A 72089-nucleotide genomic window follows, 5' to 3' on the forward strand; every position below is an offset into this window, starting at 1 on the left:
AGGCAGCCCTCAGTTTCTGAGCCTTGTGAAGTGGGTTAGGCCACATCAGCAGGCCTGGGGGTGATGCTCTTAAATATCTGAGAACTGTGTGGGAGCTGAGTTGTCTGGTGGGACTGGGCAGGTGTGGCATGGTGCTCCTGGCCCAGGGCAGGATGCTTATAGGTGTCCATGGGCTGCACTGGTGCCTTCGGGGCCTTGGCCGGCCAAGCTGCTCAAGATAGGATGTCCAGCCGCTTCCTGAGGTGGAGGATGGGTGGGCCCTGGCTGTTTTCCTAGCTTATGGTGGGCAAGAGTGCTTAGGGAAGACTTGTTGGTGCTTTCCAGGCAGAGGGTGAGTGGGCAGGGTTGCACATGGGCTCTGTGGTTCTGTAGGTGGGCGGGATCTTGAGGTGGTACTCTTCATCAGAAGCCTGGCATTGAGGGACAATGTGATCTGGCTCTTTCTGTGTGGTAACAGCACAGTGGTGGGGATGCTCTGGCAGTTCCTTAAGCTGGGCTTTGCCTGTGAGAGCTGCTAGCTTCTCTAGCAGGATGTAGCAGGTGCCCTTAGCACTTGTGAGCACTGCTGGGGCTTCCTGCTTGCCCATCTCCTCCTGGCTGAAGCCCCTTTGATTCGTGGTTGATCTCGTCTCTGCAGACTGAATGGTGAATGCTCTGTGCTTCATTCCCTGACCATCTTAGGTCTCTACCATGTACCTACTGCATCCTGGCACTTTCCTTTTAAACACTCCAGTGAAATAATAGCTATATTTTTTGTTTTAATTTTGGTTCTCTGTGTGTGTGTGTGTGTGTGTGTGTGTGTGTCTGTGTGTGTCTGTGTGTGTGGAGAGAGACACATACTAGGTGCCTTTAGTCAGCCACTTTCTCTGAAATCCAAAAGTTGTTGAGTACTGCTATGATTCTCAAAAAGTGTCAGACTTTGGAGCTTTCAGATTTCAGATTTTCAGATTAAGGATGCTCAACAGGTAAGATCTATACAAATATTCCCAAACCCAAAAATATTCCCAAATCTGATTTTCTGGTCCTAGGCATTTCAGATATTCAACTCAAATGTGTTAAATGATCATAGAATTCTTGAAAACTTAACTATCTTAATTTAAGAGTTACAAAGTATATTAGCCCATTAGATTTTTTGGGAAGTTCTACATTTAAAACCAAACCAAACCTGTTTTTAGCATTAATACTGTTTCCCAAACATGTTTGAAGGTATAAATTAATTTTACCCTTAACGATAATTACTACTTCATAAAATAGTTTTGGAAATGATTGTCCAAAGAAATTAGGGTTAACATATACACTTTCTTTCTTTTTTTTTTAAAGAGAGAGAGAGAGAGTTTTTTTAATATTTATTTTTTTTTTTAGTTTTCGGCGGACACAACATGTTTGTTTGTATGTGGTGCTGAGGATCAAACCCGGGCCACACGCGTGCCAGGCAAGCGCGCTACCGCTTGAGCCACATCCCCAGCCCAACATATACACCTTCATATGTTCTTTCCTTGAAGTTTAGTAGCACTCAAACTACATGATATATGTACTTTGCTGGTCCTCCTATTCATTGTGAATTATTTTTGCTAGGCATAAGTTAAAGTTGAAAACTCTTAAAAATCTGCAGTATAAGAAATGGACAGAGTGTGTGGGCTTAGGCATACCAGAAGCAGAGCTCTGTTAACACTCATGTGGCCAATCAGAGAACTGTTGTTTTCAGTTCTTATTTTCACAGAGCACCTTGCCCTGAAATCACCTATATGGAAGCAATGTCTTTTTATTTTATTTTTCCTGAAAATAGTGACCTTTTAGTCATATCATGTCCCATGTCTTCTGCTTTATAGTCTTCAAAGGCACAAGTTCCTTGAAAAATATTTATCAACTATTATTTAAAATAGAGACAGTGAGGAGAAAAAAATAAACCCTCCCTTATTTAAAAAATGAGAATATATCACTTCTAAAAACAAGAAAGTAGCTGTCATTGTGCCCATAAAGGTTGTTACAGTCCGTGGTGGGATAGGTATGGGCCGTGTCCCATGTCATAGCCGAGCAGAGAGATGCTCAGAGCTTGAATAACTTGTGCTTCTCCAGGGTGTCACTAGAGCTAGTGGAAGAGTCAAGAATGATGCTTAAGTCAAAGTATATGGTAGCTGGTCACCACACATGCCTCTAGGGCCAGCTACTCAGGAGGCTGAGGCAGGAGGATCGCTTGAGCCCAGGAGTTGGGGGCCAACCTGTGGAGAGATCCTGTCTCCAAGAAGAAGCACATGCTTCTAATCACTATTCTAGACAGCTTGAGAAATAAAGCACAGTAGAAAGTACAGGGAGAAATCTCCCATAGTCTAGAAAGTCAAAGAAAATCATTTTACATTTTGCTTTCTTCTGTGCTTTTTGATATAAATTACACTTAAGTGGACTTAAACTGTTAAAAACTATCTGCTATTATTTTCCATCTTCTTGTCATTGAATTTTCTTGAGAAACATTTAAGCTGTAGTCATTTATTAAAATTACCTGTTGTTTCTTTGGTTTTCATCTTTTTAAAATTTATTTAACAAAATCATGATCCTTTTGATTCTCACTGTTTTTCACGTTGACGTCTGTTTCCTCACTGATTTTCATTCTGTGTTATTCATGATTTTCCAGGTATCTCTTCAGTCTGTGCTCATTGTCTTAGCAAGACTATTTCATTAAAAGTTTTTATTTTTGCTAAGACTTACAGCATGTTGTAAATTCATGAAAAGACTCTTTTATTAATTCACTCTTTTTTAGCTGTTATAAATTAAATAGCTGAAAATTACCAGATCTCCTGGCTATTTAGGTCTGAAAAACCCCAGATAATTGATTGAGATTATGAAATCTCTTTGCTAGAGCCATTTAATTAAATGTAAACTTTATTTAACATGGTATAGCTGAACTAAAGGACAAATTAGATTTAGATATCTAAGATTATCAGGAATATCCTAGAAATCTGCTATCGCTGTGGCCTTTATGGCTCTTGTTCTTTTAGTTTATAAAGAATATGTATATTTTCCTACCTTATCTGAATTTGGGGTTTCCTGTTAGTTTTAGTCAAATATCTTATTCTTAATTTTAACAGTTTCAATATGAAAATATTCAAATAAATTGATTGGCTTTGTATAGTTAATTATAATCACTCTAATATTTTAATGATGTGTGTGCTGTGTGCTACAATAATAGAAAAGCATTTCCGCTTATTTCCTAAAGGTTGTAAATTTGCTTTACGTGGGCGCTCTCTAGCATTGTAAAACGTTTCTGTGTAAATGCATTGGGAGTGATGCCGTGTGTTTTAAAGAGCAATCCATCATTTTTATTCATCAGCAGTATGGTTCTCTCTCCCCTCATTTAGATATGAAGTAAATTTTCAAGATGGTATTGATTGTGGAGGTGCATACATTAAACTCCTAGCAGACACTGATGATTTGATTCTGGTATGATATTTTAATATTTAAGAAAATCTTCTTAAAGTTAGTAAGTATTTTTAAGGAGTAATTGATACAACTGAAAGTTTCATTTCCAACAAAATCAAAAAGAACTCTGAATGTCTTTTCCCAACATAAGTTGATGTAGCTTTTACAGTTTGCCTTCAAGTTCCACATAAAGCTGGGTTACCTGGAGGCATCCATTTTGTAATGTTTAGCAATAAAAAATTTCACCATGTATGTAAATAGCAGATGACGTGGTGCTTATCAATGCTGTTGAAATATCTGCTTTGAGTTCTTCACAAAATAAGACTCATTCAGTTTGTTCAGAGAAATGAGATGACACACCAAAGCCGGGAAGCAGAGTGGGTGGAGAGCCACGTGGAAAGGGGTGAGTCCAGATGTTGGCAGCCACAGAAAGTGACCGACTGAAGAACATGGCTTAGCGCCTTCTCTGGCAGCAGGCTGTGTAAGTGTTTTGTCACATGACAAGACAAGAAAGGCTGTGAGCTGTTGGTCAGAACTAATGGCCAGCATCGGCTATGCAATGTGTAGGTTAAAGGTTGCTATTAGGATCAGGCAGAAAAGGCCACCTGTAGCGTATGTTGAAGTTCTTGCTGTAGGTGTTCTAAGGTGATGACCAGCAAAGGTAGTTGGCAAACCATCTAATGCCAAGTTGTGGTTTTTTAAAAAATATATGTATATTTTGAGGTAAAAGTTATCATTTTTCTATATCCTTTATTGTATTAAATAGTTCTTTGTTAAATTAACATTTAATACATTCTATAAACTCTACTCATGGGATAGGATAGAGAAATTCATTAAATGGCTCTATAATTCTGGACTAATCCCAGCACTCATCTCTCTTTGAAGGAAAACTTTTACGATAAAACATCTTATACCATTATGTTTGGACCAGATAAATGCGGAGAAGATTATAAACTTCATTTTATCTTCAGACATAAACATCCTAAAACTGGAGTTCTTGAAGAAAAACATGCTAAACCTCCAGATGTAGACCTTAAAAAGTTCTTTACAGACAGAAAGACTCATCTTTATACCCTGGGTATATCCTTTTAATTCATTCATTAATTCAAAAATATTTGCTGACTACAAATATATTCATAACAAGTGCTTTAGGAGAAAAATAAACACTCATCTACCTTCTAGAAGTTTATCTCTTGGGGAAAATAAGATATATATATATATATATACATATGTAGTTATAGTACAGATAGAAAATAAAGTGCCCGATGAGAGAGACAGATGAGGTACAGTCAAAAGTTCAAAGGCAGAGACTTGGAGAAAACTCACTATTATATTTGAACTTGTCTTCAAGTATAGGTAGAATGTGGAAGACAGGAGGAGAAAAGACATTTGTGGCACTGTGACAGTGGTGCTGTAAGAACAGGAAGCTAGAAAGAAAAGTGACAGAAGGGGAGGTCCCAGTGCTCAGGGGAGGAGTGGAGGCTTCATTCTGTAGGCAGCTGTGGTTGCTGTTAGGCACTGCTGTGGTTGAGGTGCGGCACATACCCAACTTTGCTAGGAAAAGCATTAGCAACCACATGTTGACATAGGTAGCTTCCTTTAAGTAAATGGGTTTGAATAGATGTGTTTGAATAGTAGGAGTTGCTTCTCCAGTTCCTAAGGATGCTAAAGAGCTTTGTTCTGCCCAGGATTACTTAAAAATCCTAACATTGCAGAATTAACAGGACATTTTGAAATGGCTCTATCAGCTTCTTCTCGCAAGTGTCAGCTCCATCCAAGACTAAGGTATTTCAGTGTTCTTTGCAAAGGCTGCAGTTACAGAAACAATCATCTTGTCTGCAAAGACAATGCCCAGGTTTCTCCTTAAGAATTTTTGCTATGATATAAAAAATCTTTTTCTGAAATAATTGGAAAGAAATAGTGGACATTTTGGGGAACATGAATGAAAAATTTTAACTAGAACAGGACATTTTAACTTTGTGCAAACCTGACCAAGAACAAATTAATAGAATACAGTAGAGGCTGTAGGAGAGTCATGTTTTTTGAAAGCAAAATTTCACATTCAGCAGTTTATCCAAAGAGAATCATCTAGAAGAAAGGTGACTTCTGTGTAAAGATATACTGCAAATTTGAAGCAAGCTAAGTGTTATCATTAGGGGACTTTGTATGTAATACAAAGGTGGTAACTACAAACATGTTTAACAGTAGGAATATTACTTATACAGACTGTATAACCCTTATCTAACAATCCAAAATCCAAAATGCTCTGAAATGAAAATTTTTGAGGGCTGACAGTTTGGAATTTGGAGCATTTTAGATTTCCAGATAAGGGATGCTCTCAACAAATGAAGTGTATGCAAATACTCCAAAACCTGAAAAAGCAGTGGTCTCAAGAAATTTGCATAGGAGATTTTCAACCTGTAATATTATTAAAATGGAGAAGGAAAGTGAAATTCATATTGTAGGGATATCATGGTGGCCAACAGACAGATGATGTAAACAGATAAGAAAAGATGTGATATGTACCTCGCCTTGTTCTCAGCCCTTCCTCTAGAACCACATGTGAGCTGAACAGTGGTCTCTATTCACCTAACTTAGTTAAGTTGCTGCCCTAGAGAATAAGAGTAACTAATAGGGCTGTAACTGAAACTCAAGTCCATGCATATGCATAAAAACATTGATTCTTGTGCTAGGATCACTAAATGACTTTTTTCTTTTTTAAAAACTGTGGTAGTACTATATTTTTATAACATTACTCTTTTTATAATGCCGAGCTCTGATTATAAAGTCATTTAAAAACATTTTTTGTAAATAGAAATGTTTGACCAAAAATTTTGAACCGAGTTGTTTTTCACACATAACTATTTGCCATATGCTTTTACTTTATTTTTATTTTATTTTTATGTGGTGCTGAGGATCAAACCCAGTTCCTCATGTGTGTGAGGCATGTGCTCAGCTATAACCCCAGCCCCTTCTATAATTAAAAAAAAAAAATCCATTTCAGTCACAAAATTTATGAAGAAAGTTCTTTTTAAGATTTTTTTAAATGCCTTTTTTTGAAAGTAGGAGGGACCCTGTACTTTTTTTGCATTTAAGCTCTTTCTCTTAGATCTGCTTCTGTCTCAACTTTTCCTTTATTTTAGTAATGTAGTTTCATAATCTCAGCTGTAATAGAAGAGGAAACAGTGGAAAACAGGGAGAAAATACTGAATGTGGGTGCTGTTATTTGGGATTTACATGTAGCATTACTTGGATTTGACATGAATAATCTGTCATTGTCATGACTGAAAGCCCTAGAGATGGCTATGACTGCAGAGCTGTGTCTTCAGAAGCCAGTGGCCACTTCACTAGTGATCAAGATGATCCTGACACTTGTCCACAGCTCCTACTTCTTTCATTTACTGTTAAGCAGCTCTTTTAATCGACATTCTCTCCAAAGATCTAAATTCTACCCAGAGGGAAGAGAGATCTTTTATTTTGTCATTACAAATGATAAGGGAATCTAGAGTTTACCTGGAACACACCTAGTGGTAAGAGTAAGCTTAGATATTGAAAACACCCGGAAGATGTTTTACACTAGAACATGTGAACCATGGAATTTGAAATGCTAGTGAGCCTCATCTTTAAATCTTTCTGAAATGATATTAATACAGCAATGTTTATTTCCTAATTTTGGTGGCCATATTGGGCTTTTGTAGGAGAAGTGTTTGTGAGACTATACCTTCAAACATTCAAGGGTGATGTGTAAGTTGTCAGTAACTTACTCTCAAGCAGCTCGGGAAAAAAGTTATTTGTAATTTACTTGCCACTTTTTGAGATTGTTTTAAAATGTTTTAAATGCTGAGGAAAATTGGGTTGTATCTGTAGCTTAAAAAGGTGAAGCTGGGGGCTGGAGTTGGAGCTCAGTGGCAGAGTGCTTACCTAGCACATGTGAGGCACTGAGTTCCATCCTTAGCACCACATAAAAAAATTAAGGCATGACGTCCTTCTCAAAAAAAAAAAAAAAAAAAAAAAAAAGGTGAAGCTGAGTGGCATGAGTCTCAGACAGCTGGCTATTGTGTATTTCTTACTTGAAAAGAATTGTAAACAGCAGTTTAAACAAAATTTTATCTTTATTTTAGAAAGAGTGAATCTAATGATTTCAGCATATTTTGAATACATTGATTATTCCTCTGTTTCTGGTAGGGAGAAAATTTTATCCATGAAGTTTAGATAGTTTTATTATTTAAAACATTGTCTTTAAAATTTCACGATAAGTATGAAATGTTTAAATTGTTCTTCAGTAATGAATCCAGATGACACATTTGAAGTATTGGTTGATCAAATAGTTGTAAACAAAGGAAGCCTCCTAGAGGATGTGGCTCCTCCTATCAATCCTCCCAGAGAAATCGACGATCCCATGGACGTGAAACCCGAGGAATGGGATGAGAGGGTGAAAATCCCCGATCCTTCTGCCGTCAAGCCGGAAAACTGGTGAGCACAGAGCTCAGTCATGAGCCTTATTCCACATAGTGAAGTCATGCCATGTAATATAGATGGACGTTTACAACCAACAAAACTTAGTATTTTATCATCAGAACCACTTATTTTGACCATTTGGTGTGAAATATTTTAAAATTGGCTTTCCAAATATTTTTGCACTTTCCTGCCTTTTAATTTAAAAAATTTCATTTAAATTAATACTTGCATATTATTGTAATTTTGATGCGTTTATTTTTGTGTTCAGTTCTATGGGAGGAAATTCATGAGCCAATACCAACTTTTTAATTTTATTCCTTGTTTGTTCTTTATCATATACATGTGAATGTTTTATCTAGTTTAGTTTGTTCAGTTGATAATTATTTACCCTTAAAATAGCCATAGTCTAATATCTATTAGACTATGCAGGACTCGCTCATACCAGTATGCTTTCAACCATAAATTTTTCACTAGCCCTGTGCGTGTTGTTTCCATTCTACAGAATTATGAATATTTTCCTTAAAAGACATATATTCAGCTTCTTAGTTCCCATAGCTTGAGTTCAGATGGCAAGAGATACCTGTATATCTCCTCATTTACTAGGATTTTTTTTTTTTTTTTTGTAATTTCTCCGTAAAGGTCATGTTAATTTTATTCCTGAGAAGCTTATTTCTTTTTCTGCTGAATGGGTAACCCTTAATTAGGTTTTGCTAGGTAAATTATCTGTCTCTTTGTATTTAACATACCTTATTTTCTATGGCTGTGTAACAAAGTCTCCCAAAAACATAGCAGCTGGAGGTGGCAAATTCTTACCATTTCGTGGGTCTTCTGCCTCAGGGACCCAGAGGGCTTAGCTGGGAGGTGCTGCCTGGGACTGTTCTAAGGCAGCGGTCAAGCTGCTGGCCAGAGCTGGTGCAGGGCCCACTTCTAGCAGCTCAAGCGGCTGATGCCAGGAAGTTTCCATTCTTCCCACCTGGGCTGTCTTTAGGTCTGTGGCAGATGGCTTCCCCCAAAGGGAGGGATCTGAGGAAAGGAGAGATCAACTACGGAAACTGTGGGGTCCTGTCTAACCTAATCTTAGAAGGAATGTGTTGTCGCTGGAGCTCATTCTGCTGGTCACACAGACCAATGCTGGTACATTTGGGAGGGAACCACATGACGATGTGAATATAAATATTAAGAGTAAAAACAATTCTGTGCTTAATTTACTAAGAGATTTTCCCCCATGATTTGGTATTAAATTTTGGGAAATCCTTTATGTGCATCTATTGAGATGACTATGTGTTTTCTATTTTTTTAATTTTTTGAATTATAGTAATTGATATTCTGTTATCGAACTAACCTTACAATCCACTCGGTATTATTCTTTTTTAAAAAAATGTTTTGTTGTGGGTGGACAGAATACTTTTATTTATTTTTATGCAATGCTGAGGATTGAACCCAGAGCCTCACCCTTTCTAGCCTAGCACTCTGCCATTGAGCTACAGCCCCAGCCTAGTTTTATCCTTTTAATAGTTGCTGGGTTTGAGTTATATAGTTTTCTTGTCAAATTCACTGTAGTGTGATTTCCATACACTGAAATTCATTTTAGGTTTACAGCTCTGTGAGTTTTGATGAATAGAAACAATGGTATAATCACACCACAATCATCATCTCCAATATTTTGGTCATCCCAGAGAGGTCCCTCCTGTCCTTTAGTCATCAGTTCTCTTCTCCTGCCCTCAGCCCCTGCAATCACAGATAGGATTTCTGTTTCTACATTTTACCTTTTCCAGAATGTATCTGAGAACAATGCTCTGAGATTCATTGGTGTTGCTACATGTGTCAGTAATTAACTTGTTTTATTGGTGAGAGTAGCATTACTTAGTGGAGGTAGAGCATGAATTGATTGTCCATTTGCCTATTGTTGAAAATTTTGGTGAATTCCAGGTTTGTGATAAGCATTTGTAGAGAGGGCTGTATGTGGATATAAATTTTCCATTTTCAAGGATAGATTCCTAGGAATAGGATTGCTGGATTGTACAGTAAATATGTGTGTAAGTTGATGAGAAACTGCCAAACTTTACCAAAGGACTGTCCCATTTCATGTTCCTATCAGCACTGTGAAGAGTTCCAGTTGTTTTATCAAGTAGAGAATCTGAGATTATCTGTTTTCCTCCCCTTTCCTATTCCTCCTCCCTACTCCACTGGTCTTCCCTATGTCTTTATGATATCCCCACCCCTCTCTTGTTCCCTTATTTTGCTCTAGCTTCTGTATATGTCAGACAATATTCAACCCTTGACTTTCTAAGTCTGGCTTATTTCACTTAGCATGATGTTCTCTAGTTCCATCCATTGACCAGCAAATGATATAATTTCATTCTTCTTTTTGGCTGAGTGAAACTACCTGTGCATATTTACTACATTTTCTTAATCCTGTCATCCATTTGATGTCTGTAACAATATTGGCTGGTGCCTTTGTTTTCATTTATGGGTATGTGTAGGTAGGGCACATCTTTCCTACCTCCATACCCCCTCTCCTCCCCTCTCTCACCCTCCCCTTTGCCCAATCACAGTTCCTCCATTTTTCCCATCCCCCTCCCCCATTATGGATCAGCATCCACTTATCAGAGAGAACATTCAGCCTTTGGATTTGGGGGATTGGCTTGCTGCGCTTAGCTTGATATTCTCCAACTCCATTTACCTGCAAATGTCATAATTTTGTTCTCTTTTAATGCTGAGTAATATTTCATTGTGTATATATACCACATTATCTTTATCCATTCATCTATTGAAGGGTATCTAGGTTGGTTCCACAGCTTAGTCATTGTGAATTGAGTTGCTGCAAACATTGATGTGGCTGCGTTACTATGGTATGCCGATTTTAAGTCCCGTGGTGTTGTGCCTTTATTTTTAAGGTGGATTTCTTACAGGATTCTGTGTCTGGGTCTTTCCTTTAAAAGGGTGTTTAATTCTAGGCTTATCTAATGTAACCTACCTCTAATTTCATTACGTGTTTTCTACTGTCCCATATATTCTGTGGCGCTTTCTTGACTTGATAGTTGTTTTCCTTTATTGCAGTTTTCCACTCTTCCTTTCCTGTTGGTTTCTTAGCCTTTCCTCTGTGGTTTATGGTTTAGTGGTTGCTCTAGGCTTCACAATATGCATCTTTAACAGATCTCGGTCTACTTCAAACAAAAACTCAGCCTTCACGTGGAATTGAGCCCCATTTGAGTCTCCTGTCATTCCGCGCCCTGTGTGTTGTGTCCACGCACTTCCTTCTGTGCGCACGGGGAAGGCCATGTGCCTGCCCTCCCTTCAGCGTCTTTGGATCATAGGAGGGGAAAGCCTTTTGGTTACCCCCATGGTCACCTTCTCTGGGACTCTTGTTCCTTCTGTGCCAGTGCAGATTTCCAACTGTGATCATCTCCCCGCTGCCTGAGAAGCTTCCCTGAGGTGTGGCCCAGCCCGTCATCAACATTGGATTCTCCTGGCCTTCCTGGGATGGTTCCTTTGCCTTCATTTTTTTTTTTTTTTTTGAATAATTTTTTAGTTATAGATGGACACGGTATCTTTATTTATTTATTTTTATGTGGTGCTGAGTTTCAAACCCAGGGCCTGATGCATGCAAGGCAAGTGGTCCACCACTGAGCTCCGCATTTTCCTGTCCACTCCAGGTTGGCAGCTGTTTCCCAGCAGGCATCTCTGATCCGGGGCTCCCGCTGTTTCTGCAGAGAAGTCGGCCATTGTGTTCATCTTTGCTCTACTTTACCTGATATGTCCTTTGTTCTCAGTTTGATTTTAAAATGTTTCGATATTACCAATTTTCAGCAGTTGATTTTTGCGTTACCCAGTGTGGCTCTCTGTACACTTCTCTGCTTTGGATTCTTTAACCTTTCTGGAATGTGGGCTCATAGTTTGTACCAAATTTGGATAATGTTTTCAGCCATTATTTATTTCAACACTCCCATGTTCCTCTCTTTCTCCATTCCTGTGTCCTCTCTGTGTTAAATGTATGTCACGCGACTTTAGATTGTCTCACTGAGGATCACTGAGGAGGGAGGTGTCCATTGTTTTTAAAATAGTTTTCCTCTTTTTGCTTCATACTAGAAAATGTCCCTATTTCCTTACATTCTTGTTTTTTGGGTAGACACCAGGATTGCTACCTGTTTGGAAAGTAGTGTGGTGTTCCTGGAAAATCAAAAGTGCTAAACTTGTTAACTCTTTTTTGATTAACAGAGCCACTGATAGCCAGAGATTGTTATAGGAAGTACGTCATACACGTAGGCAGAGCCTCCTGGTCTAAAAGACATCAGTAGGAAGCCCCTGCCAGTGACTGTCCCTGCCTCCTGCTGTCGGGAGAGAAGGCTCCTCCTTCCCCATGGACTCACAGGGCTTCTTGAGTTTTCACCCAGAAAGGATGAGTCTGTCATTAAATGTGAGAAATCGCAGATAACGGTCATATTCTGACTAGCAAAATGTGCTGGATTTGCTTTAAAGAATTAGAAGAAAATCTTCCTCAAATTTTAAGTTCTGGTTATCCTGAGCACTCAGAGACTCAAGGTAACATTGATGTCAGGCAAGTTCAAGTCTGTACATTCATAGTCACTTATTTTAGTTAATTTTTTACTCAAGTTTTATTTGGAAAGTCATGAAGGAACATCTTATTTTAAAATTTCTGTAAAGATGAAATCATATTGGTAGTTCTAGTCAGTACTTGATATAATTATGTTTATTTTAGAATTCACTCCCTAAGTTAGTGTTAGTTTTAAAAATAGAAATATTAGAATTAAGGTAAATGTGGAGAGTTTTTTAAAGAAAAATAACAGTGGAGGAGGTAAGACCTTTTCAAATATTACATAAAATCCAAAACCATAAAGGGAATTATTAATAAATTCAACTATTTGAAAGCAGATGATTTGTGTGTGATAAAGAAAAAAGAACAAACTTTATAAAAACCACATAAGAAACTGGAAAATGTCTTTTGAATTCATATAGCTGACAACTGGCTAATTTCTTCATACAAAGGTAATGAGCTATTTAATGTAAACAGAAATGGTTTTTATGTATCACTTCATGCTGTTAAATGTACACTAAAATACAGTGCAATGCCATTTTCAACTATCAAGTAGGCAAAAAATCAAAGTTTGGTAGTACTATTGGCAAGGTCACAAGAAAATCGGTACTCCTGTACACTACTGATAGGACTGAAAATGAAGCATAAGAAAGTAATTTGGAAGACATCAAAATTTAGTATGCTCATACTTTTGCAGGTGAGAAATGGCTTACAATCTATTATAACATTGTTTGTAATAGTAAAATTTTGGAAACACTGTCTCTAAAAAGGAAATACCTAGATAAATTATGAAATAAAGTAGAAAATTATGCAACTGCTAAGAATAAAAGAGATATATGTGTAAAAATAACAGAATAATCTCGACACAGAGTAGGCTTACAATATATATTGTTGAGTGAGTTTCTAAGGGACAAAACCAAGATCTAACATATTGTGTAGGGCATGCTATCATTTGTGTAAATAAACACAGGTGCATGTGTGAATGTTGGGAATATATTATAAAGAATTAGCAAGTTAGCAGAAGACTTTGGCGAGAGCCATGTGGTGGGGTGGTAAGAACATCAAGAAAGAAGGGTGGGAAACCCTGTGATGGTGTCTTCTGAAGTTGGCAACATGCAATTTAGAACTGTTTGAATAATTATTAATTAACATAAAATAGTGTATTTATAGGGATGAAAGTGAACCTGCCCAAATAGAAGATGTAAATGTCGTTAAGCCTGACGGCTGGCTGGATAATGAGCCAAAATTCATCCCAGACCCTCAAGCCGTGAAACCTGAAGACTGGTGAGCGCTCTTCACCTTCAAACACCAGCGTCTGTTCTGCCACTGGCTTTTGCAGCTGGTGGGAGAGAATTGAGGTCACTGTTTGTTCTGTTCTGATGTCTTAAGGAATGAAGACATGGATGGAGAATGGGAGGCACCTCATATAGCTAACCCCGCATGCCGGATTGGGTGTGGTGAGTGGAAACCTCCCATGATAGACAACCCAAAATACAAAGGGATTTGGAGACCACCCATGATTGATAACCCTGACTACCAGGTAAGGACTTGTTTTTCCAGTTCTTGGGTAAAGTTTAAAATGTTTTGTTGCTTTTTGTATCTTCTTATCAGTAACATCATGTTAATTTTTAGAAGCTTGATTTATAATTTATGAAAAAAAAGACGTCAACTAATTTATAGTTCAAAAGGAAAGCATTCTTTAAATAATTTTTTAAGGTAATAAAATTAAGAACTTAAGATAAATCACTTCATACTTCCCTAGTAATCAATTGATGCTCCCTTATAAAGTTTTAGAAATAAATATGAAAAATAAATTCTGATCAAGAGGACTCACATTTTAATAAATAGTGCCTGTGCTTAATTAATGTGCTCCTTAATTTTTTATATTATTAAAATTCAGAATTTTTAATGATCTTTTGAGTGTTCCTAACTTTTTATATTAGAAGTCCCTGTTATTCATTTAACCTTCCAATTTTATCTTTGTAATTATAAACTGACATTTTCTAACATTTTATATATCTGTCTATATAGATATAAATATATATGTGTGTATATAGTATGTATGTGTATATATATATATATATATATATATATATATATATATATATATGCAGTTCCGCACTCTAATTATTCACTATAGTTTTTCTTCATAGCATTTCCTTGGATAATTTTTTTTTTAATGTCTGTATCCTCATTAGACTTCAGATGCTGTAAGACAGGAACCATATATCTGTCTTGATCACCATTGTATAGCTAGCATTTGGCACAGTGACAGTACCTGGCACAGAGTAGATATGTATGATGGTGGAATGAGTCAGTGAGTTATCACATTGCTGAGTTTATTTGACTTCATTGACAGTTTAGTCCTTCAAGACCATTTGAGATGAGGCTTTTATATTGAATAATCATCTGAGGTTCAGCAGTAATCAGTTATTGGTGCCTGTCTTGGGTATACATCAAGAGAAGTGGCTCTATTTTTGCTATACAATGATCTTCCAAATTTGAACAAATTTAATGACATCTTGCCTCGAGTAACTTGATTAAATACAGAAAATTTGTATAGAATAACATCACTTGTGAAATTTAATTAAGTTTTGGGGCGTGTTGGATTTTTGCTTTTTTTCAGAGTTAAAAGTCAGTATTTCTCATAAGAAATATGGTGAATAGAATAAGAAACTAGATTTTATTTCCAATAAATTACTAATGAATTTATGTCGTTTTCAATTTTTTTTTCTCCACTTGCTGATAATTTTATTCAACAGCAGCTGCTTCTTGAGCAGCATTTGTAATGAAATTATCTTATTTGAAAATGTCTCCAATTATTTTTTTTTCAGGGCATCTGGAGTCCTCGAAAAATTCCCAATCCAGATTATTTTGAAGATGTACATCCATTTCTTCTTACTTCTTTCCGTGCTATTGGTTTAGAGCTTTGGTCTATGACTTCTGATATCTACTTTGATAATTTTATTATCTGTTCGGAAAAGGAAATAGCAGATCGTTGGGCTGCAGATGGCTGGGGATTGAAAATAATGGTAGAGAATGCTAATGAGGTATGGTATTGACCGTAATGGTAATGACACAACTAGAACTCAGTCCTGATTTTAAGTTGTACACATGGTCCTTTTAGTGGTACATAAATTTTCAGTAATCACTATATGCCAATGAAATATACCTAAATTTAAGTTTATGTGGACAAAATATTTATCGCCATATATAACTTCATTATAAACTATATAAACTACCATGTATGCACATGTTCTCATTTTATTTAAGTTGATAGTTTTAATGGGATTTAATCCCTATTTATTATTTATAGAAATAAGATTTCTTACTGTCTTTATTACCTTGCTAATTCAACTAATATATATTCATTTTAACTATTTTTCACTTAGAGAAAAACAAAAGAATTTTAAATTTAACATTATAAAGTTGTGTTTCGGGTTTTTTTTTTTTTTTTCCTGCAAATCTTACAACTGTTTAGAAAAGGTTAAGCTAAATGTCTCAACACATTTTGGAGAATTTTAAAATCAGTTGGCTGTAAAGAAAAATTCATTCCTTTCATTTTGTTTCTTTGGATACTTGCAACAACCCTCTAAAGAGTAGGTAAACCTTGACTCTCATTTTGAAACTTTTAACGAAAACATTTGGTGATTTCAGATTCAATTTTAATAAGAGAAACAATTTCCTTATTGAGGTCATTGTGAAATTTGTTTATATGAAAAAGAAAACAAAAATTCTAAGATATAATTTAATTGATAGGTTCTTTAAAAGTGTAGAATGAATTATCAGGGAGTTGTATACTTCTGAATGAACCAGATAACACGGTCATAAAAAGTAATTCTATCCTGAGTAGTTCTACTAAAAGAAAGAAAATTGTCATTATTCTTGCTGGCAGGTTAGAAGTTTCCATATACGTAGTAACATACCTCAAAGTCTCACTCATGCTAATGATTAAATTCAACTTTACATAGAGGACATTCTAAAGATGGCAAAATAAAATTTTTCTTTTTCTTACAAGTTCATCACTCCCTAATACAAAATACCTAGGTAAATATCTTTTAAAGACTGTTTCCCAGTGGAGGTTTGTAAAATTTGAGTCACATTTTTATGCTTATATTTCGTATAGCCTACCGTATTTAAACAGCTAATGACAGCTGCCGAAGAGCGTCCCTGGCTTTGGATCATTTATCTGGCAACAGTGGGGCTGCCAGCAGCATTAATTGCTTCATTTTGTTGGCCAAGAAAAGTAAAGGTAAAGCAAAAGAATTTCCTTTGTGATTCTTAAAAGTAATAAACTAAACATCCTATGTTTACTGATTGCTTACTGCGTATGTAAATAGCGCTTTGCTTTTGGTAAAAATAGCTTGTGTTAAACTATTGCAGAAAAAATATGTAGATGCAGAGTATAAAAAAACCGACATATGTAAACCACAAACAAAGGGGGCGCTGGAGCAAGAAGTGAAGGAAGAAAAGGAAAAAGTAGCTCTGGAGAAACCAGCGGATGTGGAAGAGGAAAAAAAGCATAGCGACAGTGAAGTTCTTGAAAAGGGTAGGATGGCATCGCATCGTGGCTTGGGAGAGGGGCCCTGGACCAGGCTAAGAAAAGAGCTTAGTCCCTGGAAGGCACAAGGTGATGCGCTGCCTATTATTACTTGCACACCTGACCCCCCGGGGTTGTAGACTGACAGCAAGAGGTACATAGGGGAGACACAGGGGTTGACCTGTCAACTTCTCTTCCCCAAGCCCTCACTATTGGTGGGGTAGGAGTTTTCACTTTATATAGCTCCTAGTGTATACTTCATATATATATATATATTTTGTAATGATGGATGGAGGTTTGGTTAAATGTAATACATAGGAGAGTCGGTCACAGAACAAACACAGGACCATGTGCACTAAGCACAAGTGTGAGTAAGCAGCATGCTGAAGGGTAAAAAGAGGTCACCACACACCACGGGAAGAATTAATAAGGAGTGGACTTGGCATGTCCACTCCTTAAGTTCTCAGAGCATGTTTCATGTTATGTACAGAATTCTATTAATGTGTCCCTTGCCTCAATGAGTCTGATTTATTTATATTGTGATAGAACTATGAATACTTGCATTATTTTTTTAATTTTTGAAAGGAAGAAATTGCTTTTTTATTTTGGAATTTAAATAAGCCCCTCTTGTTGTATTTAATACTTTTCAGCAATACAATTCAAATTTATCAAGTCTTTGCTTTTAATAAAATCTTTATTCTAGAAGATGAAGGTGAACCTGAGGAAAAGAGTGAAGAAGAAATTGAAATTATAGAAGGGCAAGAAGAGGGTAATAAATCAAATAAGTCTGGATCAGAGGATGAGGTAAGCATCTCTTTAACAGAAAATGAGCTAGTTTTCAAGGGTGATTGTGATCCACTAAAAAATATTTCAATAAAAGCAGCCATCTAGTTTGTGAAGGAATTTTTGCCATATTTTCCTGGGCTTTCGTAAGAGTCTCATATTGCTTTTAAAACATATTGATAAAGGCGAGAAAATACTATAACATATTTTGACAATAAAACAAAATATGTAGAATTAAAGTTACAATAAACCCATGATTTGAATATTTGAATCGTAATCCTGATTATTGCAAGACAATTTTCTTCATAGCTGCTGCAAAAACATTCTTATTGTCCCAGTACTGTCACATTTTGAGATATTTCATTCATTGGGTAGTTGAGTACTATCTGTCTGATTCCATGTTTTTCTCAAATTTTCAGTGAAGTAGCTTTTTCTTCTGTTTTATATGTTTCTGATATAAAATGGAACTTCCCACAATGCTTCTTCTTTAGTCATTTTTTATAGAATCAGAAGTGATCCAGGGTATGATTGAGGACCACAGCTTTCTTTTTTTATCCAGCATAAACCAAAAGCTATTCAGAGCTGCTCTGAGCCTCCAGCCGACCTCCTTCCACGCTGGTGGAGGGCTGGTAGGGAGCAGCTGTGCCTGGCCTGCTGCAGGCTCTGGAATAGACTCTCTGTTGGGTCTATTTGAAGAAACTCCCAGATTTACTAGTGTTTGTTTGTTGTTAAACTTTGTCTCCCCTAACATGGGGGAATAGTCATGTTTAGGGGAACTGGGTAAAAATAATTTCTTCCAGAGCAGAGTTCTAAACAGTCGCTGATTCAGCTGCGATGTTCTTAATAATGACACTTGTAGCCATTTACTCAGATGTTTTCTAGTTATATTTGTCACAAAACATTTTTATGACTTTAAGAATATCTTAATTCTGTCTTCCAGTCTTTTAGTCTTCATACACATATTGATCAGTAAGCTAAAATAAGTCAATTTTGTGTGATATGACCTTACTAAATAATTATGACTTTATGTAATACCATGTAATATTTTGTTCCAAAAATTTGATTTATGTACAAACACACATTCTGGAAGGATAAGAAAGGAATGAAAAACCTTGAACCATTATATTCAATGATTTCTTTTTCTCTTTTCTAATTTTTTCTGGAGGTACTATGTGCCAGAAGTTCTGAAAACCAACTTAGCAATTCATTACTTACAGAAATATTGTGATGAATAGTTAGTGCTGTTGTCCCACAAAAATATCATATAACTATTAATTAACTATGACACCGAGACCAAGTTCTGAGTCATAAATAAAATGTTGAATACAGTGTTAGTGGTTGTCACATGTTTATTTGATGAGCAGTGTTATTCTAAAAATGTAACTATGCCAAAAGATGAACAAATGAAAATACATCAATTTCTGTGCACAGTTTGCACAAAGTCAAAAAACATGTATAAGATGGCTTTTGATAGTTAGAACATGTATTTTGGAGAATATAAAGTATGTCATTTATTGTTTATGTACAAGTTACATGAATAAAATAAATATTTCCATAATTCTCTTTTCTAGATGAAAGAAGCAGATGAGGGCACAGGATCTGGAGATGGGCCCACAAAGTCAGTACGCAAAAGAAGAGTGCGGAAGGACTGAAATACATTCAAGTATTCTTAATGCCTGAGAGAGAGTTGGCATGCTAAAATTAGTGTGCCAGGACTGACCTTGAATCAATCTGCCTGTCCTGTTTCTAAAAATCTAGCAAAGTTATTCTTTCAGGTATTTATTTTAGTCTTTTCAGGGGGAAAAGGGCATCTTTGAAGTTACCTGGTCTTTGAATTTTACATAAAAGTGGCACATTACATATCAGATTTAAGAGATTAATAACATTAGATGTTACAGTTTTAATAGTTTGAAGAAGTTTTGGTTCATACAGAGCAAAATTATATGTAGCAACTTCACTGCTATGGGAAAAATCAGTTATTGGAATTTCCACTCAAATGGCTATACAAGAAGAGAACTGGTAGTTTTATAATACAAATAAGAGTGTGTTCTGTTGTACAGAGCTAAAGGCAATAAAGTTTCTGTATGGTTGTTTGATTCCATCAGCAATTGAAAGTGTTGTGTGTGACCCACATTTACCTAGTTTAAGCTTTCTGGTCAGTTGTTCACTTAAATTAGATTCCTTTAAAGAGGTGCTTTGTTGACAAACTTGTCAACAAAACAAAAGTCTGTGTGTCACTTAGAGAATCACTGGATAATACTGTAGCATATTTTACATTTAAATACAAAGATAATAGGTTTATCAAAACAAAATGGTGTACAGATTTTTTCAAACTCTTATAGTAATTATATGCCAGAGTGTCTTAACCCATTCACAAAATTGCTTGTGTCTATATTGCTCTTGAAAATAAAATCTAAATATTTTTCTTCTTTAAATTATACATACTCTTTCACATATAATTATTGGGGAGGCTTTGAATTATTTTTTATGAGATCCTGATAGCTAACATAAATTTATCATGCTTTACGTTTTTATCCTGCTTCTCCCTGACAGATTCAAATCTATTTTAGGCCTCTCCTCTAGCAGCAGAGCTGCCCTTGTGGTGCCTTTCCTCTTGTTAGAATAGTTACCAAATGTCCCGGAAGTACCTTATAGTGGAACTGTGTCGTTTCATTTAAAATATCACATTAAACAACTTTTTATGTTTAAGTAACAGGTGTGGACCCATTAGAAGGTGATTTACATGTGAGACGGAAAACTCTTGACTACTAAGTATCTAGCAAACTTCATATTAGTTGGGTGGGATTTTAGATTCCTTCTCAGACTCCGTATTTTTATAAACCCCACCCAAGTTCCCATACAACTCCGCCCCACAGGCACATTTAGAACTTATGTATAGGGAAAATAAGTCCCTAGCTCCCTCCATTTACTAAAGGAAGCTGAGCACAGCTGGTGAAACTATTCACTCCTTATTTCAGTGAATGAATTGAAAATGAAAGTTAAGTGCTCTCCTTCTCTGCTATATCCTGACTTTCACAAACTGGTGGTGAAACAATTAGGCATAATTTATATTTATTTCCTACTAGCTAAACTCAATACATCTTCCAAGGACTTTCTCGTTTGCTTTGAACTAGACATACGAATAATTCTAGAGAAGAGTTTCTCAAATAGCTATTTCAGGCAATAAATTCTTTCTGAAAACTTTGCCTTACCAACATGTAGTAAATTTTTTTTTTCTAAAGACTGGCTAAAACTGCTTCGACTCTCTTTTTGGTTGCAGATTCATTTTAATTTGAATGTTTGGTTAAACCCTATGAATTTGCAGTGGTAAGATTTGAGCAACCAACTTGCCAAGTCAGTGCTCATTACTGTGCATGCTCCCCTCTGTAGATGTACCAGGGCTGATAGGTTTAACCCAAACTAAAACTTAGAAATAACGTATGAGATCTATGCAGTAGACAAGGCAGAGTCTAATAATCCAGTGCCTTTTTCCTTTTATTACTCTCATCTGACTTTGAATAACGTAAATGTTATTTTCTCTAATAAAGGAGAATAAATACATTTCACTTAAAAGGTTTTTTTTTTTTTTTTGAGGCTTTTTAACTTTACCAAGTTAAAGTAACTTTGCTTCTCCTGAAAATGTTTTTCTTCTAGCCTTGCATCCAGTAATCACTTCTGTAGGGAGGCATAAATAATGTCAGTTGAATAATATGGGTCTTTTTGAAGTGTTAGTCACCATTTGGAGGAGACACAGGTTAGAACAGTTTATATGTTAAAGTGAATTAGTAGTAATTGATTTACCATAAACATGTGGAATTCTAGTCCTAAGTGTTTATTCAATGCAGGCTATTCAGAATGGCTGAATCATAAGTATATTAAAGGCATCTCTTAAAGGGTTTTTTTTTTTTTTTTTGGTTCTCTTTTCAGTTTTGTTTATGTTTTAACTTCAGTAGGATTTACAGATGAAATATCAGCTGGCTAAAATAACCGCTTAAATCCTTTACAGAAATGACCAAAACATAGGGGTATTACTTCACAAATTTTAGTAATTTCTTCTCAGAATATATAGCTCCCATGCATTTCCATAATATGACTGCTGTTTTGGAAATAGAAGTACCCCTACTCTGACAAGCCAAATGGGGCCAGTTGGTGGAAAAGAAGATGCATTTGGAAACATATTTGGAGTTGCTCTTTGGAGATCCAAATGCACAGAAGAGTGAAAGCTAAGGGCAGTTTTGGAGAAGATGGGCAATGGCACAATAGGACGATTATCTTTTAACATCTTATTTGTATAATGTCTTATCACATTTTGTGTTTGATGAATGAATAAAAAATATAATACTCTTTGTAAGATTGGGAGTTTTCAAGTTTTAGTAACATATTTGACAAATCATTTATAAATAAGGTATAAAATTAAAGCAATAAAATACATTAAAAGTTGATTATAATGTATTACTTTACCTTCTGTCACCATTCTCAAAACTCTGCTTCTTTATAAAGTAAATGATATCCTGGGGTCAACAAGTCCTTGTTATATATACCTTTTTAAATACCATTAATATATAGTGAAATAAACTGTAGCTACAAGGAAATTAAATAATTCTCTTCTAATTCTTAATATCCTGTGTAATTACAGTCTCTGTACTTTCATGATTTGCAAGTGATTAAGAATTAATCTGATGCTCACTGGTAAAAATTTTTGGTTGTGTTGGTATTGAAGTATTTCATGATAACCACCAGAGGGCATTACAAAATAAAAAAGTATTAGGCAAAGTAAAGAAAGACTTTATTTACATTCTAAAGAATTAAGATCTATTTCGCTCTGCTTTGGACCACAAAATTAATTTTAGATTCTACAGTTCATCTCTCATTTAGATCAGAGGGAAGTGTAATGGACAGGACTAAAGATGCAACATTATTAACTAGTTGAAAGTAAATGCTCATGAGTTTGGTTGCTTTTCTATAAAAATCCAAAAATCTCTGGAGTGAAAATATTTTTTAAAAATCATTTTATCACTAAAACTCATTTGGTAGTCACACCCGATTTCCTAGACAGACTTTTATAAATACTGTGTCGCCTGTCTTCATCCCACTTAGTATTAATGCTGATAGAGTTGGCTGAGAAATGTTAATGTATTTGATTACAGGTGCCAGTCAAAACCATATCAGCGTATGAACTATAATACTTTATAAAAAATCTGAAAAATGCCAAATTTGAAACATTTGCCCTACTACTTCCACATAAGTGAATGCTGTCTGTAGTAACTGGATATAAGTCCTGTCCAAAGGGGATATAAAGAAGACAATGGCAGTGTCAGCATTGAAGAAGTCCTCCTGGAGAAAGGGGGTACCTCAATTTGTTGAGGCTGCTATAACAAAATACCATAGACTGGGGTAGCTTATAAATACCAGACACTTGTTTCTCACAGTTCTGAAGGCAGGATGTAAGATCAGGGTGCCAGCAGAGCTGGGTTCTGGTGAAGATTCTCTGCCAGGATGCAGACTGCTATCTTCTTGCTATGGTCCACTAGTCTTTCTGGCACTGAATACCATTTATGAGGGTTCCATCCCTGATAATTATAACCTATGGCACAACTTCCTAATACCATCACATTGCATTAAAAGCTGCATCTAAACTGACAGGCCTTCACAGACATCCTGGCTTTTGAGCTGAATCAATGAAGATTTGAGTACTTTCTATATGAAAAAGTTGTGCAGGTACTTAGTAGCAAGAGACAGGCTAAGCTGCTAGTAGCAACCAAAATCCTTTATCTGTTTCCATTTTAATAAATTTGTAGCTAGGCAGTTTCCCAGCCACAGCTCTGTCTAGAAGTAATTAAGTCTCCACATGATGGGAATGCAAAAAGAAATCGGTCATTTCAAGGCCCAGCCCATAAAAACCTGACCTTCGTGCACATTTTTTTTTTTCCAAATCAGAATCATATGTGAAGTGACTTAAGAATCCATGAGTGAAAATGTTAGAGCCAACCTTAACCTAATAATTGTGAATATTTGTGTGAGGCGCAAAACCTGCTAGCCTATAATGCTCTCACTTCTGAACCACTGTTGGGAGAGAAGCTTCTGTATCATTCTTTATCATTGGGTCTCTTTGTTACAGGAGCTTACCTAACTTAAAAAAAATTTAACTGCCTTTCCCCTAGAGAGAGATCTTGGATTCTTTCAACAATTTTGCTTCTATTTTTTAAAACTAAGGTATAATGTCCATTAACAAATACATCTCCCCAAACATTCAGTAACCAGGTACTTAATATCTGTAATTTACCCTGTGGAGCCACCCTGAATAGACCACATATCTATTATACCCCAATTCATTTAAGCAACTGTATCAAAACACACACCATCTCTGAAATAGCTTTTTATTAAACAGCAAAGCAGAACTGTAACACAATTTTAAATATCTGTAAATTAGGTCACAAAAGGGATGCAAAATGTTTGCAGTTTAATTATATATTCATACAGCTAAAGTCACATATCAAATCTTACACTAATACATAAATTATTTCATGATTAAAAGTAGTCCAAATCTAATAATCATAAGCTATATTAGTGGGTCTCTTTTCCTATTAATATTATTTCCAATACCGATTCCCTTACCAAATAAACTAAAAACTAAATTTAAAAAAATTTTAAAGAATGACTAAACCTCTGCAAACTAAATGGCAGAATTTACAGAAAATTCTGGGAGAATAAGTGAGCTAAAATACTAAGATTAAAATTACCATTATTGTACATGTATCCTCTACCATGTGTTCATGATTCTGTTACTAATAAACTCTCAAAGAATTTTGCAAGAGTTGGTCTATTGGGTAAATGTCCTTGAGACCAAATGATAATTGGTCTCCCTATGTAGCTTACATAAAGTTATTCAAACTTAATGCACTTTCATATCTATCTTTTGTCCGCCAAAAGTCTATTCTGCCAGAGAGAACACAAATCTGGAGTGAAAGCATTTGGAGTAGTATTTACCAAGTTCTTTCCTGCCCATTTCTATTTTTTCTCAAGATAGATCTATCTTGAACGTACATACATGACCAGAATTCAGGTCCCAAGTGGGTTATTTTGTGCAAAAGGAAGTTTTAAACAAATCTTCCCAATATGAGACCATTTTTATAGTTTCAGTCCATCTTCAATTGCTTAAAGAGAAACCATCAATCCTATCATTAAATACCACACAGGACAAGCCCTAGCTAAGACAGTATCTTATTTTGGTTAAGTTTCAACAATTAGAGTCATGTTACTCTCATCAGTGATTAACTATTAAAATTACTTTTACAAATGTGAAATTTTTTTTTTCCTTAGGGGAAGGGAAATGGGAAGGAAGAGGCAAATGGAGAAGAGGCACAAGATGGTGGACAGGGTACATAAAGCTGTGCATTCAGTACATGATTTTGGTCACTTTTTCACAACATGGTGGTTATTTTCGTATATATTTTACTAAGCCTATATAATAAAAGACAGTGCTAAACCTATATATCAAAGCAAATTTGATAAAACATTCATCTTCAAGTCTCATAAATATATGCAGTTCTAATTATAAAGTCTCTACAATACATTTGCACATTTTCATAGACTAACATAATACACAAACTCTCTTGTTATGCAGTTAATTTTGCCTAGATCTGCCATTATCTTCATAAATATTCAATGAAGCCACAAACAAAGGTACTGAAACTTTTGAAATCTATCCAAGTTTTAAAGGGGAAAAAAAAAAACTGGTCAGCAGCAATTCCTTAAAACAGAAGGGAAACCAATCCCTTACTTTCTTTTGCTTTTTGTGTCAGTTGTTTGAAAAACACTAGAAGCAGACATGAGGTTTTCTATATATTGTCCAAGAACTTGGTTTTCTGATTTTAGCTTCAGATTTTCTTCTTTAACTGCATCTACTCTTGCAGAGAGATCTGTATAAAGAAAAAAATGGCCATTATCAATAAAATGATGCTAATGACTTCCTATTACAAAATGCTAAAGATTCATTATTAAAAGCAAGATCAAAGTAAGGGTATAGCTCAGAGGCACAGTACTTGTCCAGCACACCCTAGGCTCTGGGTTCAGTCCACAGCAGGGCAAAAAAGATAACAGATTATTTGTTTAAGACAAATAAAGATGAAACTATGTCTTTACTAGAAATATTTAAGATATGTAATAATATAACTGAATTCATACACTGGATATAGGAAGTCTGTTTCCAAGCCAGAAATCACTTTGTATTTTCACATTAGGAAAAAATTCAAAAAGATGTGAGTTCTTATGATAAAATTTAACAAATAGTTACTGGTTGCCCCCCAAATAGCCAAGCACTGTTCTAGAAACAACAGCAGAAGGGTCCATGTGGATACATGTGCACCAGGGGACACAGTGAAGATCAGGAGCAAAAAATCAAATATACAGAATGTCACACAGTTAAGAGAAAAAGCAAGAGAAAAAGCAAGAAAGGCAAGGATCATAAGAAGCAGTTGAGAAGTTGCTTTTCAGAGTTAACTATTTTGTATTTTGGTAAAGGGAATTTGAATGGAGACTTAAAGGAAATGCTAGAATGAGCCATATAGATACGCAACTAAGGGAAGAAGACTGAGGGAAACAGTTACTTCTCCAAGTAGGGGCACTTGGCATTTTGAAGAACAGGAAGGATCCTAGATAGAGATGGAACATATGAGGCAGACAGAATAACATGACTCCAAAGATAACTGGGAAGTCACAGACATTGGCTGTTGTTAATTCTGTCAAGTGGGAAGCCAGTGGAAGGTTCCAAGTGACAAGGTCTGTACAATCAAGTGCCAAGGGTCGGGGGAGACCCTCATACATTAAACACCAAAAGATGGTTCAGTGGTAGTTATTAATTTTATGCAATGCATTTAAAAAGTGAAAAAAATCAAATCATTTTCATTTTAATTTTCTGAGGTTAATATGACATGTTCACTTTACTGTAAGCTTTATTAAATGCTGCCTTAGTTACACATTGCCAGACTTGAAAAGAATTCTCATGTTAAACAGCATCATGTTAGACATTAAAGGGAAACAGAATGTTTGATGTCCCTTGAAGCGTATATGATCTTTACAACCACAAGCCAAAGCTACTGGCAGGAGGAAGAAAAAAAACTATTAAAATGGACTTTGGTTTATGCTTTTTCAAATTATTCACACTAACAACTTAGCAACGTAATCTCTTAAAATTTCAATTAAGCAGATATCATTCATGAAAACTACAAAATGCAAGCTAACCTTCAAGTGTGTGTTGAAGTTCCAACACTTGATTAATAAGTCGTGTTTTTTCTTCAAGTTCCACCTGATTTTCAGCATCAACTGCTGTAATGAGAAGGTTCACATTTATTATTCATTAACATTAGATATCATTTGTTTAGTGTAGCACTTAAAAATCTACAAAACATTTTCTATTCCTTATCTCAACTGACTTGTACAAGAGCCCCACAAAGTAAAAAGTTAAATCCCCACAATGCAGTTGAGGACACCAAGGTGAAAGTGAAAAATGATTTGCCAACTTCTCAGTTAAAGAATGGAAGCTGCCTTAGATTATTTCTACAACCAAATGGGATATAAATAAGTAAATTAGCCAAGACCCAAACCTTCTAAAATTGTTTCTCTGCTCTTCCCATTGTTTAATAAAGCAAAAGCAACCAATGAAACAACAACAAACCCCAGAAACACACAAAAAAGCAAATGAAGAACACACCATCCATGTCAGCACTCATCATCTTGGGTAAAAAACTTTTAGATTTTCGATGTAAAATTCTTGATGAATGATCTACAATAAGAAAAAGAAACATGAACACAATAAAATATAAGTTTATTTTTAAAAAGATGAAGACAGTCAAATATAGTTTACTGTTTCTAAGAAAAAAATAAACTCCCACAGGTAAATAAAAGAATACAGGCAGATTAAAAAGAAAGTATTAAGGAGAGAAAATATTGAGCTTCTTGGTAATCAAAAGAAATTCTTTTTTTTTTTTTCTTTTTGAACGGCGGGTTAGGGGGTTGGTAGGGATTGAACCCAGGGCCTTATGCTTCCGAGGCAAGCACTCTACCAAGTAAGTTACATCCCCAGCCCAAAGAAATTCATTTTTAAAAGGTAAGATTAATGATGAAATGATAAAATATGAAAATACTGAACACAGGCTTAAATGTGCAATCTTTTGGGGAAGCAGAATAGTAATAAAAAAGATTCATAAAGACATTTAGAACCTTTTTTATGAAATAATTTACTTTTAGGAGCTCATCCTAAAGACAATTACAAAGAAGGAAAAATTATACACATAAAAATATTTGCTTCATTCTTATTTACAACCCAGTATATCAGAAACAATGTAACTAGTAAATTACACTTACAATTTATAATGGAATGGCGACTAAAAATAATTATGATTACTAAAATAATATGAAAAAATGTTCACAAAATTATATATTCACTAATGTAAATTATATAAAATACACAAATATAAATAAAGAAAACAGAAAAATGAAATAAAGTTCTTACAATTAGGGATTATAGCAAAGAAGAAGACAAATCTTTTTCAAAATATTCTTCATTAAATACTGTTTCACATATGCTGCTTAACTTTTTTGCACATATGATACTAAAGAAAAATATTAGATATCCGAAACACTAATACGGAAGACATTTTAAAAATCCAATTCACCTGGTTATGGTTAAACCAAAACAGATTAATCAGGATGTAGATAATTAATAAGAAAATGAATAGTAACATTTCATTATTTTAATAAAAACATCCAAAACATTAAAGCACAAAATTCCTATGAAATATGTTCTGCTCTATTAATAACCATTTCACATACAGTATGCTCAAGTTTTTAATGCTACGAGAATATTAATGAAAATAGATTTCTTTGTAACCAACCTGCACTGAAGCAACCTAGACCTATTTTGTCAATGTTCCTCTTTCGACAAGTATTTACTGAATATCAATATACCCAAGGCATTGTTAGGTCTCCATATGCTAAGCAGTAGAACCCAGACCTACTGAACAAAGATGCATACATACCAAAATTAGAATCACAATCAATAGAAATCAGTGTACTATTTATTATTCCCTCACATCGATTAATACAATTGTGTTATACTTCAGTTATTAGCATGAACATGGAAACAATGTCCAGTGTACAAATCTATAAACTACTTCTTGAGTAAGATACCAGTCTAAAAAAGTGAATAAACATCCTTTTCATAACATTATTAAAGGACCACAATCAATTCAATGATGCATAATAAACCTATTCCGAGTCTTACTGCATCTTTCCACTTACCCAAACAGCACTTGGCAGGGACTTTCTTCTACCTTATGTTTTTTTGAGACAAGTTCTCTCACTAAGTTGCCCAGGCTGGTTTTGAACTCAACAGTCCTCCTGCCTCAGCCTCTCAGATGGCTGAGCACAGGGCACATATCATTGCACTTGACCTTTTCCACCTGTTTTTTATATGGTTTTAGTTTTCAGGGTCTCTGCACTTTGGAGAGGTATATATACATCTACCTAAATTCAAATAGAATGAGTACCAAATTTTTTTTTCAAAAATTCTTTTTAATGCTATTCAATCTATTGTAGTTCTGAAGACCATACTTCAAAAATTATTCCTTACCAATTGTCTTTTTTGATTTTCTAATTCACTTAGAATTATAAGCATTTCTTGGGTACAACATGTGAGATATATGTAAATTGCATAATGACTAAATCTAGCTAATTAATGTGCATTTCCTCACAGAGGTCTTTTCTGTGGTAGGAACACTTAACATCACTCTTAAAATGAAAACTTGATTTAATACCTTCCTGAGAGAAGAGCACACTTCTAACAAATCACTAGTCACCCTCACTTTTAATACTGTTTCAGCACTGAACTGGCTGGGATAAGTCTGGCAGAGGTGGGAAGCAATAGCTGACACAGCAGGCCATCTGGGAGTACTGGGCAACAGCGAGCTGCCAATCCAACTGTGGCCCTTATAGAGAGAAAAATAAACAGGGCTTCAAATTTCAAATGTCCATTGTTTTTAAGAATATAAGTAAGAGCAGAATTTCCATGACTGCTGAGAAAAGTTACAAGAGATACAAGCACCAGGTAACCAATATTCTGATTTTGAAATCAACATCATACAGGAATGGAGTATTCTTCTCTGCATATATTTCAATAAAATATTAAAATTAAAGTAAAAAGCCTTCTACAAAAGCACAAGTGTTCCACATTGACCACAGGAAGTAAAGAAAAAGTATAGTTTCTGCAATTTTGCATCATACAATCCAAACAACAGAAAGTCTATACATGACTTCTCAATAGTTTGACTTCATCTGAAAAAGTGAAAGGGAAAAAAGTCAGAAAAGCAGAGTCAAGAAGGCTTATTGGGGGTAAATTCCTCTTACAAACATATTCATGGCTGAGGGGGCAGGGGTGCAGAAGTAGCGCCACAGGACAGTGCTCTAGGACATACCTCACAATCCCAAAGGTCACTATTCACATCACAGTCTTGTTTGGCTCATGACCTGGGCAATACAATGCAGAGCCTGCTGGATTGTATGTGGTATCCCTATGCAAAGGGTATTAGTTTTAATAAAGTGAACCAGAGCATTATTCATTGCCTTTTTACAACAATAAAAAGTAGCAATTTTTTTTGTTTTTGTGATGTGATTAAAAAGAATGGCCTCAAAATGCTATTACTGAGTGGTCTTTCAGTAGGTTTAAAGCAATAAACAGATTTATTTTACATATATGATCAAAAGATTAGTTCTTTATGTCAAAAGTATTTTAGTCTATTTTCTTTCAATATAGGATCAATCCTCAAACTTCACAATGTCTATGTTGGTATTGAACTACATCCTAATACAATATTGCAATTTTTCAACTATAAAATCCTTTTTTATCTATAGTTGCCATCACATCAATATAATTCCACGCTAAATGGGCTCCTAAAAGTTTATTTTAAATTCCTGCTATAAACATAAATACAACTGAAGAGAATCCAGACCAAGGTGCAAATATGGAAATGAATTTGGGGTGCTGAGGCTATTGTTTATCCTAAACCCATCTTAGCTCTGAAATGGACATGGCTGAGATTTCTCAGGTCAGATATTTTAAAACTCTTCTCAAAAATTACAGAAAATTATGGTGCCTATCTTTAGCCTTGGTTAGTAGAAGAGAAATTGAAAATTATTTTTGAGAATTATCTTCATATTGGGAAGTAGAATGTATGAAGAAAATAAGAATTATGAAATGTGGCAAGCATTAGGACAAGATCCACTTAAATAACTGTCTTTCCTATGCCCATGGATCAAACTATGACCACATACTACCAACTTACCAAATATTCCTTCTTGTATAGTACTCCTTCTAAAGAGAAAGTTTAGCATACAGATTAAGAATGTGGTTTTAAATGATCTGGATTCAAATCCTACCTCTGCTATTTATTATCTCTGGAAATAAAAGATAAGATCTCATACTGTTTTATTACCTGTAAAATGGAAATAACAAATATAAATGCAACTCTTGGTTTGTTGTGAGAATTTGATGAGTTGATACATATAAAACATATAATACTTCTTCTGTACATAGTAGGCACTCAATAATTATTAGTTATTATCTTTACTTTTTAGCACTAGTTTTGGTCACAAAAAGAATTTTAGAAAAACCATCTGGTCCAGCTGCCCCATTTTACAAATAAAGAAACCAAGGTCAAAGACAACAATGGCTTACTGGAGATCACATTTATCCACAGAGTCTAGACTACAGCCAATATTCCAGTCTGTCTTTTTCTACCATTCCACCTCAATTATGCTCACATTTCAGATTTGAAATTTTGAGAAAACCTAATAATCCATTCAACTTCAACCACTCAACTTTCTGCATATAAAATTGATTTTCATCATCTGTCACCTACTTACTAGTGAACTGCTTAGATTTCAGCAGAATCTTTGTGCATTAACATGCTAAACACTTTATATTATTTCATCAAATCTACAGAAGAAAATTGCAATCTACATATGTGGTTACTAAATGTATCTACCTTATGTTTAACAATATCTTAAGTCATTTATTTATTTTTGTACTGGAGATTGAACTCAGGGGCATTCAACCACTGAGCCACATCCCCAGCCCTATTTTGTATTTTATTCAGAGACAGGGTCTCACTGAGTTGCTTATCACGTCGCTTTTGCTGAGGCTGGCTTTGAACTCGCAATCCTCCTGCCTCAGCCTCCCAAAACGATGGGATTACAGGCGCGTGCCACCATGCCCTGCTGACAATGTCTATATCAAAAATTTGAACTCAAATCTACCTGTGCAGTTCCCTTTCCCATTGTGCACTGGAAGTAAACTTTATTATAATCTTAATCTAAGGTCGCCAAACATTTTGCAACCAACTTCTTGGGAGTTTCCTACTAAGCGGATGAAGGTAAATCTCATTCACTTCAAGCTGCATCAACTTCATCATGCTTTCTTCAGATCTGTTCAAGTTCTGCTAGTGACTGATTTTCTCAGGGTAGGTAATTCCAGTTTCAAATTCCACAAGATCAAGTAACTACTTTTCAGTGAGGACTGAATTAAGCTAGATTCCCCAAGGGAGTAACAACAGCTAGCTATAATAAGCTTAATAAATAAGTAGTACTAAGACTTCTTAGTTTTGGGTCCACAGGTATGGGCAGATATGGTACTGGGAACACCCAGAATCCTTAATATTGTTACATCACAGCCCGAGATTGATACATTGTAAAACAGAAGTCTTGCTTTTCAGGAATGTATGCTCTTGCTCCTGTCCAAATCTTACTCTCCAAAACTTGTTCAGTAGACTCTGGAGAGAAGCCAAGGAAGAAACAAACCCAGGTGCTGCTTTCAGCTCCTGGAAAGATGTCCCATCTCTTATTTCACCGCTAACCAGCCTCCCTTCCCACTCTGGAGTCCTCTCCCATCATCCGGGTTCTCCTAGAGCAGCCAAGGGCAAGTCTAGGCGTCTCGGGTCCCATCCCACCCAAATGGCCCTCCTACAGTTCCATTCCTGAGCGCAAAGCTGGACAAGGGCCCGAATCAAGAGTGCAAGGAGACAGCAGCAGGATGTCAGAGTCAGGGACCGCCGGCGGCCCTGTCCCAAAGGAGCCTCTGGGCCTGATAATGAGAAAATGAGAAGAGGATGCGCAAGGGTTCTGCAGGGAGCCAGGCCTCCGCCGCCCACCGAAGCCAAGACCCGAGGCCGCGACCAGTCCAGTCCAGCCCGCCCCGCCCTCCAGACCATCGGCGGTACCAAGACCGACATCCTAATCCCTGCGCCCTGCCCTCGGCTGCCCAGGACCGCCCTCACCTTCCGTTTGAGGCGCTGGGAGGGGGTGGGATCAGGAGGATGTCTCAGGCCGGGACACCTGGACCAACTGACACCGGCAGCTCCGCCCTCTTCGCCGACAGAGCGTGCGCTGAAAAAGGAGCCCCACCCCACCCAGCCCCGTGGCCCGCCAATCACGAATCGGGATTGCACGCTTGCGCATTAGGAGCCCGCCGTCCCAACCGTCCTATCACAAAGTGCGGGAGCATAACAAAAGGAACTGACGCCCAGTCAAGATTGAGCCCGTTGTGGGCGGGTCCGGGAAGAGCAACAGCCAATGGCAGTATAGGAACGTAGCTACTCCTGAGAAAGTGGGTCCCTGCCAAGCAGTTCTGGTGTCAGCTGGACCCTAAACACTGGGGTCAGAAATCTAGGAGGATAATCTTGACTTCTGTGAGGAAGGAGGTGGTCTAACCAAACGCTAGGCGAGAAGGAAGGCGTTCAAATTCAAGAAAAGAGTGTTTGGGGGCAGGATAGAAAAAGGAAACCAACGCTGTTCCTCGATTCTAAAAGCAGATTCTTTTTTCTTTTCTTTTTTTTTTTTTTTTTTTTAAGTTTCCAAAATCAGAAATCTCATAAAGTGTACCGCTAATGGAATGTTTCTCTCCATATTCCTCCTTCCATTTATTAAAATCTATAGTGCTCCTGACCATTTAATGATTGAAGAATACCTAGTAGTACTTTGTATGTATAGCCCCTTTGCTTGTCTTATCTCCTTTGTTCCTCCCAGCAACCCACAGAAAAACTTGAAGCTTAAGAATAAAGACTTTTCTTGTTCAAGGTCATACGTGTGGTACAAAATACTCTGCCAGACTTAGGAGGTTCGCGACACCTTTCTTGGTAATATCCATTGAGCACAGGGTGGACATCATGCGATACTAAGATACATTCTTGTTTTGACTTCGTTGCAATCTCCTGAGCTGTAGGGGTGAGCCTTTTTGTCTGCCCTGTTCTGGGCTTTTTTCTTCTGGCAGAGCTTTTTTGACACTTAGCGTTAATCCTTTTAACGACTAGATGGGGCGGGGGGGGGGGGGGGGATCTTCCATTTGGTGTTTGGAAACTACACATTTGGCTGTTACTAAAATACAGTTTTAAAAAATTTACTAGAATGCATCGCAGTATGTAAATAAATGAATGGGGGGAAAAATCCAACAAATCAAAGAAGTGCCAAGAAGAGTAAAAGAAAATGTAGGCAGTATTTAAAAAATAATAGCTAAGAATTTCCCAAGATTTTGAAAAATCTGACTTCTCAGATTAAAGAAGTACTTTTTCTTGAGGAAGATTAATATAAGGAATTCCATGTAGAGGTGAAACTATTGCAGAACCAACGAAAAGTATTAAAATTGCTTTTTTTTTTTTTTTTTTTTTTGGCTAGAACATGTTGTTTTTAAAAAGTATCCTTTTTTCAGTTGTGGTAAAAATACATAGCAGAAGATTGACCATCTTAACCTTTTTTTTTTTTTTTTAAGTTCAATGGTATTAACTACTTTCACATTGTTGTGTAACCAATATTCAGAACTCTTCATCTTCACCAACCCAAAGTCTCACCAAACAACTCCCCATTTCCCACAACTTTTTTCTTCCTATATGAGTTTGGCTACACTAAGTACCTACTGGAGTCATTGCCTTCAATGTTCATCCTGGTTGTAGCATAAGGTAGAATGTCTTCTTAAGTCTGAATAATTTGGGCCACATTTTGCTTATCTCTTCTTCTGTGGAGAGATACTTAAGAGTGCTTCCACCTTTTGGCTATTCCTAGTAATGCTGCTGTGTGCAGATATATCAAGACCTTATTTTCAGTTTTTTCAGTATATATCCAGAGGTGAAATTGCTGGGTCATATGGTAATTCTATTTGAAAGAAAATTCATAGTATTGACATGAGTAGACAAAAATAAAATTAGAAAAAATACCTAGAAGTTGGTATAAGCTAAAGATACCTGGTCAGGAATAAGTGTTGATAAAGTAGTGGGAAAGTATTATTATTCATTACTGTTGAGAGAATAAATTAGTACCATACCTGTTCCTTAGTTGTTGGAAACACAAATTATAGTGGTTCTAGTTAAATTGGCTCTTCATATAAAAATATAAAATCAGATCCTGATCTTACACCAAAACTAAATTCCAAAAGAAGTATGACCTAAATATTAAAAAACAAAATCCTAAAATTTTAGAAGAAAACAACCTGTGACATTACCACAGGGAAGACAAACCAACATCAGGAAATAAGGTTTAAATTTTTGATTATTTTTAAATTTAAATGTTTTATAAACAGAGTAAAAGCCATCTTTAATCAGGTTTAAAATAAGACAGGCTGGGAGAATATAGAAAACTGAAAATATATCAGTAAGAAATAGACAAGATAAATATGTGAAAATAATAAACATACCTATTTATGTAGGTCTATTTACCTACATAAAGAAAGGGTAGGTACATTTACCTACTCACCAAAGAAAACTGAATGGCCAGAAAGGTTTGCTATGTTTTAAGTGTTACTTTCACTAGTAACCAGGGAAATTCATGTGAAAATAATGAGATAAGGGATCAATTAATCAAGAAAATGCAAAAATTGATAGAAGTGAAATAACAAACTAAACCCCCAATGATAATTGGACAGTTTATCACTCTCTGCACTTTAATTTGTAAAACAATTATACAGAAAATTGGTCAGGATAAAGAATACAGATCTCAAACTTCTCTGTACATTAGAATCAATGGGAATCTCTTAATGATTACAATGAGCAGGTGATACCCCTAATTAAATCAAAACTCCAGGAGTCAGATACAAGCATTAGTGGTTTTAGAAGCTGCAAAAGTGATTTGTATAAAGAACTGGCAAATGTTCAAACTGTTAATACAGAAGACCTGAAAAATACTATCAACTAACTTGCCCTAACTGACATTTACAGACCATCCTACCCCATGACTGAAGAGCAAGCTTTCTTTCAAATGTACATGGGACAGTCTCCCAAATGGATGCTTAAAAAGCAAAGCTCAATAAATTTAAAATGGATTCATACAAATTATTTTCTCTGCTCAGAAAGGAACTAGAAGTCAATAACAGCAAAATATTCATAAATCTCCCAAGTATATAATCATAACCCTAAGTTGGAAATCAAACTGTGCAATTCTAAAAAAAAAAATCAGTCATAAGAAAAACTAGAAACTAAACTAAATTTAAATGTATATATGTCAAAATTTTCAGAATATTGCTAAAATAATATTTAGATTTTTTTCCTTTCACTATTATATGCTTATGTGAGATAAACAAGGAAAATATCAAATCAAGAATCTAAGTGTTCACTTTAAGAAATTAGGAAAAGAAGAACCAATCAAACTCAAAGCAAGAAAGCAGGCAGATAGGGTGAAATAATATAGATAAAAACTTAGGCCTGGATCTTCATAGTATGGAGGATTCTAGGTTTGCTGCATCTATTATTTTGCTCAGTCCTCAAATAACACAATCAGCTAGGTATCAGGAACTCTATTTTACAGATGAGGAAATCAAGGCTTAAGGGGTGTTTTCTCCAGTATCATATAGCTAATAAAAGAATGAATTCAAATGCATCTTTTTATTTGAAAAATGGAAATCATTAAACATACTTTATTGAATTGTTAACATTGTTAGAATTAAGTAAAAATAAAGCACTGCAAACTGAAATAACTTTGGAATCACAACCCTAAGAAGATGGTTGGAACATGTAGTCACCTCAGCCTGAATAACTCCTGTTCCTACTAAAACCAAAATATCAATGTTCTCCATAGAATTTAAACAAGGCCCACAACACCCTAGTCAAAAGGTGCAGGAGCCAATCCACAATTATGTAGCTTATAAAGAGCCATGTTGCTGGGCATGGTGATGCATGCCTGTAATCCCATTGACTTGGGAGGTTGAGGCAGGAGTATAGCAAGTTCAAAGCAAGCCTCAGCAGCAGAGAGGTGCTAAGCAACTCAGTGAGAATCTGTCTTTAAATAAAATACAAAATAGGTCTGAGGGTGTGGCTCAGTGGTTGAGTGCCCCTGAGTTGAATCCCTGGTACCAAATTTTAAAAAATTAAATTAAATTAAATTAAAAAGAGCCATGGAAACTTCAATTCCCCACAGAGTAACAATCAACAGATACCAATACTGTGATGACACAACTGTCGAAATCATCTAGAACTGGCCTTAAACAGCTATTACAAAAATACTTGCACACTTAGACATGAAAAAAAAAAAACCCAAACAGAAATTATAATTGGAAGTATAAACAACACAAAGAAAAAATAAAATAAGAATCAAGTGGCAATTTTAGAACTGAAAAAAAGATTTAATTAATTTTTTAAATTTTAATGAAATGTAAACCTCTTTGCAAAGAATCGTGGCAGGATGGAATGAAAGAAAATGGGTGAATTTGGGGATTTTGGTAGAAATCATCCAATCTGAACAACAAAGAGAGAAATTATTGGGAAAAATAGGAACAAAGTCTTAGGAGTCTCAGATAAGAAAAAAAAAAAAAGATGTAATATTTGTATCAGAGTCCCAGAAGAGAGGGGTAAAGAGTGTGGTATGAAAATATTTGAAGAAATATTGGCTTTCCAAATTTGGCAAAAGACTATTGCATTAGTGGGAGGAGGTTATAAAGTGTCTAAAAAGGCTTCTAAGGAGAAGAATGTGAAAAAGAAGATGGAGAAAAAATGATTTATCCATGGAGCATCAATATCACTAACATTACAAAGAAAGATACCAGTAGATGTCATTTTTCTTTCTAATGAAAGAAGAATACATTGCCACCTATGTAGAAATATAGGTTTGTATTTAAAAAAAGAAAAAAAGCTGCAAACTGACTTTATCAAGCCCATAAAGTAGCAATACAAAGGACAGGGAAATATGTTAAGTCCATCACCTTGGATAAAATTAGCAAAATTTTGCTAAGAGAAGCACTGCCAGACAAAACAAAACAACAACAACACCAAAAAAAAAAAAAAAAAAAAAAAAAAGTTCTTTTCTTCAACAAATTCATTGAACTAAGGGATAAAAGAATAGAAAGAAAACCTATAACTAAATAGATATATTTTAAGTAAAATACATTATTTTAAGTAAAGTATATATTTTTAAAGATACACAGAAAATGGTGTTTTTGAAAACATTTTTGGATGATGAAATTATTTTCAAAATGCAAGAAAATTATTTCATAATGATTTCATATGGTTATTTTAGAACATTCACCTTTGTAAATTTTCAGAACCAGACATGTGTATGCTAGTTAATTCAAACTCTAAAAGAAGTCTTATCCTTGTACAGTGCTATGCACCTGTTCCCAGCCACTCTAGAGGCTGAGGATTATGTGAGAAAAGAGGTTTGAGGCCAGCCTGGGCACAGAACAGACCCCCTCTCTAGAAAAAAAAGAAAAGGCATTAAATTAGAAACCAATACATTGTTCACAAAATGTTGCAAATTTGAAAAACAGTGTTACTGTTAAATAAGATGTGACCTCATGAGCCGGAGATGTATAGTGCTTGCCTACACCCAGGAAGCCCTGGGTTCAATCCCTTAGCATGGCAGGAAAAAAAAAGTGCCTTCCAGTGAACAAGACTAGTACACCTAACTGAATACAAAAAGGGACTTAGAAAGTTTGTCAAACTGGTCATAAAGTGAATATTTATTAATCTGCATATCTATCTCATTTAATGTACAATATTTAAATTATAATTTTCAATTTAAAATGGCTTAAAAATTACTTGACCATAAAAAGTCTCCTTCTGAATAAGGAAAAGAAACATACAAATCGAAACTACCAAGATTATAAAGAAATATTTGATTATAAGATGAACATTTTATCTATAATGTGTAAATATTGGTATTACAGTTCATCAAAATAACACAAACTTGACATTTTCTTCATAGAGAGTAAAGGAACTCCACACTGAAACTGTTTCACAACAGGTATTATGTGGGGAAAAAAAGTGGCCAAATGGAGAACTTCCAGGGTCATTTTGATGTTCCAGTCTGACACACTCTCATCACCTACATGGAAACTTCTGTCTCAAGTAATTAGATGTTTCTAAACTTATTGTGGATATTTTAAGGTTAAATATGCTAAACGAAGGCATTTTGATAACTTTCAAGTGCAACCAGGTGTGTTCCTAGATACTTTAAGCTCATTGATATGCAAAACATGTTTCATTTCACTCCTAAATAAGAACTCACATTTTCTTTTTTACTGATTTTTTTCCCTTGAAAGGTTATTGAATTCACTGGAGAATAAGTGCTGTCTTAAGTTGATGATTAAAGAATATGTCCTACTTGTTGAAACTTGATTTTAAAACCCGATTATAATAATATACTATAATATAATGTACTATACTTAGCATTCTATCATTATAAATTAAATTTTCCATATATACTTTTCTCAAGATTATAATCTCCTGATAATAACCAGTAGTTGGCTAATTTGATCAGTCACTTAAAAAAAACATATTTTTAGTTGTATATAGATACAATGCCTTTATTTATTTATTTTTATGTGGTGCTGAGGGTCGAACTCAGTGCCTCACACATGCTAAGCGAGTGCTCTATTGCTGATCTACAACCCCAGCCCTGATCAATCACTTTTATTTATTTAAAAGGAAAAGGAAATGTAAGAAATTGACAGAATAGTTTTTAAAGTTTCTTAAGTGAAAATTCAGTGGAATTCAATGGAATCAAGCTTTGAATTTTATGACAAAAATGAAAATAATTAAAAATGATTCTGTGCAGTCTTGGTGTTCATTTTCTCTAGACAAAGTATTTTCTAATCAACATTATTCAAATATTGGTTTTCATACCTTAGTTGTACAAGAAGAGCTTTTAAAAATAGTTACATGTTTATTTTATTATAATAAAAATATATATGAGTAGTACAACCAACCCTCCATTTGCTTACAACAAAGCTGTTATTGTTTAGATACGAGATGTCCCCCAAAAGTTAACATGTGAGACAATGCAAGAATGTCCAGAGGTAAAACGATTACATCATGAGAGTTGTAACCTAATCAGCGGATTAATCCACTGAAATGGATTAACTGAGTAGTAACTGCAGTCAGTTACTACTGTGCCTGTCACACACTGTGCCTGGTAAGCAGAATTCTGTCTGCTTTCTGGTTGTCATGTCCTAAGCTATTTCCTTGCCACACTCTTCTGCCATGACATTCTGTCTCACCTGGGCCCAGAGCTGTGGAGTTAGCCAACCATGAATTGAAACTCTGGAACTCTGAAACAAAATAAACTTTTCCTCCTGTAAGTTGTTCCTTTCAGGTCTTTTGGTCACAGTATCAAAAAGCTGTTAAACACAAAAGCCAAGTTCAAAAATGATTTAAAGTAAATGGTTAGTTCAATGTGGCAACAATTTTGATGTTGGTATGCAAATGCCTCATTTGGAAAATTCTAATACCTCAGTAGTGCCATAAGAATTGGTTACGAGAAGAACTCTAGGTTCCAGTTTGGGCTCAGCCTAGAGCTCAGGCAATTCTACATTCATTTTCTAACCAAAAAGTTTAATGTGGTGTCCATGATGAGATAGATGTTATGGACCACTAAAATATTTGAAATTAACCATAAGATTGTGGGAGATGAGTAACTTTTACTATAAACCCCTGTTTCTTTAAAGGAAGGCTTGAAATAGAGCTAATTTAGCCTGGCAAGGTATAAAGTAACAGAACTTTATCAAATAACACTATCCATGAGTTTAGAGGATGGTTCTCCATATTAAGAGTTTTCCTTTGGTGGTTGGATTGTCTCTAACCACTTAGCTCTTAAAAGCTGCTGTAGGTTCTGAGGATATTTCCTCAGACAGTCACCAATCATTTCAACCTTTATGATTTGGTGATTCTAATTCTTAAAACAAATCTACATTTTCATGCATTTTACCTGGATGTCTGTTCCACTAAATTTTTATTTTTTAAAAAAACTGGCTTTAAAATCAAGACTAACCATTTGGGTCTAAAAGTATTAAAGGGATTTCTGGTTTAAATAAGCATAAAGTGATGCTTTGAAGGTCATAGAACTCAGGGTTATGGCAATAACTAGTATTTTATGAAAGAATGCTCCTGTGTTGCCAGCGAGGCTCTAAAACTCTAGGTTGCTAATGGATTTCCTAATTTTGATGTAAGAACATCATCCTTACCATTTTGGGTTTCCCTGGCAACCATTTATAATAAAAAGAATAAGCTCGGAGCGTTCCTCTGTTGGCCTCTGTCAGGATCTGGAGTTTACACTACCTATAAGCTAACAGGGTAGCCATCTCACGCCTGGGGCAGAGGCATGAGATGCCTGTGTCTGAGCCCAAGGACTCTGACTCAAGCTCACCAGCATCACAAGCTTCAAGCTGTTTTGCTTTTCTTCTCCCAAGTCCTATGAGGGTGAGGTAGAGGTCCCTAATGGATACCTGCCTAAGCACTGAGTTGTGGGACTGGAGAGAAACCTTGAGCTTGGGGGGTCTGTTGCTTTTATAAAGAGAGTGAAAGCAAGCTTGCTCTTTAACCAGAGGAAAGCATTGCCTCAGCCTTAATGTGGCTCTCTACAAACACGCTCCATTAAAGTCTGGGTCAGGGCCTTGAAATCTTGGCACAGTAGTAAGAAATGCGGCGACATTCAGGGCTCACAACAGACTGCCTCTCCCAGTAACTTCTAACTTGAATGATCTTCAGTTATATGAAAAATGCCTATTTTTCTTCCCCTTCTTATGCAATATCTCAAGATAAATCCTGCAAAAAAGTCTCAGACAGTGTTGATGGGATGTCTCAAACTCAAAGAGGAAGACAACTCCCCTAGCTGGAGATGGAAGAAGCATCCGTGGAAGTCAAGAGCACACGAATAATAATGTGAATTATTTTATTTTATTCACTTATTTTTTTAAGTGAATCAAATCATACTTTGTAGCTCTGCCCCTAACCTTTTGTTCTCACTATCTGATCTCTGGAACAATCAGAAGTAAGGAAGAGCCCATGTGTCATTGTAAAACAACTGGTGAAAATTGGTAATTGCCAGGATCATCACAACACAGCAGATCAAGGGTTCCCCAGCTCAAAGCAGAGATTTGGCCAGGCTTCCTTCCTTCTCTGGTAGAGACAGAAAACAAGAATAAGTCTTGCCACTGAAGGAGAGCGCCTTTGCCTGTGTTCTGAGCGGAACTGGCTTCCATGTCAGGTCTAAGTGCTGATTGACAAGTAGTTTAAAACAGTTCAAGTTCCTTTAAGCTGCAGGCAAAATAGCTCCTCAAGTTGTAGAAAGAGTCCAGAACTCCTCTGATTCATACCTGAGGACAGAATTGTAAGCTCAGGTTACAAATAGGTTTTGTTAGACAAGGAATGGAACCACCATATAACCCAGCTATCCTACTCCTTGGTATGTATCCAGAAGAACTAAAAGCAGCATACTATATAGTGATATAGGCATGTCAACATTTATAGCTGCACAATTCACAGTAGTCAAACTACGGAACCAAGCTAGGTATCCATCAGTGGATGGATAAGGAAAGAAAATGTGGTTTATATACACAAAATGGAGTCTTGTTCAGCCATAAAGAAGAATGAATGATGCATTTGCTGGTAAATGGATGGAAATGGAGAAGATCATGCTCAGTGAAAAAGACAGACGTAGAAAGTCAAGGGTTGAATGTTTTCTCTCATGTGGAAGCTAGAGCAAAATTAGCAGGGAGGATGGGGGGAATCCCACAAATATCATGGAGTAGAGGAAGGGACAAGAAAAGGGAGGAAATACAGAATGAAATTAACCAAATTATGCTAAGTGCATATAAGAACATACCACAGTGAATTTCACCTTTGTGAATACCTATAAAGCACCAATTAAAAAAATAAATCAGCCAGGCACAATGGTGCATACCTATAATTCCCGAAACTTGGGAGACTGAGGCAGAAGGATCGTGAGTTCAAAGCCAGCCTCAGCTACAGTGAGGCACTGAGCAACTCAGTGAGACCCTGTCTCTAAATAAAATACAAAACAGGGCTGGGATATGGCTCAGAGGTCAAGTGCCCCTGAGTTCAATCCCTAGGACCCCCCAAAAAACAAAAATAAATAATAATAAATGGATAAAAGGAAAGGAAGAGGGGTGGTAAGTAGGATGGGAGGAGAAAGAAATGAAGCAAGACTGAAATGAAGCGAATTATATTCCATGGATATATGATTATGTCAAAATAAACCCCACTATTAGGAATGACTATAATGTGCTAATAAAACATTAAAATAAAAAATATACTTTCTTATCTACATCATGAAACAAATTGAAGCAAGTATCCTGGGGCTTTCATTGGGGGAAAATAGAATAGAATAGATAGAATCTTCCCAGGGGTGCTGGAATCCACTTTTGCTCACTCACACAGAAATTCCTTCTGGGAAGATCTCCAGGGATCTTCATGCTCTAGGGCATTAATTTCGGTTGGAATGTTGTCTCTCCCATCCAAAGAGTTTTATGTTAAAGTACATTTTAATAGATTTTTCCTAGCAAGCACCATAGGCCCCAACCCAGTGACCATTTTAACATTCTCATGCACATATCCCTGTGGTTCCAGTTTAGATTTGGCATAGAAGGCCCATCATGTCCTCTTAGCATTGCCTTAGACAAATTAATGGACTTGAACGATCCACCGACCCTTGCTGTGCTTCGAGTGATCATCCACAGAAACTGAAGCCATAGTCTTATCCTATGGGATCTGAATAGAAACTCCTATTCTTGATTCCTTAAATTTCTTGAGAACAGTATCTTGTCTGTTAATGTCACCCCACTGCCCAGCACAGAACCTGAATGTGTGTCCACAAATACTGTCTGAATGAACGTTCTGCTCCAGGTCCTTACTTTTTCAATGTCATAATGAAGCAGACAAATCTGTGCTATGTCGTGGATGACCTGGATTTCCACAGTCTTTTCACCTCAGAGCTCATGTTACTTTCTATCAAATTATCTCAAGGCCCCTGATCACACCCCAGTGAGAGCCAGAGGAACTCAAGAAGTAATTTCCTTACATGTAATGTCACCTACAGTGTCAACTGATACCACCTTGTGACCTCTGACAACTGTCAAGAGATATTCCTAGTAAATAAAAAGACACCATGAATGTCATGTCCTCAGGCCAAGGTTAGGAAACTGTTAGGGACCTTAGTCTATTTATTCTTTTTGAGACGGTACACTACTGACCTCTAGTGGCAAAATTGACTTAAAATCAGTTTTTAGTTCACACACAAAAAATATTTACTTGTTTATTACTTCATAATTTATTTTATCTTTTATTTAGTAATATGTTCTGCTTGCGGAATGACATTAAATATCGCAAGTATTTGTATCTGCTCATATACAGTATAATTTTGGCATTTCACAGAATCACAGAATATTTGAGCTGAGAGAGCTCTCTAAGGGATGTATGGGTTTTATTTCACCATGTGTGGAAGATGAGACCCAGAGGAGGAAAGTGATGGGCTGAAATCCCCAGCACAGGGATGGATTGAAAGTCGTCCGAGCCTGGTGCCCTTCTGTTCTAACACACTGCCTGCCAGCGGGGATGAACCCGCAGTGGCTGAAGAGAAAGCAGGATCTTATTAACAGTTCTACACTGAGGAAAAGTATTAATGTTTTCCTAGGCAGGAGAGAGTTCTGGAGAACTGAAACTGAACCAAAGAGCCTCATCCATATCTGCATCTGCATCCTGAGATTACACATCTGGAGCCTGTGTCTGATGTCACACTCTATGAGACTTCGGAGAGAGTGAATATATTTGCAATTGGCAGAATGTGAACTTGGAAGGATGTAATTAACCCTTCCAGTGTGATCAGAGAACCAATTGTGATATTTAAACACGGCCACAAATTCTTTGACAGCCTCTCACAGACATCCACTCCTGTGTTCCTCCTAATGAATCTGAACAGGCTTGGGACTATTTCCACCCATAGAATGCGACACTGTGATGCTATGTGACTTCTAAGGATCCATCATGAAAAGCCACACAACCTCTCCCTGGTGGCTACAGAACATTTTCTCTGGGGAAATTCACCACCAAGGAGAAACACAACTTCTCCAAGACCATTGTACTGAAGAGGCTAAGAGATTGACAGCCCCATCTCATCTCCCAGTCAACAGCCAGTATCCACTGATCACAATAGAAAAAAGCCATCTTGGATGACCAGCCCATCAAACTTCAGATGAGTTCAACCCTTGCTGACATCTAATGGCAACTGCATAGGAGACCTCGGAAGAAGAACTAACTAGCCAAGTAAACCCCTCCTGAATCACTGAGCCACAAAAGAGTAAGCAAAATAAAATGGTTGTTGCTTTACAATGCTAAGTTCTGAAGCTAAGTTGTCACAAAACAGTAATAATCAGAACCAAGAGTCCATTAAAGAAATTTATCTCATTCTGTAAAAATACTGAATGAAAAACACAAGCTAATACATACAACCCAAATACTAGTGGAATCTTTTCTTCAAGGCAATAATAATACCTATAAGATATCAAAAAGGTTTTGGTGCAAATGAATAGATATTCTGAGTGACCAAAATATAAGTTATCTTTCTTTCTTAAAATAGGATCATCATTTCAAGAAGATTTTTGCAGTTTTCCAGAGAGAATTTTCTGCTTACCAAGCATATCCTTTCTCAGATAAGGATCTGAGTGACTATTTTCTCAGTTTCCAAGGATTCCATGCAATTGGTACCCATGTAGATGCAAGAAGGGAATTTAGTCTTCATTGTACACAGTGAACAACTTTGGAGGGATTATTTCCTTCTCAGAACCAAGCTGAGAAGGGCGGGAGGCACTGTAGGTAAACCCAGCCATGGGGTAGAGTTGTCAACCAGATGAGAAAATTGAAGTTTGAGGGGGTCACATAACTTGCCCAATATTACCACAGCTAGCAAAGCCAGGATTGGATTCCAGGGACCTCATCATCAGAGCTCGGAAACTTAATCAAGATATTGATTAAGAACACATTCCTCAAAGGTACACTCATACATTGCCGGTGGGACTGCAAATTGGTGTAGCCAATATGGAAAGCAGTATGGAGATTTCTTGGAAAATTGGGACTGGAACCACCATTTGATCTAGCTATCCCTCTCCTTGGTCTATACCCAAAGGACTGAAAAACAGCATACTACAGGGACACAGCCACATCAATGTTTACTGCAGCACAATTCACAATAGCTAAACTATGGTACCAACAGATGCCCTTCAATAGATGAATGGATTAAAAAAGTGGCATATACACACAATGGAATATTACTCAGCAATAAAAGAGAATAAAATCATGGCATTTGCAGGTAAATGGATGGAGTTAGAGAAGATAATGCTAAGTGAAGTTAGCCAATCCCAAAAAAAACAAATGCTGAATGTTTTCTTTGATATAAGGAGGCTGATTCACAGTGGGATAGGGAAAGGGAGTATGGGAGGATTAGACGAATTCTAGATAGGGCAGAGGGGTTGTGGGGGAAGGGAGAGGGCATGGGGTAATTAATGATGGTGGAATGTGATGATCATTATTATCCAAAGTACAGGTATGACGACACAAATTGATTTGAATATATGTATACAACCAGAGATATGAAAAATTGTGCTCTATATATGTAATAAGAATTGTAATGCATTCTGATGTCATATATAAATAATAAAAAAAGAGAACACATTCCTCGTTGCTTCTCAAGGAAAACGTATACTCCATTAAAAAAAAAAAAAAAGTAATTAAAGGAGCCATTAGCCTTAGCAGCAATGCTTTCAGAGGTATGGTCAAAGGGATTAGCAGCAATGGTTGTACCAAGTACTTAAAATAACAAAGCTAACCTTGTCCACAGGGAGTGTGTTGAGTGTGGGACCAAAGGTGCCAGAATGAGACCCCCAAGACTCAGGACCCTCAGGGAGGGAGGACTGAACACAGGGTTGGGAAGGAGACAAGGGAGCAAAGGAAAGGGGGCAGGGTAAGGCCAAAGGACAGAGGAGGCCTATTTTGAGGAGGGTGAAAAGAGAAAAGGAGAAAGAGAAGACGCGAGGTCTAACAAATTAACAAGGTTTCTACCCCTCGACCTCCATCAGAATGATGGAGATGAAACCAAATGCCATCAAGTGTTTTCCTCATAACAAAAGCAAGAGGAAGGGTTAGGAAAAGGAGCACAGCCAGGTGACCGGCAGCTCAGCTCTGATCACCATTTTGTTAAAGTTGTACATCTGATAGGAAGAGGGTAAGCCCCAAAGCTGTGTGAGTCCTGGGCCTGAGAGCTGTGTGAAGATGCTAATGTTTGGAGTATAAACATCCAATCTCCGAGGAAAATAAATTGAGTACTTTGGGGAGTCAAGCCACATGACAAGAAGAACACATGCTGTCTACCCTTGCTTGACATCCATTTACTACAGAGAGATGCTGCCTTCCCAGCCCAGATGCTGCATTCACAGTCTGCACCAAGTACCCAGGACAATGCAGACTCTCATGGAGTATTTGTTAAATGGATGAATGAAGAAAGGAATATTCATCTTTCCTTGTAGGTCACTCTGCTTATCTCTATTGGAGAGAAATTTGGAGCAGATTGTCAGGAGGAGAAATGCAGGGAGGGTAAATGAGAATTTGAATAAAAGGCAGTAGGAATAGACTCCATGCAAACTTGATTAAAATATTATTTTAAAATTGTAAAATTACAAGATAGTTCTTTATAAATTAAAATTGTATGAATGATTTGAATCTATTATGCAGCCCTTCTTCTCTAAGAATATATTGAGGGTTATAATCCAGTTAATTAATTAGAAAAACATAGTCTATTCTGACATAAATAAATATATAAATAAATTAAAAGCTTGATATGAAATGAATATTTATGTAGTCTCGAAATATCTCTCAATTACCAAAAAAAAAAAAAAAAAGAAAGAAAGAAAGAAAAAAAAAAAAGATTAGTAAGATGGCTACTGATAAACCAAAGTTTACTTCACTGCTAAAGGGACAACTAGAAACAAGGACTACCAGGTAGGGTGCAATGAGAACTCAGTATCACTTCTGTGATATTCTTGCCAAACTTGATCTTGAGGAACTATTAGACAAGCACAGTTGAAGATCAGTTTACAAAATAACTGCCTTCTAACTTTTAAAAGCATCAAAGCCATGAAAGTCAAGTAAAGATTGAGACATTGTTTCAGATCAAAGGAGGCTAAACTGATGTAACAGATGAACGCAATGTGGGGTTCTGAACTGGTCCTTTGGCTGCAAATCATACCATCAAGACAACCAAAGCTCAAGTGGACTTTGAAGCTCAGGGGGAGGGCTGTGCTGTTGTTCTTTTCCTGATGTGTTAATTATATTATGTAGGAGAAAGTCCTTTTTTGTAGGAACTACTAAAGTATCTAGGGTGATGGAGTTGGTAACTCAGTCTCAATTAATTCAGAAAATAAAAAGAATTATTTTTAAGGTACTTGCCAATTTTCTGTAGTTTGAGATTGTTTTAAAATAAAAGGCAAAATGAGTAAGATAAGACTCTGTCAACTGGTGGCATTTATCGTTTATATCTTATCTCCCCACATTGCTCCCCACCTTCCGTGTCCTGTAGAATTTCCCATTTTCTATATTTTATTTTTTAAGGCTTTTTGCATCTATTACTAAAAATGCAAAAGATGTGTTGATAGATGTTCATAATCTAAGCATTGCTAGTTTCATGAGCTTCCCTGTTAGATTTGATATTTTACTTTCATATATTAGAAAAACTCTAGGGTTAATCTTATTTTTAAAATATATTTATATATATGTATATATATATAAATGTAACACCATGAAAATCTAATAATCTCTAATCCCTTCACACTAATAAATACATTTTCTTGGTTCTCTTCCTGTCTGAGTCCATATACATAAATTACTTTTCCATGGTTGTAATCACAACATAGATACAATTTTATATTCTCCTTTTCTTGTCTGAGCATGTCCCAATATTGCTAGAGAGCCTCTGGGGCTCTTCTTGCCCTCTGATTCTGTGATTACATTTTTGAAACACTGACCTCATAATGTAAGTACAGGACCATATTTCATTATTCAATACCTGCAGCCTGGGCACCTTATTGCTTCTGCCTAGTCAATGTGATGTAGTTATGCCATCTATCTAGTAATTTCTACTCGGATGCATTATCATTTGACAAAGGCTTCAAAGTCACTTGGACCTGGGCTAGAATCCCAGCTCTGCTTTGTACAAGTCACTAAATCTTTCTTAGCCCCAGTTTTCTATCTGAGAAACCTGGGTAATAATACCTACCCCATGATATTTGTGAGGATTTAATGAGATCATAAATGTGAACTTCTTAGGTACTAAGTTCTTAGCAAGTGCTTGTTATTATTATTATTATCCATCTAAGAGATCTATGACTAGTTAGTAAAATGTGGGCTTACTCCAAACATTTCTTTTTGTGATGCTTTTAGTTTTATTTGTGATAACTTTTTAAATTTTTTTTGGAGGGGAGGGGAGTACCAGGAATTGAACTCAGGTGTGCTTAACCACTGAGCCACATCCTCAGCCAGTTTTTATGTTTTAGTTTGAGACAGAAGATCTTGCTAAGTTGCCAAGGCTGACTTTGACCTTGCCATCCTCCTGCCTCAGCCTTTTGAGCCACTGAGACTACAAGCTTGCACCTGGGCACCCAGCTCTTTTTTTAAACAGTCACAAGTATCCAAAGAATTATTAGTATTTTAAAAAATCTCCAATAGATTTTGTAATCATCATCAGAATTTAGAACCTATGGGAAAACTAAAAGGATATCTGATTAATCATCTTTTCCACTTCCCTCAAAAAAGGTAAAAAAAAAAAAAACAAAACAAAACAAAACAAAAAACCCTTCAAGATGTAATCACAGAGCATGGCAACATCTGTTAATTGTGAATTTGCCTAATTCCTCCCACAGTCAAATGATCACACATTATGGAAAAAGAATAACGTCCTAAATTATGAAATGGACTAATAAAGGAGTTAGCATCCGTGTTAGCAAAAACAAAAACAAAACCCTGCAAAAATAAAAAAGCATTCTTTGAAAAAGAATCCTTGAAATGCAGACTCTCAGTCATGTGCCAATCGTGGTGACTCTCATCACTATGTATTTCACAGTGGCAAACTGTGACATTTAGTGTTTGGGGATCAACAGTCACCACACACTGAAGAGTCTCTCAAATTACACAAATTATACATCAGTGATATTTTATTGACAGAAATCCCATTTTTACACTGTTAGAGGGCTCAAATCAGAAGGGACAGAAGTCCATTGTGCACAGTGAGGTGGATTATCATAGCATGCAGCTCAAGTCAGTGAAGATTGCAAAAGCGAGAGAGAGAGAGAGAGAGAGAGAGAGAGAGAGAGAGAGAGAGAAGAAACATGAGACAATTACCCTAAATATCTGTTCAAACGAAGCTTTCTAAATAGTTATTGTGACCTGAGAAAAGCCCACTGACCTTGCGAACAAAAATGAAAATGAAAGCAAGAGTCACACAGAAGAGCAAACAATAGCAGAGCCTTTAGTCTGCTGGGAAAAGGTAGTGAGGCTTCTCGGGAGGGGTAAAGAGAAGGTGCCTTAAAACACGAGCTTCTGGAACAGGCTCCCTGCGATGGGAACCACGCATGTGCGCAGCCAAGCGCTCTGAGTCAGTCATCAGGCTGACAATGAAACGTGAGTGTGGAGAAGAAGCGAACAATGATTAACCCCGCGGAAAGTCGGGGAGGGCCCGAGCCAGCTGTGGACTGCGCGGCCCCAGGAGGCTGGTGGAGCGCAGAGGCACGTCACTCCAAAGCAGAGCAAGGAGGGTTGGCCGTCTCCAGGGCCTTGACTGTGGGCTGCCACTGGGCCCTTTGTGTTTCTCACATTGAGCATTCAAAAATGAACATAAAATCTACCTAGGAGAGCAAAACATGTCTTTCTGGGACAGTCTGTATGATGACTTTGGTTCTGTGATTGATGTATGTATTATTATTTCCAGTAGGATCTTTCACAGCTTTTGCATCATTTAAAATGTCTATCTCTAGGGTTGGGAGCTCAGCAGAAGCTGGTTGGTCTCATCTGTTCTTTGGGAGCTGATAATCTCCCTGCCTCTGCATGCCAGATGATGTTAAGAGTCCCAAAGAAAACCGGGGTCTGATCCTTAAATTCTGGACAAGTCACCTCAGACAGGAGGCCTATGAGAGCAATTGTGTCCAAAGATCCAGTCCAACTGGGGCTTTTGTGAAACAGGCCCAGGACCCTTTCTCAACAGATCTGAGGAAAGCCAGCATCTCATTATCTCAGAAGCTCAGGTAAATAAAATTCACCCCTGATTTTTGGCACCTCCTCTGGGGGAAACAAAAATGAACACAATTGCAAAGAAGTTCATATAAATTTAACGTGAAAAGAAATCTAATTTCCACTTTCATTTCTTGCTAATCTAACAAAGAAGAGGAAAAAAATAACAACACATTGCCAATATAAGGCAACTGATGGATGATTTTGTCTTTTGAAGGAAGAGTCAAAATATTAATACTTTTCCTTTGATGAGAAAATTAGAGAACACTCTAGATTACTGAAAACATTTAGATACTGCCCTCGCACTCCATTTCTTAAGCTTGTTTATTAAAAGTAGTTTTTTCATTATGCTAGATCATTTATTTCAGCTAAGTGGATTTCTTCTGTTTGAAGATTTTTTCGCAGAAAAGGCACTTACAATTCCTAGCAATACATTAGCGACCCCAGAGCCATACCACTCTCAGAAGCGGCTAAGGAGCGGGCTTAATCTCCTTCTTCTTATTAAATCTCTTATGCTAAGTCTCTAAGGCATTTTACTGGGCCAGAGGAGGTATTCCTAATGCCACCGTCCATATTATCTTCAGCTTACAGGGACAGATATTTCGCTCTGCCAATGTTATTATCCATACTTAGATGGATCCCAAATGCCAATTAAGATTTGCTGAAACTTTCTGCCATCACGGGTGCAATGAATATACTTGTTCGATCTCACTAAAGATATCATTTCCAGCATGCTAGCGATGATGTTTTTTTTTTTTTTTTTGATGCCCTTAAGAATGTCTGGATAATCTTTAAAATTAACATTCATAGCCAAATTCATTGTGGGTGTAAATAGAGATGACACCAGGGGAGCTTCACTGGACCTGGCTAACACGTGAATGCGCGCGCGCACACACACACGTACACACAAATACACACAGGTGGCACTTGCCACATCCTTGTATACTTATTCAATGATGCACCCACTCTGGGACTTCCATCCATATAGCTGTCTCCCAAGCTGTCCAGCATAACCCATCAAAGCTATTAACAGCACACAGCAGGCACTTGGGAGCGTAGTGCTGTCTGCAAACTCTAGCTCCATTCAGCACCAGAAAAGAAAGACCTGCTCCCTCTTCAGGGACAGGACTCCTGCTACCACTCAGTGTTTCTCCCAGCTGGGTAGCCACAAGTCTATTTCCTTCTTTAGCCATATGATAATGGCAGATGAGATGAAAAGGAACACAGGCTCTTGATACCTTTTCCTGCGAGTGCTAACTAATGCAAGGCGTTGTTCTGATCTTGTGCTTGGCTGAGGATGGCAGATGGCCTTCTGAAAGCTTTTCAAACCCAGGCTGCTTTCAGCAGGCGTGAGGGGGTATTGTTACATTTTCTGCAGAGTGGTAGGAAGCGGCCCTGAATAAAAGCACACAACAATTGTGCTACTTGTCTGGGAAGCACATTACAACCTGACAATGGGGGCTAATTGGCTGATGCCAAAAGCAGCCGCAGACGCAGCTTTGAATATTATTCAGGGGCGGTTTTCGAAAGCAGAGTCAGGAAGCAGGCTGGGGCATAAAGGAGAGCGGCGGGAAGGACATCGATGGGGAAGCAGTGAGGGCCGGGATGAAGAGGGAAGAGAGTGGCTTCATTATATTTATCAGAAAAGAATCGTGCTCTTGTGTAAGGAGTTTGTTCACGTCCACCTCCCCTTCATCCCCCAAGCTCCCTTATCAGGCCCACGTCAACAGCCAGTCTTGGCTTATAGTGCCATGTCCACAGGACACTGCTGTTACCATGAGAACTGATGCAGGCACATCTGGAAGCCTTTTAAGAAAGTTCTGTATGAGCTCCTTGAAGCGGGCAGTGGAGGAAACATAATCTCCACCGTCCTCACTCTGTGCCAGGCTAGCTCAAGAAGCCTCGCGCACTATTTCAGTTTTCAAAAGGATTCTGAGACACGCTCCTGTGATCATCTTGCACCTGAAGGAACTGGGCCTCGGGGACGTTAACTAACTTGCTCAAAGTCTAACAGATTTGAATCCGGGCATTTCTGATTCTGAAGTTCAAGCCCTTTGGCCATACTGCCTGTGCCAATTCTTTGGATAACTGGTTCCTATCTAGCATGTGACTTACAGTAGTGGGTGCTCAACTGATGTTTTCTGCACCCAGAACTGACTCAAAGACAATCAGGAAAGAAGCTCAAAAGAATAGAAATGACTTCAGAAAAATGATCTTCGAAGCTGGTTCTTGCCCAGAGGCTGGACTATCTAACTCGTCCTCACCCCAACATACATACTGATTCAGTTAGAATTATTTAGCAAAAATGAATTGAGCATCTGTTACGTGCCAGCCACTGTGATAGGTGCGAGGTGTGTCTGGACATTTTAAACCCAGGCTCTGTCCTCTGGAAATTCTCAGTCCGTTGGGTAGCGACATTCACGTACACAATACAATGTGCTATGAAACAGCATGGATAGAGGTAAGATCAGTTCTCAGCAAGCAAAGAGGAAGCCTCACTTAGCCTGGGAAGATCAAGGAAGGCTTCCTGGGGGGGGGGGGGGTGATGCAGCATGGGGTCCTGAAGAGCAAGAAGGAACCGGTCAGGCAAAGACAAAAATGGGTGGCATCATTGCAGGCAAAGGGAGGGCAGTACAAAGCCCACTAAGCACTGTGTACCTGGAGCACTAAGTGTCTCCTACTGAGCTCAAACCATGTGGCAGGAGATGACACTGAAGAGGTAGGTAAAGCCAGGAAAAGGGAGACCTCAAATATCCCACTGAGTATCTTGAACTTCATCCAGCACAGGATGAGAGGCATTGATTTTTCTCTGAAGAAAGTGACATGGCCAGTGCAGATGATGGATACAAAAGGCCATGAATTGAGAGAAGAAGATCCACTGAGAGGCGCTGCCTGGGTTCACTGGAGTCCTGAGGGCCTGACCAGGGGAGCAGAGACAGGGATGGAGGCCAAAGTATTTGAGAAACACTTTTAGGGTCAAGTCAACAAGAATCAGTGATTGGTTTGATTGTGGGAAGAGTCACGTGGATTTCAAACTGGGCCAATGGTGGGGACACTCATTCCAATTATGAGGACAGGAAGGGGAATAGATTTGGGGGTTGAAGGTAAGTCCATCTGAAGCCTGGTTGATATCCAGGGGTCTAACAGGCAATGGAAACATGATTCAGAAATTCAGAAGAGATACGAAGACAACCAATGAAGTTCAAGAACAGAAGCCTGAAAATAGTTTCTTCTGCAGTCACGTCTGTACTGCAGATGTGTTGTGTTTGAACCTGTGTGTCATTGTTTTCAAAATTAGCAATAGGTGAAAAACAGGAAGTTCATTTAAAAATCATGGAAAAATGATTGATTTTTCATGGAAAAATCAGGAAATAGCACAAAGAATCAAAATATCTAGTGTGTCTTGGAAATTGTTGTTGCTTTTTTTTTTTTTTTTACATTAAAGAGGAAAGGAAACTATTTTTTGTTCACTTATCTCAGTTAAAAGTAGAAAACACAACAAAACAAATAACCCAATTTAATAATAGGCAAAAGCCCCAAGTAGACATTTCTCAAAAGAAGTCATATAAATGCTTGCTATCACTAACCATCAGAGAAATGAAAATTAAAATCACAATGAAGTATCACACTGTTAAAATGGCTGTTACCAAAAAATGAAAGATAACAAGTGAGGGTGAGGACATGCAGAAAAGGGAATCCTTGTACACTATTGGCGGGAGTGCAAATTAATACAACCATTGTGGAAAAAAGCACGGAGGTTCTTCAAAAAATTACAAGTTAGAACTACATATGATCCTGCCATCCCACTACTATATATAAAGGAAATAAAATCAGTATGTCGAAGAGGTATCTGGGACTCTTGTATTCACAGTAGGACCAGTCACAATAGCCAAGAAACAGAAACAACCTAATGCCTATTGATAGTTCCAGGGATAAAGAGAATGTGGCGTGTATTAGAAGTGGAATAGTATTCACCCTTAAAAGAGAACAAAAACCATGTAACAACAAAGATGAACCTGGGAATCCTTATATTAAGTGATATAGACCGGGCATAGAAAGACAAATATCACACGATCTCATCCATAGGTAGAATCTGAAAAAGTCATACCCACAGAAGTAGAGAGAAAGGAATGGAAATTAACAGGGGATAGGGGTTAGAGAGATTGGGGGAGATGTTGGTTAAAGGATATAAAATTCCATTTGGACAGGAGAAATAAGTTCAAGAAATCTGTTGTATATCATAAAGACTTTAGTTTAATAACAATATAGTAGATAATTAAATTGCTAAGAAGGTAGCTTTTATATGTTCTCATTACAAAAAATGATGAGTGTGAGGTTATATATGTATATATATGTTAATCTATGTTAATTAGCTTGATTAAGCTACTCTACCACAAAAAAACATTTGGCACACCCTCAATGTATACAGTTTTTATTTGTTAATTAAAAAAACAAATAGAAAAATAAGAAAAAAGTGGAAATGCAATATAGTCCATGAGGACCGTGTGTTTTCAAGGAAAATGGTGGCAAGAAATGAAAAGCGTTCCCACGTGTAAAATGAAAATGAAGCCTGTCCTCGCAAGAATCAGTCTTGAGACGCCGTTGCTCAGTAAGCCAAGGTGGCAGCAGTGTCTGGTGCAGTTAAATGATGCACAATGAAGAACCAGTTGAAAGAGTTGAAATTTCAATCTTTTTTTTTTTTTAATTGAATGAAATAAATGGCAGCCTATAATTGCCTCTGTTTTAGTTAACTTTTGTATCACTGTGGCCAAAATATCTGACAAGAACAAGTGGGGAGGGGTTTATTTGGGGCTCACGATTTCAGAGGTCTGGGTCTGTAGACAGACTCATTGCTGTGGGCCAAGGTGAAGCGGCAAGTCAAGGGCAAGGGCTGGGGGCGGGGGGAAGCTACTCAGCTCAACGCAGGGTCAAGAAACAGAGAGAGGGAAGAGGGAAGGGCTGCGGGGAAGATGCACCCTTCCGAGGCACCCCCCAGTGACTCACCCGCTCCAGTCACACCCCACCTCCCTACCTTTACCACCCAGTGGGTCCATTCAAACCAGGATGGACTGATTAAGTTACGGCTCTCAGAATCCAATCGTTCCTCCTCTGAATATACCTGCATTGACACAGGAGATTTGGGGGACACCTCACATCCAAAGCATAACAGCCTCTTTCCACATACACACTGGCTGGCCCGGAAGTGCTTGAATTGGCAAAGGCTGTTTTAGAGTCACTGGTCTAGGGTCTGGACGGTGGGCATGGAACCAAGAGTGGGTGAGATTATACAGGGAGAATCTAAAGAGGCCAAGAACTGAATCTTGGGGAAACACTGGAGAAGATGGGTCCCCAGAAGGGCCTGAGAATGAGAGGGTGTGGCATCAACACCAGGGAAGCCAGAGCAGAGAAGCCAGGAGCAGAGATCCGTCCTATCATGTCTTGGCTTTGCACAGCATGGCCCCCACCTCGGCAGGGCCAGAGGCCAATCCAACCGCGGTATAGCTTGACCAGAGACACCCAAACTGGCTTGGTTTACGGTGCCTTTAGTGTCTCAGTAATTTTGTCACAGGGCTCCAAGGCCAGGAGTAACACCCAACAGGTTCCATGTGTTAAGTGTTTAGATCCAAACTTCTTCACAAACTACTCCTAAGTTGAAAAGAAAGCATTTTTTAAATTTCATTCTTAAACAAACCACAGACAATCCCTGAATTACAATAGTTCAGCTTATGATTTTTTTTTTTTTTACTTTTACTATGGTGTGATTTCAGTAGAAATCAAACTCTGAATTTTGAATTTTGATCTTTTACTGGGCTGCCCATCTGTGATAAGATCCTCTCTGGCGATGCCAGGCACCTCAGAGAGCACAGGTCCCGGTCAGTCATGTGGTCATGGGGGAGACAGCTGATGCTATCCCCTTAAGGTATCATGCACAGTGGATTGGTGTATTAAATGCATTTTTTTTTTACTTAGGATATTTTGAATTTACGATGGGTTTATTAGGATACAGCCCCATCATAAGTTAAGGAACACCTGTGCGTATGGGATGTGCACACTTGTTGGCATGATATAATTTCCCTAACATTCTCAAACTACCACCTTTAATACCTGTTCTACATCGATTCTCACACAGAATTCACTTCTTATCCTAGCAACTGCAGAAAACCCGGCAGCCAAAGAGATGGGGTAGAGAAACTGATGTGACTCCATTTTTGAGAAACCAGTCTCTACCTCAGAGTAAAGCCTGTCCAAGGAAGAGGACGTGACCCTTGTCCTTCGAAAAACCCACAGAGCACTCCTAGGCACATACCCACCCTGCTGAGTTGTTTGTTGTAAATAACAGAAGAGATCTGCTGCGCCAGGTGTCCCTGACTCAGTCAGGCTAGGTGAGGAGCCATAGCAACCCTCTAGCAACCGCCAATCAGCATGAGACAGGGAAAATACCTGGGATGCCAGATGACCCCCCAGTAGTTTATGGTGGTTGATAACATGTTGGGAAACCATGTAGTTCAGCATGTACATCCCTCGTGACCTAAACCAATCAGTTCAAACGAACCCCCCTCTTGTACTAACCAATCACCCCTACCCAACTTGTTCCTGCCAGTGAATGTGCTAATCAATGTTAAGAGTTGTTGTTTGATTTTCCCGTGGTATGAAATGATTTTCTGTATGTGATGTTGTGACCCATAGAGTATCCCCCCAAAACCTATAAAATCTCACTGTTCAGGACCGGGACTCACTTCCTGGGACTGCTGCATTGGGAACGATTGTGAGTCTAGGTTCGAGCTTGTAATAAAGACTCTTGTGTGATTGCATCGGATTCGGCTCCTGGAGGTCTATTGGGGGTACCATGATTCTGGCATTACAGTGTCATAGAAAGAAATGTAGCTCAGTCTAATGTGAGACTAGAACGCTCTGGTCAGTGGTTCTCACAGTGTCTGGTAGAGGTTGGGACACCCCATGGAGCTGCAGTGTAGTGCCCTGTACTAGTGCCCTGGAGCACCTGGGCATACTGGTCAGAACCTTGAGGTTAGACAGCATGGACTAGTGTGCAGTTCTATCATTTAGATCCTGGTGTCTATGGGGACATTTGTTCTCAAAACCACACAACTAACCTCAAGTGAGTTTATGGAACACTACTGGTTTATAGCCAGTTCTCATGGCTTCATGCTAGTGAGAAGGATTACTTAAATAAATGAAATCCAGCTGGGTGAGGTGGCACACGCCTGTAATCCCAGCGAGGATCCCAAGTTCGAGACCAACCTCAGCAATTTAGCAAGGCCCTGTCTCAAAATAAAAATTTAAAAGAGGGGCTGGGAATGTAGCTCAGTGGCAGAGTACCACTGGGTTCAACACTCAGTACCAAAGTAAATAAATAATAAATAAACAAATAAATAAAAATAAATGAGTAAAATCCCAAAATAAATGAAATAACTAATGCCTTCAGTCCTCTCTCATACAAACCTTAGTTAGCACAAACTTCCTCCCCCTTTCTCTTGCCATCCTCTGACTAAGAAAAGAAATGGTATAACAGAGTGGGAGGCAAATGAGGCGGTGACCAGGCCTGAAGCAGCCACACTGGGAGTCCACTCCAGCTGAGGCCTGACTGCACATGAAGAAGGAGAGAGCATGTCCTTGTGTGACAGCCACCTCATCTGGCAGCTTCCAACAGCTCAGCCGGCTAGCATCCAGGAGCCAGAGCTCTTTCCAGGGAATCCCCAGGACCTTCTCATGAGGCCTATCAGCACTGTCTGTCTCACAAAGGAGGCCAGGCTTGCCCTGCACCCAGGTCCACAAGCTCCTGAAGAGCTAAGAGCGAATCAACATGACTGTTACCATTCAATGGCCGTCTGGAAATGTGCAGAGAGAAGAGGGCTCAGGGGAAGTGCCCCATCGCGCAGGACCTGGGGTTGGCGCTACCATTGCCTACATAGTGGCCTTGAGCAAGATACTCAAGATTATCATTTGTAATATGACAATAATATCCCAATGATGTTTTAGAGATTAAATACATGCTTAATAGATGCTTATTTCAGACACCTCTCGCTGTGTCTATAATCCAATAAATGTTATGGAATCTGGGATTCAGCAAGTGCTTCCTTCCTCTCCGGTTTGGCTCTGTGATCCTAGGCAAGGTCCTTAACGTCTCTGGGCCTCCTTTTTGTGGTATACTACATGCCTGTATACAGTACAATACACACATGTGTGTGTTACAAAAAGAAAAGCAAGAAATTTTACTAAACATTTTTTATGATATAAACAACATTGTTTTAATGCTTACTCTTGCATGGTATCCACATTTTTTTCTCTTTCTTTTTCTTTTCTTTCTTTCTTTTTTCCTTTTTTGTTTTCTTTCTTTCTTTTTTTTTTTTTGTGTGTCTATACACACACACACACACACACACACACACACACACACACGCACTAGGGATTGAACTCAGGGAATGCTAGGCAAGAGCTCTACCAAGTAGCCATGTCCCCTGTCCCTAGACTCCACAGTTCAAATGATGTTCCCTTTAGTTCATAATGTGTTTTCCTATTTGCATTTATCTCATTTCAAGAAGCTCTTTTTAACAGGCTGCCACATCCAATGGACAAGATAGAACCCAAAACCAAAGAAATATGATGTTTTAGTTAACTGACATATTTTGGTCACAAGTTCGTCAACAATTTCCATTTATCCTTTTGAAATACTGAAACAGCACAAATTAGTACACGTTCCTGAGCCTGCCACTGATTTCCCTGCTGGACCAGGTCCCGAGGCCCTGTTTGCACCAAGATGCTGTGAGTTGGTCTAACCAAGGAAGAGGGGGTTTTCTTTGGGAGCCAGGACGCCCTGGACTCAGTTTGTTCAAAGCAGCTCTGATGGATTTCCTCTCAAAACCATTGCCAACAGGGGACTAAACATCTGAGTTGAAATTCCCTGCCCTCCTGCGTCTCCTCCACTGGTCGTAAGGTAGAAGATGAGACAGGAAGTGGAAGAAAAAGGAAATGTAATGGTGTGGAGGAGGGAGAAGAATTCCAGACTCATCACCATCCAAGAACCCTGCCTCTAGGCTCAGTCCACATTACAGTGCAGGGAACACTGTGGGCTGAGCTGCTTCCCAGCAAGCCAGCCCCTGTCTGAACCGCCCCCTCCCCCAGGGCACACAGGACTCCCAGGCACGTGATCAGGCTCATCGTGTCTTCTGGAAGCTGACAAACTTAGGTTTCCCTGTCTTAGTTTCCTTCACTGCCTTCTGCAGTTCTCTCATTTTTCTAAAACACTTGGGTGGGAGCTGTTAAGGACAGCAGTATCCCATTTCTTCAACAACCCGGGGACCTCGCACCTTTCCTCTTCTTACAGAGCCTGAAAGTACTCCTGTTCCATTTCCAAAGACTCCAGCATGTTTACCCAGGGCTGGGAGGGAAGCTGGCTCCGGCTGGCGGTTTGTGTTAATTGTCTGGCTGCACTTTAGAAAGACGCTTTTTTGAATCTGAGCATTTAGGGAGAAAGTGGAGAAGCGTGGCTGTATGAAAGAGCAGTGTGTGTTAAATATTCATGCTCTGCTCTCTGTTAATCAGAATCAGTAACCCCCATGGCTTAGCTCAGTCTGCTGGCTGCCTCCTATGATTGCGCTAAGGAACCTGGATAGAAAACCACCACCACCACACACACACACACACACACATACACACACACACACACACACACACACACACACACACACCAAGATGTGGGTGCTTCCAGGTTTGAAATGCTTCTAGTTAGCATTGTGCAATTCAGCATAACTATTTTCTCCAAGATGTCGAGTGAGCCCCAGTTATCCCTACCGTCAGCACTTTAGAACCACTCCCCCCACTTGATTTCCTTCTCCGTATTAAATTCAGCAAACTTTGTCCTTGCTGAAATAACCCAGACATTCTCTAAAATAATTCTTAAAGCTAATCATAGTGGATTCTAGGTCATTTTTAAAAAGTGACAAAATTATTTGATAAAATAGAGAAGAAGCTGATTATAAGTGAACAAGAATATGGTAATAATATCATAGGTTTAGAAACAACTTTGAGGTCATGTTTCCAGAACTTTCAGGAAATGAACATTTTATATTTCATTTGATTTAGTTTTAAAAGCTCATGTAACATAACCACAGGAACCTTAAAAATTATCACTTAATTTAAAAGAAGAAAAACAGCTCTTAATTAAAAACTGCTTCGTAGCTATTTTTTCTCAAGTTTTCTAGAATGAGGATGGTTTACCATTATAATAAAAATAACAAAGGTTTTATTTTTTAAAACCTGCCTAGCAGTTGCTGAATTGTGTTGAAGAATCCACCCATTTCTTCCTTACCTGTGTCGTCCACTAGAGAAATGTTGGTGAAGGTGCTGTCCTCCTCCTCTTTTCTGCTGGACCCATCCATCTTGAGCAATTTGCAGAGCTGTTAGTGAGAAAAACGAGGGCTGAGAAGAGCAGCAGTTGTCCCATGTGATCACTCTTGTTAAATCATTAATAGGTGAGCGTCCAAGCAGGTGCTATTGGATCACTGCACTGGCCTCCCTCTTCCTGATTTCCACCTGAGAAGTCTTACCTGAGCGTATATTTTCCACAGGAAATGATTACAGACTCAAGTTAAAGAGTTACAGCCTTTACCCAAGGCTGAGCTGGCACGGCTGCTGTACCCTGGCTAAACTCCAAACCTTGCCTTTAGCCCGATGATGACAGTTTCCTTACGTTGGATTGTCTGAGGAAATGGACCAAAAAGCATTAGGATGAGTTTGGGGTGAAGAAACTGATTTTATATGATTCACATATATTTTGGATCCCTGTGATACACTTATCAAGGATTTTGCTCAAGGACCTAGCATGACCTAGGGACAATCACCTAACCTGTGTGTGATAGGAAGACAAGTCTGTTGGGAGAGTTGGATTAAAAGTTCCTGGCACAATTTTGCAAAATTGATAAATGTCAGCCACAATGACGATCACAGATGATCAGGCATATGTGAAGAAATACGATTCTCTACACATTGAGCTCGTTAGTACTCATTGGCATTACTATATATAGGCCACCTATAAACATTCATTGAAATGACAGAATCCCCCTCCTCTGCTTCTGGAATGGAGCCCAAAGGGAGGGACACTGGCCTCACCAGCCCTTAAGCCGGGGACCCTTTGTTGAAGGAAGAAACACTCTCTTACCACTGTTTGTCCTGGTTCCTTTGTCCATATTCGTAGACATGGACACAGACAAACCCAAAAGTATTTTAGCATTTCAAATCATTACTCCTTTGGGGAGAAGAATCAGCCACATTTGATGAAGCATTTCAAACAATATTAAAATACTTACAATATTAGGACTATATTCTGCCCTAAGTGCCTTGATACATGGGTTTCTTTTTTATTCACCCGAATACATTGTTGCTATATCAAACAAAATGAATGTGAGCTGTTAGAAACCATGGATGTTAAAAATTAAATTCACTAGAATAGAATTCCCCCTAATTTTTCAATTATATTCTACAAATATCAAGTGCCTATTCTATACAAACTGGGTTCTTTGAAGAGTTCAGAGTAAGAGATTTATTTATGGCTATTAATAAGCCTGTAAAAGAGCTCAAAAACAAGAGTCCCAGAGGTTTAGAGAAGGAAAAGAGTGCATCTGGCTGACACAATCATGAAAGTCTCAGAGAAGGTGACATTTGAGATGCAAGATCAATAGACACATGCAACCGCAAAGGCAAAAATGACCAGGTAGTGAGTACTTTCTCGGTGGAGGGATATGGGCAGAAGCTCAGAGATGGGAAAGTATAAGCTGGGTGTGGTAGTGCATATCTGTAAGCCCAGTGACTCAGGAGGCTGAGGCAGGAGGATTGCAAGTTCGATGCCAGCCTCAGAAATTTAACCAAACCCTTTGCAACTTGGTGAGACTCTGCCTTAAAATAGAAGATTTAAAAAAAAAAAAAAAAAAAAAGGACTGGGGATATATGGCTCAATGGTAAAGCACCCCTGGTTCCATCCCCAGTATCAGAGAGAGAGAGAGAGAGAGAGAGAGAGAGGGAGGGATCATGCACATTTGGAAATCAAGAGTGAAACCTCCATGTAAGAGATGGGGAATAAGAAGGAAAATTGAATAAGGTCATATCTAAGAGAGCTTTGAATGCTAGATTGCAAGAATCCAAGCCTTCTAAGAATCGAATTCCAATATGATATTAAAACAGTGAAGAAAATAGGGAGGTAAGGAAGGTTGGAGAGGCCCTGAGCCATGATGCAAGTCTGATCTGGAATAAAAGCAAAGTGGGATAGAAGACCCTGCTTGTCCTGCAGAATAAAGAAGTTTTGACAAGGTGTCAAAGAGTGCTTGAGCCAAAGCTGACCAAGAGGAATTCCCTTGATTCCCCCAAATAGCCTCCCTTGGCATTTCTGCAGCATGTAGTCCCTGGCTGAGAGCAGTTGGAGGGAAACCTGTGAAAATGTGGTGATGGGTTTCAGAGCATGGCAGTTGGGGCCCTTGGTCAGTTGCACTCTCGTCGGTGGAGGTCTGTAGGTGCAGGCTTATGGCCACAGTACAGGCTGCTTTCTCTAGTAACCCTTGACATAACCATGGGCCAGTTCATTAGGAAGCATAAAAACTCTTCTCTTGGCTGCTCCAACCTGTCTCAGTCCTAGAAATAATAGCACACACTTGAAAATGCCTACTATGGGTTAGGCAAAAATCCTAGGAAGTGGGGTTTTAAAGGTTAGAGAGTTGAGACCCAGAGAGAAGTTACATAAATGACAAAATGTCTTTCTGCTAAATCCATGGTGATACCTGGTCTGGGCTCCATTCTCTCTGGCTCCAGGCTCTGTGCTTCTAACCATTACATTTTCTACTCCTAATAACATTATCAAGTAAGGAGGACATGCAAGAGAAGAGTTGATCAACTCAGCAAATGAATTTTTTAAACCACAGAGTGAGTTTCATTTAAACTGTCATATGGGTTTTATTTTTATTACGCATGGCCAATTGTACTTATTTGTTAGGATTAGCCTATGCACACACATTGTTTTTGGCTTCCTTTCTGATATTCTTCAAGGATGTTTCTCATTAGAGGAATGACAAAAGTCAGCATCACTGCCATCCCAAGTTCACTGAGCAAAATGTATGATGGAGAAGAGGTTCACTTTCAACTGGGGGCAAGAATTGTCTGTGGATTTACATTCTCTGCGCTGAATCTTACTCCTATGTTGTCTTCTATAAGCTTTATCATTTTATCTCTTGTTCTTAGGTCATTGATCCACTTTGAGTTAATTGTTGTTATGTAGGGTGTGAAGTAGGGACGCAGCTTTATTCATTAACATTTGGAGATCCAGTGGTCCCAACACCATTTGTTGAATGCAGTATTTCTTTCCCCTATTAAAATGGACTGGCATCCTTTTTGGAAATCAATTGTTTGGATTTATTTCTGGAATTTCAGTTCTAGTCTACTGGTCATCATGTCTATCCTAAGTCTGACACACTGTTTTGATTACTGTAGCTTTGTGTTAAATTTTCAATCTTGTGAAGTGTGAGTACTTCCACTCTGTTTTTCTTTTTCATTATGTTTTGGATGTTTGGAGTCCCTTGCATTTCCTTTTGAATTTGAAGATGGACTTGAATTTGGCTGTGAATCCTTAGAGTGACACTAAAAGCACAAACAACAAGAGGAAAGAGTAAATAAATCAGACTTCATAGAAATTGAAAACTTTTGTTCTGTCAAAGGTCATGATCAATAATAAAAATCTACAGAATGAGAAGAGGGAATGGGAAAAAATTTTGCAAATCATGCATTGTGGTTTAGATCAGGTGTCCACCCCCCCGCAAAAAAAATGTGTGAGACAATGCAAGAAAGTCCAAAGATGAAATGATTAATTTATGAGAAGTGTGACCTAATTGATGGACTAATCCACTGATAGGGATTAACTAGGTGGTAACTGTAGGTAGGTAGGGTGTGTCGAGAGGAAGTAGGTCACTGGGGGTATCTTGTCCTTGGTGAGTAGAGCTCTCTCTCTCTCTCTCTGCTTCCTTGTTGCCATTTCCTGACCTGCTTTCCTCTCCAATGATGTTCTTCCTCATCTCAGGCCCAGAGCAATGGAACTGGTTCAATGGAACCTCTGAAACCTTGAGACTGTTCTAAATTATTCTTGTTGGGTCTTCTTGTCACAGCAATGGAAAGCTGATTTAAACATCACTTATCTGGTTAAGGCTTAGTATTTAGCATATATAAGGAATTCAAAAACAAAAAGTCAACCCAATTTTTTTAATGGACAAGGAACCTAAATCATATAAACCAAGTCATGTAAAAAATGGCCAATAAGCACATGAAGATATATTCAACAGACCTGGGCTTGGTGTTGCATGCTTGTAATCCCAGCTGCTTGGGAGTGCTGAGGCAAGAGGATGGCCAGCCTGGGCAACATAGTGAGACCCTGTCCCCCCCACACACAAAAAACGTGTTCAACCTCATTAGTCATAAAGGAAATGCAAGTTAAAACCACAATGAGATCCCACTTAACACCTACTAGGATGACTTTCATTTAAAACCAGAACAAAACAAAATTCAAAATTAGTGGCGGTGAGAATATGGAGAAATAGGCATCTTTGTATACTGCTGGTAGGGATATAAAATGAGAGAGCCACTGTGGAAAATAATTTGACAATTCCTGAAAAAGTTAAACATTGAGTTAACTTGTGACCCAACAAACCACTCTCAGATATGTACCCAAGAGCAAAGAAAACATGTCTACACAGATACTTGTGAATGAATGTTTATAGAAACACAATTTGTAGTAGCTAACAGGTAGAAATAACTTCAATGCCCATTAGTGGATGAACAGATAAACAAAAATGTGATATGAAAATTCAGTGGGACACAAAAAGTCGTATGATCCCTTTATGGGATGTATCCAGAATAGGCAAGTTCATAGAGACAGAAAGTATATTAATGGGAGAAATGGGGGAAATGGTGATAACCTAATGAGAAGGAGGTGATTTTTAGCATCAGGGAAAAGCTTTAAAACTAGAGCAAAGTAGTGGCTGCACCATATTGAGAATACACTAAATGCTACTGAATTGTATACTTTACAATGGTTATATTTATATCATGTGACTCCTACCTCAATTAAAACAAAGAAAATTAAAGAAATCCAATGGTAAAAAATTAGTCATTGTATATGCCTGTCCAAAGTGTGAATGATTGAGTTGTTAATAAGTATCCTAAATCATATCATACTCAACAATTTCAGATTCAACATGAGACCAGTTTACCATGCATCATAGAATTACCAGAGCTAGAATATACCTGCACCAAGGTGGTTCAGAAAAACCTCAAATCTTTATTATAATGCAGTCTTCCCTAAAACAGATCTCATAGGTATGAACATGGAGGTCATATGGTTATATAATCAACCACCTTCTCTCATTTTTGAAGTGGGGAGGATGAGATGAGAATGAGTTTTGCATGTGTGTCTGTATGCATGTGTTCCTGTTAATGGGCACTGGAAGTAACAGAACTGAAGAAAAAGTGAAATGAGGAGAATTAGCAAATTAATCAGCTTTCTTACACTCCCTTTGTCATGATCTCAAAATATCAATATTGATAATGAGGCACATTGGAAGCCAGCATTTGCTATGGGCTTTCTCAGGGCTGTTTCTGAGCAATAACCCAGGCAATGTCTCCAGGAGCTCTGAGTACCAATTACGAACTCTGAAGTGTGTGTAATCAGTAGATTCCTGGAGAGAAACTGGCATCTCTAAGAAGGTGCTAAGCACTCCTCTTTAGTATAAAAGGTTCTCTTTCTTTAGGAGTAATTTCACATGAAACTATTTGGATATTTTTTGACAAATTAGTGCAAATTGGATTAATTCACCCCATTAGCTACAAAGGGAGAATGTGATGGTGAAACTTTATTTTCATTATGTGTAGCTAATAACAAGAGCTAGCATTCACTGAGTGATTACTGTTTGCTCAGCACCATTTGCCTGCTGTACCTGTATCTCCTCGTTACTCCTCTCAACAGCCCTATAAGGAAATAGAAACTGAGGACATCATAGTTTGCTCAAGACTCACAGAAAGGGGATGGGAGATTCACACCCCAGCTGTCCAGGGCAAAGGATCACACTGACCACCCCAGTGGACAGCTTCTATCATACATAGACATTAAAATATACAATTCAATGAATAGGCACGTCGTATGTTTACATGTTTTTAAAAATAAAGGTCGAACACTAGTGTTATTGTTCGAATGTGAGGTGTACCCTGAAAGCTAATGTGTGAGACAGCACAAGAAGGTTTAGAGGAGAAATGATCGGGTTAGGTGAGCCTTAACCCAATCAGTGGATTAATCCACTGTTGAGGTTAAAGAGTGGTAACTGAAGGTGGGTAAGGTGCAGCTGGAGGAGGTGGGTCATTGGGGGTGCCGCTTTCAGGTATAAATTTTTTATCTGATGAGTGGAGTCTCTCTCTGCTTTCTGACCATCAGGTAAGCTGCTTACCTCCGCCACACTCTTCTTCCCTGACGTTCTGCCCTCACCTCAAGCCTTGAGGAATGGAGCTGGCTGCCTCTAGACTAAGACCTCTGAAACCATGAGCCCCTGACAAAACTTTTCCTCTTCTCTAATTCTTCTTGTCAGTCTTTTAGTCACAGCAACAAAAAAGCTGACAAAAACAACTAGCATATGTAGAATGGAAATACCACAAACTTTTAGATGAGAGTTCTTCTTCAGGTGCTGTTAGGGTATTTCACAAGCACAGTGTCTTTGAGGTTCATGCATGTTGTGGTATGTTGCAGGATTTCCTCCAAATGTTTACAGGCTGAATAATATCCCATTGTTTGCATATGCCAAATACTGCATAATTTCATTTAAATGAGCTATCTAAAATAGTCAAACTCAAATAATCAGAGGATAGAGGGGTGAAAGGGTGGTGGAAGTGGGGAGCTGCCATTCAGTGGGTATAAAGTTTCAGTTTTGCAAGAAGAGTAAGTTCTAGAGATCTGCTCGCTATGTGCAATTGTGCCCTGAATTGTAAACTTGAAATCTTGTTAAGAGGGTAGATCTCATGTGAAGTACTTTATATACAATAAAATAAAAATTGAAGGAAAAAGAACAATATAGCTCCTATGATTTTTTAAGAAAAAAAAATTTCCTGAATTATATTCTGTTTTAAATGAATTTATGTTTTGGTTCTCCCAATATATTATTCAAATCATGAATTCAATTATAGTAAATGTACATTAATATGCCAACAACTCACATCAAGGTGGGGATCTTTACATAAACAATTAGCTTTAGCAATTAGGTGATAAATAGAGATGTAACTCCTGGCTTCATCGATGGATATTCTCTTCTAAGATATCAGGATGAATTCTTCAGGATCAGCAATAATAAAGGAACATTTATAATATGGTCATTTAGAAGAGCATAGAGCACATATGCAAATCCAGTTGAATAATAAACGTTGATAGCAATTAGTAAAAAGAAAATGTAGCAAATACAATGTTTTGTGACTCCACACAAGAAGGGGTTAAAGAACGTTGATTCGTAGCTTCCTTTTTTGCCCAATTACCTCTAGGTGAGCTACTCAAGCACAAAGATGGCAGATTTCATTCCACTATTCATCAAATATTCATGTGGTATCCACTGTGCTTCAAGGGTAAACACTGTAATTCTTTAAATGCTTTCAAAGTTGCCCAATTCTACCTCGGCAACACAGGAAAATGTGAGGCAAAATTTTGCACATTTTACTTCATGTATTATATTATAACTTGTAGTCAGTGTAAAAATTGTCTAGGTTCATTCAGTAGCTATTTCTCAAACCCCTTCTTTGTGCTAGGCATTGTTCTAGGTGCTGGGGATGTAGCATGAGGGAAACAAAACACTTTGTATCACAGAGTTGGTGGGAAGACAGATGATCATATGCACTTCTTAGATACAAAAACACGTATATTTCAGGTCCACATCCCTAAACATACCCACATATAGGGGTGAGAAGTGCCATGGAGAAAATGAAAAGCAGGCAAAGCAGACAGAGTGATAGGAATGTGGGTGCTGTCCAGTGTACCACATCAGGGAAGGCCTAGCTGATGATATGACAGTGCAGAGACTGCAGGAGTTGTAGGAGCAAATTCAAGGACATCTGAAGGAAGAGCACTGGCAGAGGGATCAGCAGGGACAAAGACCCTGAGGTGGCAGCAGGTTTGGCACACCCAAAGAAGGTTCAAGGACCCGGCAATAGAGCAGCTGATTGACCATGTGGATCCTTAGTACCCTTCCAAATTCCTTGGGCATCCCTCTGTGAGATCAGACATGCTATACAGAGGACAGATGTGATCTCACTTATAACAGGATCCCTCTGACTGCAGTGAGGAAAATTGATAAGTTGAGGGGTGAGTTGATGGGGGAGGGGGGAGGACAGAATTAGGAAAATGAATTAGAAACCTATTGCAATAAGCCAGGCAAGAGAAGGTGCCGTGGTTGAGGCCTACGTAGCAGCTGTGGAGGGGTATGAAGTAGTCAAATTCTGGATGTATTTCAGCTCTGGAACCAACAGCATTGGCTGTCATAGACATTGAGAGAGATAAACCAAGGATGATTCTGGTATTTTTTGGCAAAAAAATAACTAAAAAGGAGGCATCATTGGCTCAGGTGAGGAGGACTGTGCGTGAGAGGGGAATAAAGAGTTTGATTTTTTACATGTGAAGTTTGAGAGGCTTTTAGACACTCAACTGGAGATGGTCAGTAGGCAGTTGAATATGGGTCTGGATTTCAGCATAGAGGCTGGGGGAGTGGTTTGTGATAGATGGTGTGCAGAGCCATGGGCTTGTGAGACCACCAAAGCAATTGTGTAGACAGAACAGAGGACAGGATGGCCCATGACTGTCCACACTTAGAAACTGGGAAGACAGGGAGGAATCAGTGCAAAACACTGAGAAGGAGCAGCCGGCAGGGAAGGACAGAAAGCAAAGGAGTTGTGTCCTGGCAGCCAGGTGAAAACAGTGATCAGCGGTGGTATTCGACACTGTTGTCCGATCAAATAAGGTAAGGACTGAGAAATGATCACTTGTAAGATGTTTAAACAAAGGCCTGCTTCCAGTTTCCTCCTATAAACCAGTGAGAACAGCTGATGGATATAGTGGTTGCAAGAAACAAGGAACTGAGGTGTGATCAGAGAATGGAAATCATAAAGAAAAAGGCAACTAGGGAATTGCAAGCAGCTCCTTCCCAGCAGGGTGATGTGGAAGCAGAGAACAGCATGGGAAATATACACTTCCCTGGCTCAGCGGTGGAGTCAGAATTTCTGGATAGGAAGAATTTAAGGTCAGCATTCTGATTGGAAGAGGCGACGTGGGCAACTAGTCTTGGAGCTACATTTCACATGAGATGAAATTCACAGTGGTTATCAAAGCATTGGAGAGAGGGAAGAAGCCCCTTGGAGACAGGGCTGCTAACTGCAGGGTTGCCACATAGGGATGTTATCTGTGCACAGATCTGCCTGACAGGGGATAGCAGGATCTGAAATCCATCCAGTGCTCTGCTCACCAAGTGGTGCCTTGGACCTCACAGGTGTGTCTTTTTCTAATTTGCATACATGCTAGTGGTACCCTGCAAGAATGCAATGGGAACAATTTTTTCATCTCTGACAATCATGGGCTATACTTATAAATTAAATCTTTGTATAAAGGAGAAAAATTGCTAGCACTCTCCTCTCTTCGATTGAAAAATCTTTCTAATCTGTAAAAATCTTTTTTCCTTATTTCAATGTCCATTTCCTTACTAAATATTTATTAGTGTTAACATCCTCAAAGTCAGTTGCCTCTTATTATTAAAACATGTCTACTGTTGAGAAAAATAAAGTCATAAATTAGATCTGCCTTCAATAAAACTTTACATGCTTTCCCTGGAAATCAGAAATGGATTCTTGTTTGTGTCTGAACTTTGCAGTCCTTGTCTGAGAATCTTGATTTGAGGCTAAGGTCAGGATGTTGGTATTATTCTGGTTTTGTTGGCTCCCTCTGGTGGATAAATTATGTGAACATGAATTTTGGATGCTCTTTAACAAAAAGCTTCAGTGTTTTGAAGCCTGGAGTGACTTGCCTCTTCCTGGAGAGTGCCAGGAAATGCCTGGGTTTGGGATTAGGTTGGGAGGTGGCAAGGAAAAGGACTTTCAGAGTAGCCACTGTGAAATTGTAAACAGGTGTCAGACAGAATCACTACTGATGGGGAAAGGACTTTGTAAATTTTCTATTGAAGTATGACATACATAAAGTGAAGGGTGCAAATTGTGAAGATCATAGATGCATAATATAGACCCAGTGTGCAGATCGAAACCATTTCCAGCACCTCTGGGTAAGAGGTTTTAAAAATCGGTTTCCTTTTTAGCACTCAAGTCCGTTTTGCAGCCAAGAAAACAACCTGTAGTTACAGAATGGCTGCCTGTAGTCGACCCAAAGGAACTGAGAGGAGTAATCTGTTAAGTGCATTGAGATGAAAAACTGGTGGGTGCAGAGGCTGACTCTAAGGTGGCACACAGATACTCCTTCCCCCACTCCAAAGTGGAAATTACTCATTTTTATCCCTGTGCTTGGTTGCCTTCATCATTTTGCTCTCTCCTGAACAATTTTCCAATTCTATTCCTTTTTTTCCAGTCCAAAACACATCGATTGAGTGTTGTGTGCTGAGAACTGGATGCAGAGAGGAGTAAGTTATGGTTCCTGCCCTCAGAGAACTCACAGAACAGTTGCATCGAAAGCAAAAATAGG

General features: G+C 37.9%; 2 protein-coding genes across 2 annotated transcripts; one reads left to right on the plus strand and one right to left on the minus strand.

The window, feature by feature from the left end:
• The first annotated feature begins 4332 nt into the window (after positions 1 to 4332).
• Positions 4333 to 19402, plus strand: Clgn (calmegin). The gene is made up of 9 exons (XM_076864576.2): positions 4333 to 4492; positions 7698 to 7887; positions 13598 to 13711; positions 13817 to 13967; positions 15262 to 15477; positions 16554 to 16679; positions 16811 to 16976; positions 17671 to 17771; positions 19322 to 19402. The coding sequence occupies exons 1-9, from the start codon at positions 4333 to 4335 to the stop codon at positions 19400 to 19402; spliced, it is 1305 nt and encodes a 434-aa protein (XP_076720691.2).
• Positions 19403 to 24110: 4708 nt separating this feature from the next.
• Scoc (short coiled-coil protein) lies at positions 24111 to 33257 on the minus strand. Its single transcript, XM_076864470.2, is given in 4 exon segments — positions 24111 to 25669; positions 26991 to 27071; positions 27460 to 27531; positions 33077 to 33257. Coding segments are annotated over 4 exon segments (477 nt in total). The 3' UTR covers positions 24111 to 25526.
• Between the last annotated feature and the right edge of the window lie 38832 nt (positions 33258 to 72089).

The sequence above is a fragment of the Callospermophilus lateralis genome, chromosome 8 (genome assembly GCF_048772815.1).
Source record: "Callospermophilus lateralis isolate mCalLat2 chromosome 8, mCalLat2.hap1, whole genome shotgun sequence".
Taxonomy (NCBI): Eukaryota; Metazoa; Chordata; class Mammalia; order Rodentia; family Sciuridae; genus Callospermophilus; species Callospermophilus lateralis.

Excerpts from the sequence above, each read along its gene's own strand:
- Clgn (XM_076864576.2), top strand. The coding sequence starts at position 4,333 with ATGTTTGGACCAGATAAATGCGGAGAAGATTATAAACTTCATTTTATC. Across the intron at positions 16,680-16,810 it reads GTTGGCCAAGAAAAGTAAAG|AAAAAATATGTAGATGCAGA; the intron begins GTAAAGCAAAAG and ends AAACTATTGCAG. Across the intron at positions 16,977-17,670 it reads CAGTGAAGTTCTTGAAAAGG|AAGATGAAGGTGAACCTGAG; the intron begins GTAGGATGGCAT and ends TCTTTATTCTAG.